Below are 70,147 nucleotides of genomic sequence, written 5' to 3' on the forward strand. Positions count from 1 at the left end.
GCCCTCCGGTGGCTGTGTGTGAGGCCCATCTGGAGGGGGAAAGGAGACCAAATGGGACAGGGGCTGCACTCGGGAGGGACTTGGGGGTCCTGCAGCAAGGGCGGGCTGCTTGTTGTCTGTGGCCTTCCTCCCCATGTATCCTCTATGGTCTGGGAACCTGTTCTCCTGATTGGAAACAGATGGGTCTGCTGCGGCTGGAGGCCTAATCTGTCTACTCACTCCGTGTCCTCCCCCAAGAGAGGAGGTGGGGGTAGACCAAGGGCAAGTGGTGGAGGTGTGTGTGGGGTCCCTCTTCGCAGGAGCTGGGAGGGAGAGTCCTTCTTCCCTTCTCCGTCTCTCTAGGATTGTGGCCTGGAAATCTATTAGCCCACAGAGGGTGGCCAGCTGTGGACAGCCTCTCACCGAGGCTTGGGTGGGCAGTTTGCTACCTTACCTGATGCCATCCTCTAGGAGCTGTACCCACTGCCCTCACCTCCCTACCCTGCCCCCCATTCTCAGAGCTCAGCTCAGCTGCAGATTGTCAAGTGAGGGCTGACCATGCCTGACCCCTGGTCTCCTGGAGTAGCCTCAAGGCCATTTCCTTCACCTCGGACTCCTTGGTCTTGGCAGACAGAGAGGTGCCTGCACTGGGGCTCGAGTGAAAGGGATGGAGCTGGGCTGGGGCCCAGGGTTCCCATCATTTCAGGCCTGGCAGCTACCCAGCTGCAAATGGCTTCCCAGCACAAATGTTTTGCAGCTGTCCCTCGGTCGGCTTGCCCTGGAGAGCTTTGAGACAGAGGTGGGGAGTCCAGGAGACAGAGGGCACAAGTAGAGAGCAAGGGTGGGTGGGGGACAAGCCCAGACAGCCGCCCAGCAGACCTAGGCCGCTGGGAGAGTGAGACTGATGAGGAATCTCCAAGTTCTTGAAACAGCCTCCCCAGCTTGCAAGGGTTGGGATTGGGGCTTCCCGAGGCAGGATGACGGGGAGCAGGGGCTGCCTGGCAGGGCCAAAGCTCAGGGTCTCTGCTTCCCTCCTGGGTCCTGGTCTCTGAGCAGAACTAGAAACTTCTAAGTTGGAGCACAGGGAGGGGAGCTCAGCCTCCACCCCACCCAGGGGAAATTAGACCAGACTGCCCAGGAAATAAATTCAATTTTCCAGCATCATGGAAGGCTAGTCAGACAATAGAGGATTTTTTCCCCCAAAAAAAATTAAAAAGAAAAAACAAAACTCCAACTGCCTTTGGCTGAGCTGTTTTCCAACTTCATTTCTCAGCCACAGTTCAAAACTTCTCATTCAAAGTGACATGTGACTGCTCTGTGACCCTGGTCCAGTCGGCCGCCGGCCCTGTGAGGGGTCAGGCCAGGCCAGCACAGAGCTCGAGCTCCCAGGATCTATGACCACCCCAACTCCCAAAAGCCCTCTGAGGTCTGTTTTGGAGACAAGGCCCGCAGGACCCTCTCTGGGCAGCCCCAGCGCCTCACAACGAGGGAGGGGCTGCGGTGGAAACAAACCTGCCTCTAAAAGACAGGAGAGTTTAGGGGCAGGTGATTCCTACAGCCCAGGCCCAGGCCCGCAGGGGTTTATGTTACAATATAAACTGGAGCCTTAACAACTTTGAGAAAGTCTCTTATTTTTAGGGTTGGGGCGGGGAGTGGAGGTTGTCTTAAGAATGCAAATGGGGAGGCCGGGCGCGGTGGCTCAAGCCTGTAATCCCAGCACTTTGGGAGGCCGAGACGGGCGGATCACGAGGTCAGGAGATGGAGACCATCCTGGCTAACACGGTGAAACCCCGTCTCTACTAAAAATACAAAAACTAGCCGGGCGAGGTGGCGGGCGCCTGTAGTCCCAGCTACTCGGGAGGCTGAGGCAGGAGAATGGTGTAAACCCGGGAGGCGGAGCTTGCAGTGAGCTGAGATCTGGCCACTGCACTCCAGTCCGGGCGACAGAGCGAGACTCCGCCTCAAAAAAAAAAAAAAAAAAAAAAAAAAAAAGAATGCAAATGGGGCCGGGCGAGGTGGCTCACACCTGTAATCCCAGCACTTTGGGAGGCCAAGGTGGGTGGATCACGAGGTCAGGAGATCAAGACCATGCTGGCCAACATGGTGAAACCCCCTCTCTACTAAAAATACAAAAATTAGCTGGGTGTGGCGGTGCATGCTCATATTCCTAGCTACTCAGGAGGCTGAGGCAGGAGAATCCCTTGAACCTGGAAGGTGGAGGCTACAGTGAGCCGACATCGTGCCACTGCACTCCAGCCTGGGCGACAGAACGAGACTCGTCTCAAAAAAAAAAAAAAAAAAAGAATGCAAATGGGCCTTGTAAACCCCTCCACAGGGATGTTCTTAGGGCTCTAATGAGTGGGGAAGGCCGTGCAGGCCAGGGAAGGGCCAGCCTCCAGTTGTACTGTCTGCAGTCAGCAGCCCTGGGGCACTGGCAGAGGACGGGAGGGTCAGTGCAATCCTAAGTAGTGGGTGGGCAGGGAGGGAATAAAAGGGGGAAGAGCAGAGGCTGCCAGAGGCAGATCTCAAGGTTCTGGGGTGGGAGGTAGGAGAGGGGGCAGACCACACAGGAGGCTTTGGGGAGAGCAGGGCAGGGTCACGGCTGGAGAGGAGAGAGCAGGGTGTGTGTGTGCGTGTGTGCATGTGTGCATGTGGTCGGGGGAAGGGAAGGGATGGCTCTATCCTGTGGCTGAGAAAGGTCATCCCCCAGACCAGGGTTCGGACCAGCACATTCCTCTCTGGCAGGTCCATTATGAAGATGGGAAACCGAGGCCTCGAGGGGCCTGAACTGGCTTGTTGGAAGGTGTAAATGAACTGGTGGCGGAAGCAGATTAGAACTCAGGGCCGTATTCTTTTCCCCAGTGTCTCCTGGGGGGATTAAAAGGGGAACCTAAATAGGAAGGGGCACTTCAGCCACCAGAGAGGTGAAGCTAAGCCAGGGGCTTTCATTTGGGAGGAAGGAAGGGGGTGCAGCTTCTGGGCCGAAGAGCCATGATCCTACGTGAGGGGGACGGATGTGTGTGAGGTCCTGCTGGGGACCACACACCTATGTGGTGGCCTTATGTACCTGAGCTCAGGGGCAGAGGAAGGCAGTGGAGAGGCATCTGGTTGGGACCCTGTGTAACATCCTCCAGAGGCCTCCTGTTGAATACCTTCCTTGGCCTGTAGGGCTCTCTCCGAGTTTCTCCAGCCCCTTTAGCATGATGCTGCCAGCCTCAGGGCCTTTGCACATACTGTTCCCTCTGCCAAATCACTCTCATCCCTGCTCTTCACCAGGCTGGCTCCCCGACCTCCAGCCTTCAGCCAAATGTCACCTCCTATGAGAGTCCTTCTCTGACCATCCTAGGTAAAGAATCTCCCTCAACCTTACTTTTCTACCAGCTTGTTTATTTCCTGCATGATGTTTTTTGCAATTGTTCCCTGGGTTCCCCTGTTTTTCTAAAACACATGCTGGTCTTATTTAATTACACTTGAATCTCCAGAGCCAGGTGCACAGTAGGTGCTCGACGAATGCTTATTGAATGAAGAAGTGAATAAAAAAGGAAACAGGAAGCAGTCCTGGGTGGCTGCAGGGCTGAAGGCTTCTTATACGGGGACCAGGGTCCTCTGCTCATTTCTGCCTTTCTCTTCACTCTTCCTGCTCTAACCCTGTGGGGTCCCTAAGGACAGCCCAGGTGGCAGAAGCCTTCCTGAGACAGGAGAGCTCAGTGCGACAAGAAAGCTGGCACTTGGACATCCTTCATTTTTTGTTGTTGTTTTTGTTTTTGTTTTGAGACAGGGTCTTACTCTGCTGCCCAGGCTGGAGTACAGTGGTGTGATTATGGCTCACTGCAGCCTCAACCTCTGGGCTCAAGAGATTCTCCCACCTCTTGAATAGCTGGGACCACAGGTGTACACCACCACGCCCAGCTAATTTCTGTGTTTTTTTTTTTTTTTTTTTTTTTTTTTGTAGAGACAGGGTTTTGACATGTTGCCCAGGCCGGTCTCAAACTCCTGGGCTCAAGCCATCCTCCTGCCTCGGCATCCCAAAGTTTTGGGATAACAGGCATGAGGCACCCCAGCCAGCTAGCCATCTTTCTATCTATGCCTCTGTCTTTTTGTGGATTCCTTTGCCTCTGGTCCTGGTTCTCTTATTTGGGCCTTATCTTTCCATTTTCTGTGTCTTGCTGTCCCGTGCTCCTGTCCCTTTTCTCCCTCTCCGTCTCCCTCTCACATTCCCCCCCTTTCTTTTTTCATTTTTTTGAGATGGAGTCTCGCTCTATCACCCAGGCTGGAGTACAGTGGCATGATCTCAGCTCACTGCATCCTCCACCTCCCTTGTTCAAGTGATTCTCCTGCCTCAGCCTCCCGAGTAGCTGGGATTACAGGCGCACACCACCACACCTGGCTAATTTTTGTATTTTTAGTAGTGACAGGGTTTCACCATGGTGCCCAGGCTGGTCTCGAATTCCTGACCTCAGGTGATCCACCTGCCTCGGCCTCCCAAAGTGCTGGGATTACAGGTGTGAGCCACCATACCCGGCCTCCCCCTACCTCTTAAATCTGCCCCATCACTGAGTTTTCCTGCGTCCCACTCCCCGACACTACTCCGTGGTCTGCCCGGAACTGAGGCATGCCCTCTCCTGCCACCACAAAAGACCCTCTGCAGTGCGAGATAGGCTCTGTCATAATGCCAAGGCTGCCTGGCTTTTGGGAGGGGAGGTGGATGGAGGAAGTGAGGGTGAGGCACCAGGGATCTCCCCACACACCTGCTCCCAAGCGTGTCTGAGGGCTCAGGCGGCCCCCACCCTTCAGGGAGGGCAAAGTGGGTGGTTTTCTGTTCATCTTTCTCCTCTTCTCCACCATGCATTGGTTTCCATCTTGGCAATAGTAGAATGATTGGCTGCCCTGTCTGGGAGGATGGTCCTCATGAGGGTATCTCCCAGAGTCCTGCCCAGCTGATGGGAGGGGTGGGGCGGGGATCTGACTCAGAGCTCAGGTTTTCATCCCTATCTTAAGCTGGATCCTCCCGGCTCTCCCCATTTCAGGAGAGGGTTCCACCATCATTCCCGTAGGCTGGAACCCTGGAAGTCCTTCTAGATAACCCCCTCCCCCACTTCTCACTCCTGTTCCATCTCAAAGTCCTGTGGATTTTAACTCTCAGTATCTCTCTGCTCTATCCCTGCTGTCCTGCCTCCATCCAGGTCCTAGACGTAGCCTCCACCATTGCTTCCCTTGCTTACTCCACAGCCATTCTCAGCTTATTAATCCTCAGTTTTTTGTTTGTTTATTTTTTGACAGTCTCGCTCTGTTGCCTAGGCTGGAGTGCAGTGGTGCAATCTTGGCTCACAGCAACCTCCACTTCCTGGGTTCAGGCAATTCTCCTGCCTCAGCCTCCCAAGTAGCTGGGATTACAGGTGTATGCCACCACGCCTGGCTAATTTTTATATTTTTTACTAGAGATGGGGTTTCACCATATTGGCCAGGCTGGTCTTGAACACCTGACCTCGTGTGATCCACCCATCTTGACCTCCCAAAGTGCTGAAATTTTAGGCGTGAGCCACCACACCTGGTGGTGTTCTTCCTACAATACCAGGAAATTGAGTCCTGTCAGCCTCTTGCTTCCCTGGCCTCTCAGGGAAGGGTGAAGACCAAAGCCCCCAACATGGGCTGAAGGTCCTGCTTGGCCTAGCCCCTGCCGACCTCACCAGGCCCCCTGCCTCTTATACCCCCTTGCTCTCTGGGGCCTCTAGCCAATCTGGCTGTATTGCATTCCTTTCCACCACAGGGTCTTTGCACATGCTGGTCCCTCTGCTTTCAAGGCTCCCAGTGCCCCCTTCTCCACACCCCCGACAATGGATTTTCTTTCAGCATTAATCTTAGCCATCATCACCTCCTTAGGGAAGCCCTCCCTGACTTCCCTGAACAGATCAATTCTCCCGACTATTCATTTCAGAGCACCTTGCGCATCTTCTCAACAGAAGAGTGTTTAGTTAGGCATTCACAGTGCATTTACTTTGTATCTTTGTCCCTTTTTTCTTTTTATTTTTTTGAGACAGAGTCTTGCTCTGTTGCTCAGGCTGGAGTGCAGTGGCGTGATCTTGGCTCACTGCAACCTCTGCCTCCTGGGTTCAAGAGGTTCTCCTGCCTTAGCCTCCTGAGTAGCTGGGATTACAGATGCCCGCCACCACACCCAGCTAATTTTTGTATTTTTAGTAGAGACGAGGTTTCACCATGTTGGTCATGCTGGTCTTGAAACCCTGACCTCGTGATCTGCCCGCCTCGGCCTCCCAAAGTGCTGGGATTACAGGCATGAGCCACCGTGCCCGGCTATCCCTCATTTATATAAGCTCCATGAGGTCAGGAACCTCATTCATCACTGTAGCTCCAGGCTACATATTTAGAAAATAAAAAACACAACCCATCCAGTTCTGTGTGAATTTCAGATAAAGAACAAATAATTTTTTTAGCATAAGTGTGTCCCAACCCATCTCTAAGGGCTAAGCACAGTGCCAGATACACAGGAGGCCTGAGGCAGATATTGAATGATGATTGAATACATGTAGCAAGGGGCTTTCTGCCTGTCTCTTCAATGCCTACTTCCCATAAATGCTTTTCTCCTGTGCTCTGTACCCTTGGCATCTAGTAGCCCTATTTCTTCTTTGTCGTCTTTTCTTTTTTTTTTTTGAGATGGAGTCTCCCTTACCTTGTCACAGGCTGAAGTGCAGTGGTGTGACCTTGGCTCGCTGCAACCTTCGCCTCCCAGGTTCAAGGGATTCTCCTGCCTCAGTCTCCCGAGTAGCTGGGATTACAGACATGTGCTACAACGCCTGGCTAATTTTTGTATTTTTTGTGGAGATGGGGGTTTTACCATGTTGGCCAGGCTAGTCTCGAACTCCTGACCTCAAGTGATCCGCCCGCCTTGGCCTTCCAAAGAGCTAGGATTATAGGTGTGAGCCACTGCGCCTGACTTATTTCTCCATTTTGTAAGACGGAATGTCTCTCTGTAGATTGCGTTGATTTGGGTCTCCTGTCTTCTGGCCCTGTTCTTCCTCTGGGTTTTCTTCTTCTCGGATGCCCCTCCTCCTGGTTTCTCCATGCCCCCCCTTTTTTTTCCCCCTGTTTCTCCATATCTCTTTTTTTCTTGTCTTTTCTCAGGAAAAGACTCCCGAGTAGCTGGGACTACAGGAGCCTGCCAGCACGCCTGGCTAATTTTTTTTTTTTGTATTTTTAGTAGAGACGGGGTTTCACCGTGCTAGCCAGGATGGTCTCGATCTCCTGACCTCACGATCCACCCGCCTCAGCCTCCCAAAGTTCTGGGATTACAGGCGTGAGCCACCACACCCGGCCGGCTTCCAGTTCTTGATCCAAAAGAAGCAAGTGTGTGTGTATGTGTGTGTGTGCGCATGCACGTGTGTGTGTGCGTGCATAGATGGGAGTGGAGTGAACTAAGGATATGTCCCATGTCAGTGTGCACAGGGTGTCAAGTCTGAATTCTTGGGAGGAGAGAACATTGCTTCCTGGGGCACATGTAAGCCCCTCCCCCAGCTCCTGGCCAACCCCGTTTGCCTGGCTCTGCGTGGTTCACATGGGAGCACAGCGCTTATTTGTTGAATGCGTGAATGAATGAGTGTGTGTTGCTTGCCCTCCTAACCCCCTCCTCATTCTTCCTCTCTGGTTCCCTCCTTCCCGGCTTGTCTCCCTGACCCCCAGGCCTGCTCCCAGCCAAGCTCTACTTGCCTTTCTTGGCTAGTCCAGATGGGGAGAGGAGAACACTGAAAAGCCTTCCAGGAAACAGTTACAAAATAAGCCCCTGGCTGGCCCTGGGAGCCCGGGAAGTTGAGGATCTCCTTTCCTGGGGCTGAGGGCTCCAGCCTGGTCCGGACTGGGGCTTGGTGGGGATGGGGAACATGACCAGGCAGGACTCTGCCTGGATGGGTGCTGTGGATTGAGCTGTGTTCCATCAAATTGGCATGCTGAAGCTCTCATTCCCCACGTGACTATATTTGGAGATAAGGCTTTTCTGAGGTAATTAAGGTTCAGTGAGACCACAAGGGTGAGATTCTAATCAGATAGGATGGTGGCTTTAAAAGAAAAGGAAGAGAGGGAGAGAGATCTCTTTCTCCATGCACACACACTGAGGAAAGACCATGTGAGCACACAGGGAGAAGGTGGCTGTCTGCAAGCCAGGAAGAGAGTCCTTACCCAAACCTGGCCATCATGGCATCCTGATCCTGGACTTCAAGCCTCTAGAACTGTGAGAAAATAAATTTCTGTTGTGTAAGCTGCCCAGTCTATGGTATTTTGTTATGGCAGCCCGAGAAGATGAATAATACAAGGGGGAATGCAGGCCCCTGGTCCTGCTCTGTCTCACATAGTCCTCCCAAGCTCAGAGAGAACCAGAGACCCGGGCCTGGATCAAGCAGGCTCCTGCCCCAGCGTGTCTCAGGGTGAGAGCTCCTCTTCTTCGGCTCTCATCCCTTCCCTCGTCCGAACTCCAGGTTCTCATCCCAGCATCCTTCTCCCCAGCTTGAGCCTCAGATGACATCTCCGGCTTCCATGTTTCTAAAGCATAAATCTGGTCAATTACTCCTCAGCTGAAATGTCTCCCTGATGCAGGGCAGGCGAGCCCCAAATTGGGGCTTAGCCTGGGAGGGTTCTTGGCTTCATTCAGGGAATAATTCAAGGGCAAGCAGTGGTAGAAGAAAGCAGCTTTCTAGAGGTGGCAGTGTCACAATCCCGTGACTGCTCCTGCAGAGCCGGGCTACCCCAGTGTGCTGAGAGCTGCAGCTCAGTAGCTTCCACACTCTTATTTGCACCCACTTTTAAACACATGCAAGTTAAGGGGCAGATTATGCAGAGATTTGTAGAAAAAGGGTGGTGACTTCTGGGTCATCAGGTTGTTGCTGCCATGGAAAGGGGTGGTAACTTCTGGGTGTTGCCACGGCAATGGTAAACTGACATGTCACGCTGGTGGGTGTGTCTTATGGAAAGCTCCTCCCACCTCATCCCTGTTTTAGCTAGTCCTCAGTTTGGACCTGTGTCCAAGCCCTGCCTCTGGAGTCCAGTCCTGCTTCCTACCTCATCCTCATTACCTATGGGATAAAGCTGAAGCAGGGTGCCATGTATGACCATGCACTGCACAGCCTACAAAATCGTACACAGCAGGCCTGAGTCCCACCTCATTAATTCAGCAAGTCTTCAATCTCCAGACATTCTCAGCTGGCACCCAAGGGTCCTGAGGGTCCTGTTGCTGCCTTTTTCTTCTGCTTTCTCTCTCACCTACTTCCTTAGGTACCATGTACTTGAGCCACATCAAACATGGTACATCTTTTCTTTTCTTTTTTCTTTTTTTTTTTGAGACGGAGTCTGGCTCTGTCGCCCAGGCTGGAGTGCGGTGGCCGGATCTCAGCTCACTGCAAGCTCCACCTCCCAGGTTCACAACATCCGCCTCTCAGGTTCACGCCATTCTCCTGCCTCCGCCTCCCAAGTAGCTGGGACTACAGGCGCCCACCTCGTCGCCCGGCTAGTTTTTTGTATTCTTCAGTAGAGATGGGGTTTCACCATATTAGCCAGGATGGTCTCGATCTCCTGACCTTGTGATCCGCCCGTCTCGGCCTCCCAAAGTGCTGGGATTACAGGCTTGAGCCACCGCGCCCGGCCTGTACATCTTTTCATACCTGTGTGCTTCACACACGAATGTCTCCATCTGCTTTCTCTGAACGCTGGGGCAATAGGATGGGCATGGACTTGAAATCCTGTTTCTCTGCCATTTACAGTTAGGAGAAAGTTAACCCTCTGAGCCCCAGTTTTCTAACTTGTAAAATGGGATTAGGCATATATAATGTGCCTCTGATTGTATGTAGCACATGAGAGCCCCTCCCCCTCCTAAAAGTTGGTTTCTACCTCTCTTTGCATGCTGAACTCCTATTCATCCTTGAAGACCCAACTCAAATGTTACCTTCTTGGTAACATTGCCCTCTTTCCCTTCAAGTGGGTAAAGTTTATCTTTTCCAGTTTCTACTCTTTCTGCCAGCCCTGCATAGCACTTGTAAACCTCTGTTAGAAACAGTCATATTTTTTCTGTTTTCCTTGTTCACATGAATAAAGCACACAGCCAGAAAACATTTGTTGCATGAATTAAGGCATTGGCCATGGGTTGAAAGCCTTTAACCCTGCCCCTGCCCTGGGTCTAAGACCTTGCCCTGGGTCTAAGCCCTGGCACAAGAGTGAAGGACCAGAGGCCAAAGATAAAACAGAGCAGTGAGCAGCCTCAGCCCTTGGGGCACGGGCGTGGGGAGGTGGCTGGTCAGATGGTCGGGGTAAGGGCACTTCAGCCTCCTGAGGAGGTCTCTGTAGCCTGAGAGGAGGCAGGGTTTAGTGGGTGTGGGAACCTGAGTTTTTTGTTTGTTTGTTTGTTTTGTGTTTTTAGAGACAGCGTCTTGCTCTGTCAACCAGGCTGGAGTGCAGTGGCACGATCACAGCTCACTACAGCTTCCGTCTCCCAGGTTCAAGGGATTCTCATGCCTCAGTCTCCCGAGTAGTGGGACTACAGGTGCACTACCATGCCTGGCTAATTTTTGCATTTTTTGTAGAGACGGGGTTTCACCATGTTGGCCAGGCTGGTCTCAAACTGGAACCTCAGTTTTGAGAAACGATTGGCAGTGCGAGAGGCTTCCTGGTTCCCTTCTCATGAACTCCAGCAGCAGCTGGACTCTGCTGCATGTCCAGCCACCTGGGACAAAGGGGCGAGGAAATTCAACTGGAAAAGAGCAAGAAGCTGGAAAGGTTTCTCTGCGAAGGGGTGATTGAGTAGAGAAGACATAATGAGGAGAGATGGTGAGAAAGGAGAGAGAGGAAGTGGGAGAAGAGAGGGAGGGAGGATGGGTGGTATGCGTGTGTATGGAGATCAAGAAAGGGATGCGGAGGGATGAAAAGACTGGGGGGAGAGAGACACTGGAGCGGGGGCTGCGGCAGGGGTTAAGACCGAGGGCTATAAGGCCTGGAGCCTCCTGGAGAGAACTCTCCTCTGGTGTTCCTGGGTGGATAGGAGGATGGCTCCTCCCCTCCTGGCTCCTGGCTCAGTGCTTGTCCTGCCTCCCCTCTGCCGTCCAGCCCTCCCAGCCTGTCCAGCCGTCCAGCCCCTGCCGGGCTGGCTGCTTTGCCCTCAGCAAAAGTCTTAAGTTCTCTGCTAAATCTTCTTAGGGGAAACATGAGCTGTGGCAAATGCAGCAGAAATGATCGCCTTCCACGAACTCTGTTCCATGCTGGGCTAAGCAGGGCCAGAGCAGGAGACTGAGAGGAGTCTCCATCTGGAACTGCACTGGGGCGGTGGAAAGGGAGGCAGGGTCTACCCGGCGGTGGTTCAAGGCCCCTGCCACTGGGTCACATAGCTCAGCCCAGACAGAAGGAGGGGCTCTCCCGTTCCCAAAGCTCTTTAGGAGAACAGAAGTGCCACAGCCTCTCTTGCATCGCTTGCTGAGGCCTTCTCAGGGCATGCCAGCCTTGGCTTCCTAGTTGCAGTGAAGTCTGGAGCAGGTCTGGGAGCGGGGCATTCCTCTGGGACTGGTTTAGGGGAGGACTGTCACCGGAAAGAGCTGGGGGTAGAACTCCCCAGGCCCAGGGTGGGATCAAGAGGCCATAGTCCAGTTCTTTTTCTTTTCTTTTGAGACAGAGTCTCACTCTCACTCAGGCTGGAGTACAGTGGCACAACCACAGCTCACTGCAGCCTTGAACCCCCAGGCTCAAGGGATCCTCCCGCCTCAGCCTCCCAAGTAGCTGGGGCTACAGGTATGTGCCACCACACCTTGCTAACTTGTTGTATTTTTTTGTAGAGATAGGGTCTCCCAGGCCGGGTGCGGTGGCTCAAGCCTGTAATCCCAGCACTTTGGGAGGCCGAGGCGGGCGAATCACGAGGTCAGGAGATCGAGACCATTCTGGCTAACATGGTGAAACCCCGTCTCTACTAAAAATACAAAAAACTAGCTGGGCGAGGTGGCGGGCGTCTGTAGTCCCAGCTACTCGGGAGGCTGAGGCAGGAGAATGGCGTAAACCCAGGAGGCGGAGCTTGCAGTGAGCCGAGATCGCGCCACTGCACTCCAGCCTGGGTGACAGAGCAAGACTCCGTCTCAAAAAAAAAAAAAAAAAAAGAGATAGGATCTCCCTGTGTTGCCCAGCCTGGTCTCAAACTCCTGGGCTAAATCCATCCTCCAGCTTCGGCCTCCCAAAGTGCTGGGATTACAGGCGTGAGACACCACACCCAACCACAGTCCAGTTCTTCAGGGCGGAGCTGGCAGCTCTGGGGCCATCTGGTTTCGGGGACTCTTCTGGACTCTTCTCGAGGAGTTCCTGTTTTGCCCGCCTCTCCTTGCCTCTCAGTGGGGGCTGAGTGAGACCTTGGAATCCAGCAGGGGCACCATACACACTCACTCTGGGCCCCGGGAAATCACAGTCCTCCTGTTTCCCCGGCAGAGCGGCAGGAAAGGGGTGATGAAGAAAGAAGAACAAGCGTGTTGGGCGTGTGGGGGACACAGAGTGGTTTAAGCAATGGTTTACGAAGTGGAAGCCTGCTGAGCCTGTAGTGCCGTGGCCAGGAGCATGGGAGGAAGTGTGGCACACCTGGTCTCCCCTAAGACATAGCCACGCCCTCCCAAGTCAGGCCCCCTTCTCTGTTCAGGTCTCCATCTCCGAGGGCACAGCCCTGACTGCCTCAGAACTTACTGTTTTGCAAAGACAAACACTTTATTTTTTATGATAGGAGCTGTAGTGGAGTATATGGGGGCCTCTGTCAGCCCCCAGGCTGGGACTGGGCCCTGTGACCTTGAGAACCTCATCTCACATTCTGCAGACTTTGGCGGCAGGGCAGTGCTCGACCACCGGCTGGGTGGGCTGGTCTCAGCCTCTCCCGCAGGCCCAGGGCTGAAATCATAACCATCAGGCCCAACCTTGGCCAAAGATAATGCAGCTTTGGCAGGGCTGGCCGCTGGGAGGGGGCAGGCACTTGCTCCTCGTAGAGGAAGAGTGGGCTTCTTCCCTGACCCTCCCTTCCACCCCGGTAGTGTGGTTTCCTTACGAACTCAGGCCTGCGGGAGAAATGGTTCCAGCTTCTGGAGGCTGGGTGGGGGTCGGGGTGGGAAAGAGCCCAGCTCCTCCAAGCCTCTTAGGGAAGTGGCCTCCTTGCATTCTTGACTCTCTGCTGCCCCCGTGTGGCTGTGAGGTTGGTTGAAGCCACATAGCAGTAGAGGGGCGTGTGTGTGTGTGTGTGTGTGTGTGTGTGTGTGTACGTGTTGGAGCGTGGGTTGGGGGAGGGCTCAGAAAGACAGGAGCTGAGGCAGAATCACAGAGAGATTGCCCTTATCTCTAGTCCCACCGCCTAATATGCAGCATTAGGGCAGCTACGATACCAGCTTTGGAATACCCGCCTATCAAGAAATGGAAAGAAGCTGGGCGCGGTGGCTCGTGCCTGTAATCCCAGCACTTTGGGAGGCCAAAGCAGGTGGGTTACCTGAGGTCAGGAGTTCAAGACCAGCCTGACCAACATGGTGAAACCCCGTCTCTACTAAAAATACAAAATTAGCCGGGTGAGTGGCACATGCCTGTAATCCCAGCTACTCGGGAGCCTGAGGCAGGAGAATTGCTTGAACCTGGGAGGTGGAGGTTGCAGTGAGCCTAGATCGCACCACTGCAGTCCAGCCTGGGTGACAATGAGACTCCGTCTCAAAAAAAAAAAGAAGTGGAAAGAAAAGATGGGGTGATACTCATCTGCAAGGGGGTGCAGGACAGCTGGGTCTCCTCTGACCAAGGGGGCAAGTTCCCTCTGCTGAGCTGCCCAAAATACCATACCCAGCTTGGCCTGCAGCATCCTGGCTGGATGGACCCAAAAAGCCACCCAGAAAGTGGGAAAAGGAACAGAGGAACAGATATGGAAGGAAATAGTCTATCCATTCCCGTTTTGTAGTCAATTCTTGACCATCACTGGCTGCAAGCCAGATACCCCGTGGGTCACTGCCAGGCACCTGCTGTCTGCCATGAAACAGGGGCTGCAGGTCTTTTGCTCAGCCTATTGTGTTGGCAGAGCCCAGGTCGATGGGGTCAGAGGGTCCTTGGAGGTTATTTTCATGCAGGGGTCTTCAGATGTGGGCATGCTTCAGAATCATGGAGGAGGGTGTTCAAATGCCCACCAGCATCTGAGAACAGCTGATCTTGTCTATTGGTCTCCTTCTGTGGTTGAGGAAACTGAGGCCTGGGGGGTCTGGATGATGGTGACTGCTGAAGGCCACAGCAGGTTCAAGGGTGTCAACTTTATGCCAATCCCCCTAGTCCCACAGATTGGTCTGTCGATATGGCCACAAGACACACCCATTCAGGGGGTGGAGGGAGGCTCCTTGGTGAGTCCCTAGAGGTGTTGGGAAGGTGCACAGGCAGTCTCTCCCCTACATCCTTTCGGCATCTTGCAGCAGAGCAGTCACCAGGCTGATGACCTGCGAGGCTGGCTGGACCGTGTCATACTCCGCAAATAGGTGGCACACGTTCTCCTGAGGCTCTGTCTGGCTCTTGGCCACAAACCCAAAAATCCTGGTGGGGGAGGGCAATCTGAGTGAGGGGTGGGACCCAGGGAGGCATCAGGCTGGTGGGAATGGGGTGGTGGGAGGCCCTCAGCCTGCACCTCATTCCTCCCTGCCCCTCCCTTAGCCAATTGGCTCTAGCACCTCCTTAAGATGGGGCTCCCTGAGGAAGAAGATGCCTCTCCTGTCAGACTGGGAGATTTCCAAGTTCAAGCTCTGGGTTTCGTTTGTTTTGAGTGGGGGCTCCTTGAGGACAGGACCTGTGCATTCCCCATTAGAGTGGAAGCTCCCTGAGGGCAAAGATGCATCTTGATCATCAGACTGGGACATTCCAATAGCTTGAGGCTCCCTGAAGTTAGAGCCTGTACCTCTTGCAGAAGATTGAGGACTCCCAGGCTCATGTCACCCCTATCAGCCCAGAGGCTCTGAGGGCAGTGAAAGTCTTTCCCATTAGATGCGAGCTCCCTGAGGACCAGGGCCTGTGCCCTCATCAACACCTTGGACTATTAAAGTCAGAATGGGGCCTCTTTCCTTCTCTAGTTCCCTCCCCATGTTGGGTTTGGGACCCTGAGGCAGGGACCCCTCTTTGGTAACAGAGTAGACAGGAAGGCCTTACCAGGAGGGCTTGCAGTACTTCTGCCACCTGTAGGAAAAGAACATGATACCGAGTAATGAGGCTTTGCTCCATGCCACAGGACCCTGAAGGAGCAGCAGGACTGGCCAGCTGTGTCCCCGCCCCACCACACCCCACCCTACCCTAATCCTGTCACCCTGACCCCTTGAGGTTCACAGGCTCCCTCTGGGATCCCAGTCCCAGAGTCGGCGGGACACCTTGGTGGGCAGCTGGGCCCTGGACGGCCTTCTTAGTTTGGCCCAGCCTTGAACTTACTTCCGTTGCTCAGGGTCCATACCACAGAAGCGGAGGGTAGTGAGGGGGTAATGGCGCCGGAAAAACACCCTAGCAGGAGGTGAGGAGAGAAGGGAAGTGATGAGAACCTGTCCCAGTGTCACCCTGCCTCCAGCATCTCTTGTTCTCCCCAAGCGCAGGTGCCCTGTCCTCCAAGAAGTCTCTGGGTTAGACCTCGGCGACCGCTACGGCTTTTCCCACTGGGGGGTCCTGGTGCCCTGCTCCTGCCTCTCTCCTCTCATGGGACTTGTCTGCCTGTGTCTTACACTCTGGGGTTTTGTTTCATACCCCTACCATGCCATTTAACTTTTTTTTTGGCCCCTAACTTTTTGAGGACACGAATTACATCTTGGTCATCTCTTGTTTCTCCTGTGAAGTGCTCAGCCCTGGATCAGGCTCCTGTTAGACTGTGAGATCCCGAGCCTGGGGAAGGAACGATCTCATTCCTCTCTGGGTCCCAGTGGTCAGCCAGAGTCTGGCCTAGGGAAGATGTTCCATCAATGGGTGCAGACATAATCAGCACCCATGAATACTAGTTAACTCCATTTTCCTTCTTTTTTTTTTTTTTGAGGTGGTGTTTCACTCTGTCACCCAGGCTGGAGTGCAGTGGGGCGATCTCAGCTCACTGCACCCTCCACCTCCTGGGTTCAAGCGATTCTCCTGCCTCAGCCTCCCAAGTAGCTGGGATTACAAGTGTGTGCCACCACACCCAGCTACTTTTGTATAGTTAGTAGAGACGAGGTTTCACCATGTTGACCAGGCTGGTCTCGAACTCCTGACCTCAGGTGATCCACCCGCCTTGGCCTCCCAAATTGCTGGGATCACAGGCATGAACTACCACGCCCGGCCCCTGTTAACTCCATTTTCATCAGTCACGATGAACTGGGGCTTTGGCAGTGGATTGAGGCCTGGAGGAGGCAGGGAAGTTGCCTGGAGTCACTCAGCACATCACTGGCCCCGCTGGGTCATCCAGGACCCTGAACTCAACCTTCATCCCTGATCCGCGACTGTCTCAGCTATCCCCTCCAGCTCTACGCCACCAGCCCCGAAGCCCTAGGGCAAGGGAAGGCCCTTACTTCCTCTGGACATCCGTCAGGGTGATGCCCTGCTCTGTGACTTTGAAGTGGACCACGGTGGGCGTGGGGAGGACGTCCCTCTCAAAGGTGGTGGAGACGGCCTTCTGCACGGCCAGGGCTCCGGTCAGGGTCTCCACGCTCACTGAGCTCAGGTACAGGGTGTGGCAGCCTGTGGGAGGCAGACACTGTGCTGGGGCCACTGACCCAGGCCCAGGGAAGGGGGTGAGTCTCCTGTTCAGGAATCCAGTGGAGGTTCTCTTAGAGCCACCCAACAGGAAGTGGGTGTGTGGGTGATCACAGTCTGAGGCCAACCCCAGAGGGCTTTGAGATCTTCTGGGGCTTTGCATCGCCCTGGCCCCTGGCCCTCCAGCATGGGGCAGGGGAGGGGAAGTTGCCATGTGCGTAGGGGTGCCCAGGAAAACATCCTTCTGTCCACACTTAACGACTGCCCTCCTCCCCACACCTCTACCCTCAAGGTCTTAGTTCATTGGCGACAGTAGGGACAGAAGACAAGAATGGGGAGGGAAGCCGTTCGTGCTTAGGGCATACATAGAGCAGGAGCTGTCACTGAGACAAGTGCCGATGTGTGCTGGCCTCTGGGAGTGTGGGTCAGGGACCTTTCCCCTGGTGAAGGCTCGAGGACTCAGACCTGACACCCCATAGAGGATCTCAAACCTGCAAACACCTCCAGGGCAGTTTCCTCAGACCCAGAGAGACTCTAGCACGTGTGCACGTGCCCGTGTGTGTGCAGGAGAGACTGTAAGTTCTGCCACCCCACCACCCCCAACCCCACCCCACTTCCCTGCTGGCCTCTCATCTTGTTTTACAGGGGTGGCGGGGTGGTGGGGGTGGCACGTTGTTAAAGATGCACAAACGAAGCTGAGGTGGGAAACACGTGTGGGCCTGTGCGTGTGTGCGTGCATGCGTGTGTGTGGGCAGGGTCGGGAGGTGCCCTCTTGGGGCACAGCCAAGCTTGGCGTCTCCCGTCCTGTACCACTCACCTGCAGATTTCCTCTGGCAGGAGGCTGGGCTGTCTGTAGAGTCCGAGGCACCATCTGCACCTCCCAGTTCTGAGCCAAGTCAAAGAAACAGGCCCCCCAAAGGGGCGAGGGTGAAGTGAATGGACCCCTCTCACAGGAACAGGCCTCATGAATCCCTTTGAAGATCTCCCACCTCCACCCCCATCTCCAGGAAGTGACTCAAACCAGGTGTGATTACCGTAATTAGGCAAACAGGCCACTTTGGGCTCCCTAAATGCTTAGTTTGCAACCCTTTTGATCTCTTCTTCCCCTCCTCGCCCCCCTGCCTCTTAGATGGCTGCCATGATCTTGTCCTCACAGGCCCCTGACCTCCTCACTTCTTTTGGACCCTGTCCCAACCCCTGACCTGTCTTTGCAGAAAGCAAGGAGGCTCTCACCAACGCTCCTCTAGGACTCCCCTGCGTCAATGCCCTTCTCGAGCTTCTCCTGCATACCCCTGAGATGATCTATTCCATCTGAGCTGTCCCCCTACCTAGCTGTACGCTCTGGATAGGGCATGCTGATCTGAGTTCAAGGTCTGACTCTGAGGGCCTTTGGGCAAATTACTTAACATCTAGAACCGAATCCTTCCCTTCCCTTCCCTTTCCTTCCTTTCTCTTTCTTTCTTTCTTTCTTTCTTTTTTTTTTTGATGAAGTCTCGCTCTGTTGCCCATGCTAGAGTGCAGTCGCGCGATCTTGGCTCACTGCAACCTCTGCCTCCCGGGCTCAAGTGATTCTCCTGCCTCAGCCTCCCAAGTAGCTGGGATTACAGGCACCTACCACCACGTCCGGCTAATTTTTTGTATTTTTAGTAGAGACGGAGTTTCACCATGTTGGTCAGGCTGGTCTTGAACTCCTGACCTCAAGTGATCCACCTGCCTTGGCCTCCCAAAGTGCTGGGATTACAGGTGTGAGTCACCGCGCCCAGCCCTTATTTTCTTATCTGTGAAATGGGGATGATAACAGCAAAGTCTGCTTCACAAGCTTGTAGTGAAGCATGAATGGGTGAGTGAGTGCTCAAATATTAGACCCAGAAAGAGAAAACTCTCCAAACTATTTGATTTAGGCTCTTTCATCCTCTCAAAGCAGGCTGCTATTTATCCAACATCCATTCTATGCCAGGCATTGCGCTAAGAGCCTTGCCTGAGCTGTCTCATTTAGTCCGCACAGCAATCCTATAAGTAGGTACCATGATGATTGTCCCCATTTTATAGATGAGGAAACTGAGGCTCAGAGAGGTCAACATTATCAAATTTTCACAGCTAGGAGGTGGAGATGTTCACCGACTCCAGTACACGCAGTTTTAACCGGGACACTAAAATAATCCACCAACAAGGTAGAAATGAACCCCATTTCGGCCGGGCGCGGTGGCTCAAGCCTGTAATCCCAGCACTTTGGGAGGCTGAGACGGGCGGATCACGAGGTCAGGAGATCGAGACCATCCTGGCTAACCCGGTGAAACCCCGTCTCTACTAAAAAATACAAAAAACTAGCCGGGCGAGGTGGCGGGCGCCTGTAGTCCCAGCTACTGGGGAGGCTGAGGCAGGAGAATGGCGTAAACCCGGGAGGCGGATCTTGCAGTGAGCTGAGATCCGGCCACTGCACCACTGCACTCCAGCCTGGGCGACAGAGCGAGACTCCGTCTCAAAAAAAAAAAAAAAAAAAAAAAAAGAAATGAACCCCATTTCTAGTGGGAACAAACAGGTCCCCCACCTTGGCATTCCCTCTTTGGGGCCCAGACCCACCTCTCTGCGGGATGGTGAGTTTGCAGGGCAGGGCCAGGGCCATGATGGAATGCTGGCACACGAAGGCAGAGAGGCTCCCTGAAAGGAAGCAAGCAGCCCAGCATGAGTAGAGCTTCCCTAGCCCACCCCACAGTTCAGAAGAGAGACTTCGCTGGTCCCCCATCCCTGGGGAGCCTGGAGGCTGGGGAATCTCACCAAAGTAGGGCTCCTCATCAGCTCCTTTGAGATGCACTCCTTTGGCAGAAGACTCGATGAGGAAGTGTCGAATAAGGTCATTGCTGTCCTCGCCTGGATAGAGAAAGAAGAAAGTGCATTCCGATAGAATTCCACCTTGTGGCTGGGCGCAGTGGCTCACGCCTATAATCCCAGCACTTTGGGGGGCTGAGGCGGGTGGATCACTTGAGGGCAGGAGTTCGAGATCAGCCTGACTGACGTGGTAAAACCCCATCTCTATTAAAGATTAAAAAAAAAAAAAAAACGCCAGGCGTGGTTCACATGCCTGTAGTCCCAGCTACTTGGGAGGCTGAGGCAGGAGAATCGCTTGAACCTGGGAGGCAGAGGTTGCAGTGAGCCAAGATTGTGTCACTGCACTCCAGCCTGGGTGACAGAGTGAGATTCCGTCTCACCGGAAAAAAAAAAATGCCACCTTGATCATCCCCCTGCCTCTCACTCCCACAGAGGAGGTGCCAACACATCTGCTCGATGACTCCAGCCACACCCTCTTCAGGAAACCTTTCTCTTCTTCTTCTTTTTTTGGGGGTGGGGTGGGGAAACCTTTCTGTTGATTTTTTTTGTTGTTGTTAGACATTGTCCTGCTCTGTCTCTCAGGCTGGAAGTGCAGTGGCGTGATCTTAGCTTATGTGCCTCAATCTCCTGGGCTTAAGGAATCCTCCCACCTCAGCTTCCTGAGTAGCTGGGACTACAGGCCTCATCACGTCTGGCTAATTCTTCTGTAGAGACAAGGTCTCACTGTTTTGCTCAGGCTGGTCTCAAACTCCTGAGCTCAAGCGATTCTCCTGCCTGGGCCTCTCAAAATGTTGGGATTACAGGTGTGAGACACAGAGAGGCCTAGGGAATTTTTCTTTTCTTTTCTTTTCTTTTTTTTAGACAGGGTCTCATTCTTTGGTCCAGGCAGGAGTGCAGTGGTGTGATCATGGCTCACTGCAGCCTCCAAGACCTCCTGGGTTCAAGCGATTCTCCTGCTTCAGCCTCCCAAGTACCTGGGACTACAGGTGTGCTCCACCACACCTGGGTAATTTTTGTAGAGACAGGGTTTTGCTATGTTGCTCAAGCTGGTCTCAGACTCCTGGGTTCAAGCAATCATCCTGCCTCGGTCTCCCAAAGTGCTGGGATTACTGGCGTGAGCCACTTCTGTGCCTGGCAAGGACACTTCTTAATTATTGTTTAGATAAATGTTGACTCTTTGCTCTGGTTTCTGTCTCCCCCTGCCCACCAGGTCATCTTTGCTGGAGCCACGCTGGCCCCGGGCGTGGCGGGGGGCGGGGGGCTGGGGGAGGTGAACAATGATCTTCTGACTCCTTTCCACCAATCCACAGCGTCCTCCTCAGTCTGGGTTCATTGCCTCTTGCAAGGCGTCCTTTATAAGCAACACCCTCCTCAGAGGTCACTTTCTTATTGTGACAGTGAGGCATACTGTCAAGAACACAAGGCTGGGTGTTTCATCCTCCCTTTATCACTTAATTGCTCTGGGGTCATTAAGTAACTCTGGGAGCCTCTGTTACCTCATCCATTAAATAAGAAGGTACAATCCTGGGGTTTGAGTGAGGCCTATGACCCTATGACCCAGGTACCTTGTATTGTAATCATGTTTTCGTCTGTCTCCCTGGTGAGGTGGCGTCTGATTCTGATTCCTCTGTATCCCTGCTGCCCCCACACAGTGCCTGGTGTGTGGTGGATGCCCCATGGATGTTTGCCATCAAATGAGCGTGGGAGACCACAGGAAAGCATGTGGTAAGAGCTGTCACACACACGTGTGCTGAGCTAATACACACACGTGGTAAGCTATCACCTGTGAGATAAGCTAGCTACGCGTGTAATCACACATTAGGTTCCCTGGAAATGAATCCAGTTTGACTTCAAAGAGAGCAGCCTAGAGGGGGCTGGGACCCTCCTCCTTCTCTCCCACCAGGAGGAAAAAGCAGGGAACTGGGGGCGGGGCTCGGGAAGGCAGAAGCACTTAGGCTTGCTGTGAAAGGCATTTTTCAGGGTGCCTTGGGGCTGGAGGGCATTGGAGAGAATACTGGAGTGGACACTTCTCCTAGGTGCCGTTTTAAGACTGGTGCCATGTCACTCTGAAAGCCAGTGCCAGAGCCAGGACTGGAAGCTACCACACCCCGCTGCCTCAGTGAGATCTTGAGTGAGCAGAGACAGATGCATACCTGGTCGATTCTGGGCAGATGGGGGAACCTCCTGGACCTTCAGGGCCAGGCCGAAGGAGCCTCGGTATGAAGAGCTGTCCCTTATGACAAAAGCCCCTGGCTCCTCCTTCCTCAGCAGCTCGATTGCTGGAACAATCCTTGAGTCAGAGATGGACACCGCCCCACCTGGACACCCTCTGTCCCCCGCCCCATAGGGTCTTCACAGAGCAGATGTTACAGAGTCACCTTTTGTCCCCAGGAAGTTCTTTCTACTGTCAAATCTCCACCATTCTTGCTGTGGTTCCTACTTCCTTGGGAGGTCATGAGGTCAGCAGGACATCCCTGTCCCCTGCTTCCCTGGACCCACTATTTGCCATTCCTTAACTGTAACCCAGGGCCCTGCCTGATGCGAAGTGCAAGACCCAGATCCGATTCTGGGGTCGCTCATGCTTCCTTTTACCTTGCTCTCGGGTGATGTTTGGCTTAAACCAGTATTTAGATGTGTCCATCACGAACTTCATGGTGGGCTGCATGTCCCTGGTGGGACCTGGAGACAGACAGAGAAGGGGGACCCTGTAGGCTGGACAGATGGGAGCTGAGGGATGTTCACCAGAGAAGGCTGGAGACCCTTCCCTATTCTATTGCTCCAAGGTCTCATTCAACCACCATCCCAGACCCTAACTCCATTGTATCTCCAAACTGCCTACGAGAGGGAAAATCAAACAGAAGGATGCCAGGGTTTGGTGCATCTAGAACTCAGAAGTGCCCTTGTATCCTTGGTAATGAATAAAAAAATGAATAGATACAACCTTAGCTTAAGGAGAAATGGTTTCTCAAATCTAGTGTTGAGTCCCCTGGTGAGGACTGAAATAAGAGATAAACAAGGAATTCTCAGATGCTTCATGTTTGATATCACATTCTCCTCCGTCTTCATAATCCTAAGAATTCCTTAGGGGAATATTCAGCTTGGAAAAGAAAATGGCAGAAAACACGAAGGAGAGGAAAATAGCAGATCTGGGCAGAAAAACATGCCCCTGGGAGGTGGGAGGCTGCGTCTTGACTCTGATATGGGATAACCGAAGCTCAGAGGGAACCAAGTGGACTAAACAACTTCTGAGGGTCTTTAATGTTCCAGTAGCCTATGAAATTAAAATGAATTTTGTTTTGAGAATATTTTGCAGAATTTGAGAAGATCTGGGGGTACAGTTAGTGATATTATGGGACCAAAGCAGGATGGGAATATCACTAGGCTAAGTAAATGTACTCTTTGAGATGCCAAAATGGCCATTTCTCTGGGTCCCCAAGGCAGAGAGCAGTAGCTGTCAACCTTGGCGGCTTGAAAAGGAGTGTTGTGACCAGTTACTCTCAAGTAACTCATTAAAAAAAAGTACTGAAATCTGCAAATGATTTGTGCTAGGAAAGCGATCAGGGCAGAGGCAAAGGCATGCTGGAAGTGTCATTTTCTCCTGCTTGCCTCCACATGGCTTTGTGAGTGGGAGTGAGCAGTGGGCTATAGTAAACATTTCTCCCCCACTCTCCCAGAGTTGCCTTGATGCCTGTGAATGTCATGGCCAAGGGAGGGCTGAGAAGCCCCCCAGTGGCCGAGGGAGGGGGAACAGGGGGTTGGCAGGGGACTCTGCTCATGGGAAAGGCATCCAGAGGGTGTTAGAGCTTAGCTTCTGTGTTTACTGCTGTAGGTTCTGGTTGATTTTGTTCTCCTTGGACGCCTGTGGTCTCAGACTCCGGGAAGGAGGGTGTTTGCTGTTTTGTGGTTTTCAGCTGTCTGAACTGGAATGCATTGTCTCTGTTGCCCCATCCACCCCTTCTGTGTTCTCGTCATCCATGAACGTCAGAGTCAGAACTGACTCGCCCTCTTGCTCTCCTTGAGTTAGTCATCAAGCACATCCTGAGGGTCGCCTGGCTCTGTCCTCTCTCCTCCACCCCCACTGCCCCACCCCGGTTCAGGCCCCTGCTATTCGTTGAGCTGCCAGGGTGATCCATTGAGTGTGCACCTCTGACTCCATCACTTTCCTGTGTGAGGCTCACTGATGGTACCTTATTGCTTAAAAGGCAAATTCTATTTTTTTTTTTTTTTAGTTTGGCATTTAAGGCCTTTCACAATCTGGCTTCAAATTACTCTCAATGACTTGAACCTGCACCCAACATTCCGACATTTCCTGAACATGCCATGTGCTTCCACACCTTCCCGACTGTGGACCCCCTGCTCTCTCTGCTGGGAAAGCCTTTCCTCTCCTTCTCTGACCACAAACTTCTGATCCACTTCACAGATCCAGCTCGGATGTCGCTTCCTCTGTTCTCCAGACTGAAAGAATCATTCCTTCTACTTTGGCCCATATGATTGAGAATATCTCTTTACCTCCACATTTATCCTACCCTACCGTGAGGATTTGTGTTTGTCTTTCTAAACTGTGTCCCTTTGTGTGTCCTCGCTACCTGGCATAGTACCAGACACACAATAGTTGCTCAATAAATGTGTTGACTGGCTGTTGCAGAAACCCACTGGCACTTTGTCTATTCCCCCAAGCCAAACCTTACATTGCTTGAAATATTGGTTTACAACGTACCCTCTGGGCATGTGGTGAAGGAGGCATCTGACAGGGTCTGGCTGTGGCTCCTGGTGGCTGGACAGGGGTTGCTGGGAGAAGCAGCTCCAGGTCGAACAGAGCTCTGGTGTCCTGGGCTCCGCTGGGGTGGAGAAGACCCTAGTTCTGGGCAGCCGTTGATCAGCACAATGGGTATGTCCACCATGGAGTTGGTGATGGATGGGGGGCAGCTGCTGGCATGTTCTTTGGCCAGTGGTGGACAGTGGGGTGCTCTGGGTTGGCCCATGGTTAGGGTAGGGTTTCTGGGAGCCTGGAAGTCACTGGGTCTCGTACACGGGGACACTGAGCCAAGGCTGTGGAGGCTGGAGGAAGAGCTGGCTGGACTTTCCAAGGATTTGGAAGATGACTGATGACCGGAGTTGCTGGAGTGCAGGAGGGACTGACTGCTGCAGCAGGAGAGTCAGACAGGTTGTTAGGTCAGTAGGTGGCTCAGGGGCTATAGCCAGGCTCTGGATCTGGTGATCTGGGTTCCTGTGGCTTTGGCTAAATAGAACACTGCATACCCTACCCCGTACAGCCCACAGCAAAGTGCACCCCCACCTAATCCTACCCCCACCTAAGGGATGGTAAGGATACAGAAATGTCCCTGGATGGTAGGGTCTTTGGTCATTTAAAGTAGCCGATGAGCTGACCCCTGCAGGCTTTGGGCATAGGCTGGCCCCCATTCCGTCTGCCTTCCCAGCCAGGTCATTCTGACTGAGCTGTCAGATCAGGATCTCCCCAGGCCCCCATGACTCCCAGGAGCCCTGCAGATGGGCTGGACCTACGCTGGACCACAACGTGGCTGATGCAGAGGGAACTCCCCAGCTGCAGGAGCAGGCCAGCTTCACATCCAGCCAGACTTCTCCCTGAGCTCAGAGGCCTGTGCCAGTGGGCATGGCTGTGGAATCCCCAGCCTCTGTGCCAGGGACTGCCTTGGCCAGTGGCTTTGGAGGTGGAGTGGGAAGCAGAGTCCTGTGGTTCGGTCTTCCTGGGGCAGAATGGGTGTGCATGTGCCTGCAGTTCTACTGTGAGGTCTATAGATAATTGACCTGGGATGATTGTAAGCGATGCCCAGGCAGGGCATTCCCTTTTGGTTTTGGTGCATGCCCAGATTTTGCTTAGAGTAGGGTGCCTTTCAATGATTTTAGGGGATGTGTGCGTGTGTGTGCCTGTGTGTGTATGTGTGTGCAATGTTAGAAGCTACAGAACCTACCTTCCAAACATGTAGCTGACATCAGACGCTGGGCTGGCTGACAGCATGGAGATCCTGCTGCCCCGCTGTGGGGCCAGGCCTCCCAGTCGCTTCTCTAGTCTTGGAGAAGCCACCAGTGGGGAGCCCAAGCCATGGGGGCTTGAGGCTTTGCTCCCCATGCAAGGGATTGAGATACTGGGGGAATTTGGGGGTTGAGGGGAGAGACCCTCTGAGGGGGGCAGAGGGCGCTGGTGCCCCCTGCCCTGGTTCCCAGAGAAGATGAGGCTCTCACTGCTGCTTCGTGTCTCTCGGGGGACATCTCTGGAAAGGAAGAGGCCACCACTGCGAGGGGAGCCGAAGGGTGGGGTGACAGAGGGGCTGGAGCAGCGTTGGGGGCCATCATGACACCTTGATCTGGCGGAGGTCACCTCGATGTACTTTATGTCTTTGGGGGAGAAAAGCAGAGCATTGGTGAAACACAGGAGCCTGGACTCATAGAACAGAAAGGCTGGAAGTGTCCTCAAGGCCATTCTGTCCCCTCTTTTATAGAGATGAGGAAACTAAGGCCTAGAGAGGAGAGCCCAACTCCACCTTCAGGACCCAATTCCAAAGTCACCCTTCCTGTGACAACTTCCCTTGGGTGAGGAGATGCAGTAGAGGACCGAGGCCTTGGAATGAGACAGACCCAGGCTTCAGATCTGGCTCTGCTACTTATTCTCTGAGCGAGTTTGGCCAAAAGACTTCACCACCCAGGGCCTCAGTTTCCACACCTGTAAAGTGGGGCAACTGCATCCAGCCTCTTGTTGTTACAGAAAGGATGAAGTGAAACTTGTGTAGGCAGCACAGCACTGTTCTTGGCACAGAGCAGGTGCTTAAAAATTGGGCAACCCTCTCCTTTGTCTGTGCCCTTTTCCTAGCTTGAAATGGCCACTTGATGGGTTGTGCCAGTGACACTTTATGATGCCTCTGCTACTCAGGGTGTGTGAAAGTGGTTTCTCTGAGGCTGGGCGCGGTGGCTCACATCTGGAATCCCAGCACTTTGGGAGGCCGAGGCCGGTGGATCACCTGAGGTCAGCAGTTCAAGACCAGCCTGGCCAACATGGCGAACCCCATCTCTACCAAAACTACAAAAATTAGCTGGGCGCCTGTAATCCCAGCTACTTGGGAGGCTGAGCACGAGAATCGCTTGAACCGGGGAGGCAGAGGTTGCAGTGAGCCAAGATTGTGCCACTGCACTCCAGCCTGGGTGACAAGAGTGAAACTCCATGTCCAAAAAAAAAAAAAACCAAAGTGATTTTTCTGTACCTGCAATGAAAGCAGGGATTCTCAAGCTTGGTTACACACTAGACTCACCCCAGGCTGTGCCTCGTGCCAATTAGATTAAACTCTCAAGGGTGTTAACCCAGGCCTCAGTTTTGTTTGTTTTCCCGTTTTTCAGGTGAGTGTAGTAGACCATGAATGGCCCAGCAGGACCGTATCACCTGGGCTCCACCCCTACGGAAACATAATCTGCATTTTAGCGAGGCCACCCAGGGCATGTGAATATGCAGTGGAGTTTGAGAACACTGCTTTCGAGCAGGCACTCCCTGAGCGCAGGGCTTGCTGCATTCTTGAGCTATGGATCTCCCGGGGGATCGTAACTGGTACACAGGGATCACCCAACACACCCCAGGCTGCCGACTCGCTCCAGCGCTCTTTCCACTCCCCGGTCGGGGCACCCGGGACTCTTGGGATTCTGAGGCCTTGTTCCTCTCCCGAGGTCAGCCTTGGAGTGGGCTGCTCTGCGGTTCTCCCTATGGTGAGGATGAACACCCTTCCTCCTGACCTGGGGGAGGGGAATTGTCCTTGGTGTTGTTCCAGCAAAGCTGGAGGAAGGTGGGGGTTAATGAGCTGCTCTTTTCTGAAGAGTGTGAGTCTTGCCTCTGGCTTCCTGGCATGGAGGCTGGGGAAATTGGGGAGAACGTGCACCCTCAGCTCCCACCTGCCTGGGGCCCTGGCACATGTACTGTTCCTCCCCATTATGACTGTGGAGCCCCAGCCTGCCCCAGCCCGCTCCAGGGTAGGGCCATCTGGCCCTGCTCACGGTTACTGCCTCTGTCTGAGCCTGCTTGGGCCACATGGAGGGGGTGGGGAGTTACATCAGATGAGCAAGGGCTGGCAGCTGACCGGGCCTTGCTGCTCAGCGGGTGGAGGAAGAGCCTGGCTTTGTAGCAAAACAAACCTGGGGGTGAGTCCTGGCTTTGCTGCTTCTCAGCCAAGGGCATTGTGTAACTTTCCGACCCTCTCTGAGCCTCTGTTTCCTTATCTGCAAAGTGAGGATCTGAAACCAGTCTTCCAAGGTTGTGATGAGGATGAAATACAATAGCCTGGAGCCTGGCCCATGGTGAGGCTGGAGAGAGGAGCATTTCCTACCTGCCTGCTTTTTGGGGGCAGTACTGGCCAAATGGAGCCCTCTTTCTGGCTAAGGTTGGGGATCTCTCTGCTTAGAAAGATGACTGCAAGGTGAGACTCTTTGGGGGACTGTATTGTGGGCTCCAGAAGAAAAGAGGTCTTGGAATGGGCTGGATTCTTCTGGAAGGCTGGAAAGCACAACTTTAATTTTTATAGAACTTTATAGTGTTTATACCCATAATCTCCTCTGAACCTCGTAACAGCCCTTGAGCAGGGCAGGCATTTTTTACAGAGGAGGAAACTGAGGCTTGGAGAAGAGTGGGGATGGAGCTAACACTTAGTATACAATGATGTTTCATAGAGACTGGTCTTTATTGAGTGCACTGTGCCAGGACCACTACGAACACATTGCTTATATTAGCTCTTTTAACCCTCGTGACAACTCTATTGAAGTAGGGAATGTTATTAACGCCCATATAACAGATGGGAAATCTGGAAGGCTCAGAAAGGTGAAGTGAGTTATCCGATGCTGCACAGCCAGGGAGTGTTGCTAAGCTCTGTTTAGGGACTGCTTCTTCCAGGATGAGCCCTGCTCCAAGGCCTTGCCCCGTGAGAAGGTGCTTGGCTGCTTTGGGAAGGGTCTCTTGGCCTGGTGAAGCTCTGGGCTCCCTACTCACTGGGTCATCTAAACATCCACCAGGGACCTTGCTGGGGGGCGCTGAGTAAGGAGAGTGGGAGGGGAGGGAGGAGCCCCGTGCTCACCTCCCGTGGCTGTCCCAAGGTGGGTGTAGCTGGGGGAGTGGGGCTGGGGGCCTCCACCCATCACAGGGGTGCAGTCGCTGTTTACTGGCCTGTGGGGCAAGTCTGAGCAGTGCTGGGTGGGTGCCGGCACCAGCCCCAGGCAGGCGGTTGAGTGGAGGGAGGGCATGTAGGTGAAGGGTGGAGAGACAGTTATTAAACCCTCTTCACTTGGGCTGGTAAACAGCTTTGTCTGGCAGAAATTGCTGAAATTTGAAAGTGGGGGCCTGTTCCAAAGATGGGGTGAGGGACATTGGAGAGGATAAAGGAAGGGATATGGTGTTTGCTTCTAGGAAGCACATTCCCTGGGGGCCCCCAGGACAAGTTTAAAGGAAGGCAGGAGCAGGGAACCTGGGGAAGGTTTGTGAAGCGCCCAGGAGGTTGGGTCTCAGAAGAGGAGCCTGCAGGCTGCCTCCAACCTGATGGATTCTGTGATACCCCAGAGGGCAGAAGACTAGACTTTAGAAAGAGAGAAAGGACAGTGGCCTATGGAGCCCAGAAGGCTGGGATTTGAGGCCTGACCTGTCTCTCCTTGGCTGTGTGACTGTGAGCCATCACATACCCACCCTGAGCCTCAGTTTCCTCATCTGTAAAAGGAGGTTTCCACTATTTCCTTCAAAAGCCAGACACACTGGGATCATGGATTACATGAACTCTTTTTTTTTTTTTTTTTTTTTTTTTTGAGACAGGGTCTCACTCTTGCCCAGGCTGGACTGCAGTGGCAGGATCTTGGCTCACTGCAGCCTCCACCTCCCAGGCTAAAGTGATTCTTCCACCTCATCCTCCCAAGTAGATGGGATGACAGGTTCGTGCCATCACATCCAACTAATTTTTGTATTTTTAGTAGAGACGGGTTTTCGCCATGTTGGCCAGGCTGGTACATGGAATAGTTTTTTTTTTTTTTTTTTAAAGTCTGGGCTGGGTGATACGGCTCACGTCTGTAATCCCAAAACTTTGGGAAGCTGAGGAAGGAGGATCACTTGAGGTAGGCTGGGCAACATGGCGAGACTCTGTCTCTACAAAAAGTTTAAAGATTACTGGGTTGGCAAGGTGTGGTGGCTCACACCTGTAATACCAGCACTTTGGGAGGCCAAGGTGGGCGAATCACTGAGGTGGGCGAGGTCAAGAGTTCAAGACCAGCCTGGCCAACATGGTGAAACCCCGTCTCTACTAAAAATACAAAAAAATTAGCTGGGCATGGTGGTGGGCACCTGTAATCCCTGCTATTCGGGAGTCTGAGGTATGAGAATCGCTTGAACCCTGGGAGGCAGAGACTCCATCACCCACCAAAAAAAAAAAAAAAAAAAACAGCCGGGCGTGGTGACATGTGCCTGTAGTCCCAACTACTGGGGATGCTGAGGTGGGAGGATTGCTTGAGCCCAGGCATTGAAGGCTGCAGTGAGCTACGATCACACCACTGCACTCCAGCCAGGGCAACACAACGAGACCCTGTCTCAAAAAAATATGTGTATATATAATAGGGGAAATGTCAATATAGAATTGCCAATGTTTAATTTTAAAATTGTCCACGTTAGGACAAAGAGGAACAGTAAACATCTCCTAGCACGGGAATGTCAGAGTGTCTTTCCTTGAACAGCCCAAAAGTAGGAAGGAGGAGATTGTAAAATGGCAGGGGATCCTCCACTCTGAACACATTTAGAGGTAAGAGAACTCACCACAACGCTCAGAGCTGTACGCTGCCATGGGCCAGTGAGAGCTTTGTCACCAGCAGTAGGGTCTGCGGGGAGGATTTTGGGCGCAGGTGCCTGCTATTCTTAGTGATGGTGGAGAACTTCTCAATGGGGAGCTGACCTGGCTGGGCTGTCTTAGGAGGCAGTGAACGCCCAGGCATTGCAGGTGTCCAGGCAGAGGTTAGAGGAAGGTATTTTTTTTTCTTCTCCATCAGAAGGGGCCAGGGCAGTGAGGCAGCTTCCTCAGGACCTTCTGGCCACTGCCTGCCTTACATTCCCTGTTCCCCAGAGTTGGGTGGACACACGTTCACAATGGCATGTGGTGCCCAGGGCATCTGTGGATGTGGACCCATGCCATCAGCCCTAAGCTGATCATGAGCCCCTTCCGTGGAGGAAGGGCCCAGTTGTTACCAACCCTCACCCAACATGTGTGGACGTTCCACAGGGACTGGTTTTGCCCCACCTGGCCTTGGATATGTGGAACTCCTGTCCTGGGGCATGAATGGTAAAACCCTGGGCTTACTCCTGCCAGCAGTAATTAGGCCCAAGACGCCTTTCCTGCAGTGACATGCCCATGACTGGCCTTAAGAAACAGGAAGACCCTTGAGGGACAGTTTCTTTAACAGGCCTGGCAGGCAATGCTTGGCGAAAGGGAGCAGAGCAGGCAGGAGCCCAGGAGCCCAGGAACCCGGGGTGCCAGAGGGCGTGGGTGCTGGGCTGGCCTCCACCTCAGAGCCCAAACCTACCCTGGGGCTAGCCCGACGTACAACCCCAATGTTTAATAAAAACAGCTACGATTTAGAATAGCGTATAGTGTGCCAGGATTTGTGATAAGCAGCCAACAAATGTAATTTCTTTCAATCCCCGTAACACCCTTTGAGGTAAGAACTCTCGTTATCTCCATTTCTCAGATGAGGAATCCGTGACACAAAGCGGTGAAGCAAGCAGCTTGTGAAAGCTCTGCCTGACGCCAGCCATTAGGCTAGACTGGCTCCTTACTCAACCCCAGCAACCCCAGCTTTCTCATTTGCGAAACGGAGATAAAATATTCAGACGAGCTCATGCCTGTAATCCCAGCACTTTGGGAGGGCAAGGTGGGTGGATCACTTGAGCTCAGGAGTTCGAGGCCAGTCTGGCCAACATGGTGAAACCCTGTCTCTACTGAAAATACAAAAATTAGCTGGGCCTGGTGGCAGGTGCCTGTAATCCCAGCTACTGGGGAGGCTGAGGCAGGAGAATTGCTTGAACCCGGGAGGCGGAGGTTGGAGTGAGCGGAGATCGTGCTGTTGCACTCCAGCCTGGGTGACAGCGAGACTCCATTGAAAAAAAAAATCAGCTCAGGGAGTGGATTGAGAGGATTGAAGATTCCACATAAAGTGCTCAACATAGTGCCTGATGTATAATATGTGTCCAGTAAGTGGAATATCTTATGGCTCCTATCTCTAATCCTAATCATGCACCCCCTCATCCTTGCTGGTAGCTTAAAGCCTTGGAGGTCTCAGTCTTCCAACCTGTCTAATACACCTGCTCCTTGACCCTCATCAAGAGCTTATTTGAAACTCTTTGTTCAGGAAACTGAAGCCAGATGTAGGAATTTCCAGGTTCCTTTGGACTCGGTGGTGCCCTGGAATTGGCTTGTATCGGCTGGTTAAGAGCTGATTGTTAAATTTTCAGGATTTTGTCCAGCTGGTTACTAAACCCAGCCATTGAGTTAATTACATTATGTACACTTACAATGAAATAACTTCCATTAAAGACAAAGGTAATAAATACTCAAAATTCGTCACATCCCAATTATTTTACAATGTCTCCCCACCCTCCTTATTATTGTCTGTGCTCTCAGGGTTATTGATCATCTGTTGTGTCGGTGTGGTGGCAAGGCTGTGTAACAGCCTGCTACTGCACGTGTCTCCAGCTCCTCGTTCAGTGACATCATGTTGGTAGCTTGCAATTGGCCAGAGTGGGAGAATTTACACTGTGGAAATGGGCAGAAGCTTCAAATCAGCTCCCTCTGCCCCTGCTCCCCAACCAGGGAGCCAGGGGAACATTCACCAGCATACCACTGCTTGAACACTACTGGGTCCTTATCCTACCATTTCCAGTGTGGGCCTCTCTGGAAAGATACCCCTCTAAACAAGGACAGAGGTCCAGATAGCAATCCTACCAACATTTCGGGGAGGGGGGCCCAGGTGAGGCTCTGAAGTGAGACACCCTAGGACAGTGGGGGTCAGGGATCCACATTTACTGAGCTCTTCTTTGTGGGCTCGGTACTGCACAAAACACTTTCTATAGAAGCTTATTTGAGTCCTCATAAAATCATAGAAAATTGGTATCTATCACTTTCCAAACTCAGGAAGCAAATAGAATTGGCTAGTGAGGGAAACTTGTATTTATCCCTTTTGTGTAGCATAGAAAACAGAGGGGTTAGTAACTTGGTTAGGTTTGCACAGCATCTCCCAACAGGACAGGGTCCCCTTCTCTGTACATAGGAAAGTCCTTCTTCCTCATAAGGTCTGGCACCAAACCCTGCTCCTAGTACTGTGCCCCAAATCCTTACCCAAGGCTTCAGGTTCCTCCTTCTTTCTCACTGACATGGTGCTCTGGGCCGGCTCAGCCTGGGGGCCCCCAGTCCCTTGGGGAAGCAGCTGGAAGGTGGGGTCCAGTTCCAGGATCATCTGATTGAGGCTCTCCAGTGAGAAGTCAATGTAGGAGTCAAGGTCTTCCGGGGTTCCCAAGGCCTGCTCGCCAGGGGACGGCAGGAAGCAGGTGGCTTTGGCCTCCGCCTGTGGGGCTTGCTGGAGTCGGTCAGGGGGCCCCATGCAGGGCATGGGGGCCATCAGGGCCTGGGCTCCCCAGCCTTCCGTGGTGTAGTAAGAACACTGGGGCGGCAGGCTGGGGCTGGGTGCTGGGTGCAGGGTCCTCCTGGGCTCGTCACAAGGTGCCAAGCTGACAGCATGGCCTCCTGCCAGCAGTGGGCTGGACATCACCTGGGACATGGTGGGGATGGTGACCTCTGCAGTTTACCTCTGGTTTTCAACCAGCCTCACTGACATCCCAGAGATCTCACTTGCCAACCAGAAGCTCCCAGGACCTGAAAGAGTCCAAGAGTGGGAATGGAGTAACTTCTGTAGGTTAAGTCCTTCCTCCCCACCCTCCATACAAGGGCTAATTTATTCATTCATTTAAAAGCATGGATGCTGGAGCCAGACTACCTGGGTTTGCAGCCTGGCTCCACCACCTACTAGCTGTATAACCTTGAGCAAGCTAATTGACTTCTCTATGCCTCAGTTCCCTTGTCTATAAAACAAGTTAATATTTGTAATGTGCTTAGAACAGTGCCTGGCACAAAACAAGCCCATTATGTAAGTGATCTTTTTTTTTTTTTTTTTTTTGAGACGGAGTCTCGCTCTGTCACCCAGGCTGGAGTACAGTGGCCGGATCTCAGCTCACTGCAAGATCCGCCTCCTGGGTTCACGCCATTCTCCTGCCTCAGCCTCCCGAGTAGCTGGGACTACAGGCGCCCGCCACCTCGCCCGGCTAGTTTTTTGTATTTTTTAGTAGAGACGGGGTTTCACCGTGTTAGCCAGGATGGTCTCGATCTCCTGACCTCGTGATCCGCCCGTCTCGGCCTCCCAAAGTGCTGGGATTACAGGCTTGAGCCACCGCGCCCGGCGTAAGTGATCATTAAATAAAGTAGCTGTTTACTGAATATCTACTACATCCCAGGTGTGTTTATTAAGTAAATACTACCTAATGTTGACTGAGTAATTATCCACATAAGCGCTGGTATTTTTACATAAAGCCTTTAAAAATCCTCATAACAGTAGGTACTATTATCCCATTTTACAGGGAGAGAACTGAGGCACAGAGAGGTAGGTAACTTGCCCAAGGGTCACACCGCTAACAAGTGTCAGAGAAGGACTGGGCCCCCGGCTGCCTAATGTCCAAGTGCTTGCACTTAGGCCAGTTGGTGAAACAGACAAGTAAGCCAGCAAACAACTGTAAGCAGTGTCACGAGGAGGAGAGGAGGGACAGTGGACTTTCCTAGTTTAGTGGGGAGGTTAGGGAGGCCTTCCTGGAGGAAGGAACATGCAAAGGGAGATAAGCAGGAAAAGCAAGAGGTAGCTGTGCAAGATGGGTAGAGATAAGGAGGCAGAGAGGAAGGTTTAAAGTAGAGGGGATGGGCTGGGCGTGATGGCTCACACCTGTAATCCCAGCACTTTGGGAGTCTGAGGTGGGCTGATCCCTTGAGGTCAGGAGTTCAAGTCCAGCCTGGCGAACATGGTGAAACCCCATCTCTACTAAAAATATAGAAATTAGCTGGCATGATGGCACGTGCCTGTAATTCCAGCTACTCAGGAGGCTGGGGCAGGAGGATTGCTTGAAGCTGGGAGGCAGAGGTTACAGTGAGCCGAGATAGAGCCAATGCACTGCAGCCTGGGCGACAGAGCGAGACTCTGTCTCTAAATAAACAAACATTAAATAACTACATAAATAAAACAAATAAATAAATAAATAGAGGGGACCATTTGTGCAAAAGTCTGGCCAGCAGGGAAACTCACAAGACACTATTGAGCACCTGAGTAACAGGGCACCTGGGGTGGGTAGAGGAGATGGGGCGGGGGAGGCAGGCTGGCCAGATCCTTCAGGGCCTTGCAGGCTGGGCTCAGGACTGCCAGCTCAACCCTGAGGGGCAACGGGGAGCCTCTGAAAAGTTTTGAGCTGGGGAGTGACATCATCAGATGATGTTCATTTCCTTAGGGCTCATTTGGGAAAGAGATGTCCCAACCTCCTCATTTTCCTGTCTGTGAAAAGTCTTTTCCATTGTCTAACCTTAATGCCACATGCTAGTTTCTTGTAGGTGGGGCTTGGTAAGGAGGTAAGAGGTTCCGGGACTGAGGCTGCCAAGAAAACTGTACAGAGCTGCAATGTGCTGGTTGCACTCCCATTGTGTGCTCTGAGCTTTGCTGCCTGTCCCCAGCCCCCACCAACAGCCCCCGACTCTCTTTCTTCTCATTGCCAAGACGCCTCCTTTACGTCCTGCTTTGGAGTCAGACCTTAGCACTGGAAAAGGTATCTGCGACTAGCCTGGGAGAAGAGAAAATGGACTCAGGGATCCGAAGATTTAGATTTGACTTCTAGCTCAAATAGCTCCTTATGGTATGACTCTGACCCTGAGTTTCCTCATCTGTGAGATGGTAGTGAGAATTCCTGCCCTGCACCCTCCCAGAGAGTTATGGCACCAGTGAGGTGCTCCTTGTGAAGGTAGTTAGGCAATTCTAAATAGTACTTAGAAAGAAGGACTTACAGTGTATAACAGCCTCATTAACAGTAGCTTCCATTTATTGAGCGCTGACCATGTGCCAGGTAGTTTACAGACGAGTTACATTTGGGAACTCAATCCTCTCACAGCTCTAGGAAGTACTGCACCCTATTGTCAGTCCTCTTGATTTTTTTTCTTGAGACAGGGTCTCGCTCTGTTGCCCAGGCTAGAGTACAGTGGCACAGTCATGGCTCACTGCAGCCTTGATCTCCTGCGGCTCAAGCGATTCTACCCTTCCGAGTGGCTGGGACTACAGGCGTGTGCCCTACACCCCGCAAATTTTTTGTAGCAAGAGGGTCTCACTTTGTTGCCCAGGCTGGTCTTGAACTCCTGGGCTCGAGTGCTCCTCTTTCCTCAGCCTCCCAAAGTGCTAAGATTACAGGTGTGAGCTGCTGTGCCTGGCCTTATTTATTTTGAGTTATCAGTCCATTTTACAGATGAAGATAGTGAGACTCAGAGAGGTCAAGAAACACGCTTCACATCCAGAAAAATGGTGGAGCTGGGATTCAAACCCAGGTGTGGGATTTTGGAATCTTAATTCCTTATGCCACATGGAATTCAAGTGCAGAGGGACACCTGGGATCTAGAGAGGGGGCGTGATTGGCTGAAGGTCGCACAGGATTCATGAGAAAAACCAGGCCCCCTGCCCCTCTCCCGCCTCCCCACACCCCCGCGGCTCCGGTAGGTCTGATGCCAGACTTTTCCTTGGCCAGGTCCTGCAGGGGGCGGGGCATCCCGGGCACAGGAAGCTTTCTATAAATGGAAGTGGAAGGGAGCCGGCCTCTGCGCTCCCGCCCTCCCGGGACAGCTGAGGACACAGAGCCGGAACCGCGGCTTTTTCCACACAGGCTCCAAGTGGACTGGGTTTGTTGGGACAGGAGTTTTCTGGCTGTGTCCTGCAGAGGAGGCTGGGGCTGCTGACTTTGCAGAGCTCAAGGAGGGCTGAGTGTCCCCTTGCGACCAGGATCCAGGATACCTGCTTACTAATTTGGACGCAGCTTTTGTGCCACCCTGGGCAAGCGTCCTTTCCTCTCTGGGCAGACCTCAGTTGTCCCATCCGAATGATGGGGATATGATCATAACAGACACCAAACACCTTGCATTTTCTCAGCAGTTCTCTGACGAGGGTGCTGTTGCTGCAGGGCTGGAGAGGTTGAGCAATTTGCCCAAGGTCATACAACCCGAACTGTGAATTGGGGTTTAAACCCAGGTGGTCTTCCTCCAGGGTCCCACACTTTTAGCCTCTGCTGCTGCTTCACGTATTTAAGAACCCTGTCCAACACTGTCCCTTCTGGGATTCTGGAACTGAGAGGGACGGACCTGGAGCTGAGCAAAGGGCAGGTAGCCCCTAAGCTCCTCTTCAGCCTCCCCTCACTTTTAAGGCTCCACCTTGCCCTTGGATGTCCCAGGGCACCTGTGCCTTTCGTGGCCCCGCACACTCCTCTAACTTGCTCTTTCTTGGTGGAAGTGGTGAGGAGAGTCCCTGGGCCCGGGGCTCTGTGTGGTTGGGATGCACGGGGCAGGGGCAAGGAGGGCTCCAGCCACCTCTGCCCTGTTTGTGGGTGCCCCTCTCCGGCTCCCACTTCTGATTCTGACTCAGATCTCTTTCTTTGTTCCCAAGGACTCTGGGGAGTCCTGGCACCTTGGCAAATCCCCTCTTCCGTGTCATTGCCAACCTCTTCTCCTGACTTACTCTCTCCCTACGAGCCTGGGTCAGTAAAGGGGCAAGGGTAAAAGCCTGAGTCTCCCCCAAAGCACTTTGCCTGATTAGCCCAATCTCCACTGCACCCCATATTTTTGAAAACTGTCTCTCGATCTTCCCATCCCTCCCACCCAGACCCGGTGACGCAGGACGTGGACTGCGGGCAGAGACTACAGGACCAGTGAAGGCCAGCCGCCCCACCTCCCATTCCTGCCTACCTCTGAAGGGCCCAGAGGGCTCCCAGAGTGCTGGGAGGCAGGAGGCCTGGATGCTGTGTCTAGTCCCTTTCCATGACCTCAGGCAAGCCTCTTCTCCCTGGCCCTCAGCTCTCTCATCTATTCACCGAGGGGCACAGTTTTAGTTCCCTTAAAGTGCTGAACTCTGCGGTCTGTGATCCCGAAACCATCTCATCTCATCCACATCCTCCACCCCATTTCTCCCAACCTTCACTCTGAGCCCGAGAAGTGGAGAAGCTGAGGACAAAAGGTTAAATGAGGCTGGGCTCACGCCTGTAATTCCAGCACTTTGGGAGGCTAAGGTGGGAGTATCACCTGAGGTCAGGAGTTCGAGACCAGCCTGGCCAACATGGTGAAACCCCATCTCTACTAAACATAAGAAAATTAGCCGGGCATGGTGGCACACACTTGTAATCCTAGGTACTTGGGAGGCTGGGGCAGGAGAATTGCTTGAACCCTGGAGGCAGATGTTGGCAGTGAGCCAAGATGGTGCCACTGCACTCCTGCCTGGGCGACAGAGCAAGACTCCGTCTCAAAAAAAGAAAAAAAAAATTAAGTGGTTAAATGAGTCAGGGCTGGCAAAGGTGCTCAGTGTTCCTCTCTTCTTAAAGAATAAAGGCACCTACCTGGTGTCCATGGGTGGGCAGACTGTTGCGTTCACTACTGGCTCCTGGGACCAAGACGACTCAGAGTCCAGGTGAAGAGTCATGAGAGGCGCCAGTTCACCTCCAGACCTGCCTTAAGAGCAGCTTGCCCGCCCTCTCTCCTCCCCTCTGGGCGGGCCCTGCACGTGGCCCTGACAGCAGTAGGCCCCACCCCTGCTGGGTCCAATGAGCTCAGGTAGGGCTGGCACAGGCAGCAGGAAGGGAAGCACTGGGTGGTGGGTTTTGGGGCCGGGTGTGTGTGAGGGGCTCCCAAGTTCCTGCTTGGCCTTCTCGTGGCACCACATGGCCAGGGAGTCCTTGCTTGGACAGGGCATTGCTAGGATCAAGGTGTGCAGTGGGCACTCCTCGGGTGCTGGCTGGGGCAGAGGACATGGGTTGGCAGAACTGGCAGAGAGTGAGGGCCTTGACAAAGCAGGATGCCAGTGGGCAGGAGACCCTCTGCAGTCCCCCTTTGTGCTGGGTCATGTTGGAACAGGCACAGGGTAGGGGCCCACTGGAGGTAAGGCTAGGCATGAGCTTGTCTTTTCTTCTTTCTCTCCTTTTACAGTAATGACTCTAGCCTGGGATGGGGCCTCTAACTCAAGGAAAGGAGGCTGAAGTGTCTGGAGGGCTTCAAGAAGGGGCTTATAGCTGTTCCTTCACTCACGGGCTCTCTCCGTCCCTCGTCTGGTCTGTGCCTCAGGGTGGAAGTTCCCTGAGGGGAGGACATTGGAGGGTGATATCAGGAAGCCCGGAAGTCTGGTTTGGTAGCTCCTTCTCCGTGGTTCCAACTCTCTCCCTGTTCTAGAGGGGCCAGGGGTCCTAGAATGTTGTAAGGGGGTGTTCAGCCATGGTGGGGGAGGGCACTGATGGCAGAGCCTGGACTGGGGGCGCTGGTCTGAAGTGAGGGAGCCGGCGAAGTCTGCAGCCCAGGGACTCATGGTGACCCCAGTAGGCTAGTCTCGGGGTGGTTTGCCCCATGCCCCCATTATGCCCAGTGGAAGGGCTTCTGGCCTTACAGTTTTTGATGCCCTGGGGTTTCACTGAGGCATGGTGAGCTAGCGCATGGGAGGCTGGTGAGCAAAGCTATGCAAAGTTATATAAGGTGCCCCTTCCTGATGGTGACATGAAAGGTGTCCCTAGGTGTCCATGCAGCCTTGTTGGCACATGGCTTGGTGAGCAATTATGTCTTTGGATGAAAAATGTGATGCTCCTGTCCTGGAGTGGATGTCGCTGCACACGGCAGCTTCCCCCATGAGGCTGCGGCTCAGCATTGTGGGAGAGTGGGCAGGGCAACTGGTGAGTTTCTTGAGTGGAAGGGGCAGGTTACAATAGGGCGAAGTGTTGGGCTAAGACTGTGGCAACTCTGGGGTAACCCTGGCCATCTCCCCTGGGGCTGGCGTGGATAGCCTCTGCAGTGGTTCTTCAGGGTCAGGGGACCCTCCAGCCATTCAAACCCATACCTTGGGATTATGGTCTTTCTTGGCAGATTGGCTCTTTTGTCTCACACCCAGCTGCTTCCTTTAGCTTGGTGGTCCCAGAACACTGCCTCACAGACCCTGCCCAACACCACGCCACTGCCCTTCACCATGATCATCAAGGGATGGATGGAATGGCATTTCTTTATACCTTTGTAGATATGACATTTTTTCTTTAGCCTATGGATGTGATAGATTACATTACTTGACCTTTGAATGTTGAACCCTCCTTGCATACCTGGGATGAACCCCCGGTCATGGTATATAATTCTTTTTTTTTTTTTTTTTGGAAATGGGGTCTTGCTATGTTACCCAGGCTGGTCTCAACCTCCTGGACTCAAGTGATCTTCCCGCTTCGTACTTTGGAGTAGCTGGGGTTACAGACATGTACCACTATGCGTGGGTCTGTATAATTCTTCTAATACATTGTTGGGTTCAATTTGCTAACATTGTATTGAGGATTTTTGCATCTATGTTCATGAGTGATATTGGTGTATAGTTTTCTTTTGTAATGTCTCTGGTTTCAGCAATGCTGGCCTTATAAAATGAGTTGGGAAGTGTTCCTTCTGCTTCTATCTTCTGAAAGAGGTGGTAGAGAAGTGGTCCTATTTCTTCCTCAAATGTTTGGTAGATTTCACCGGTAAAACTGTCTGGTCCTGGTGCTTTCTGTTTTGGAAGGTTATTAATCATTAATTCAATTTCTTTGCTAGATATAGACCTATTCACAGCATTTGTTTTCCACCTCAAAATACACGATTTCCCTAGTTGACAGAATCACCTTGTCCTGCATCTACTCTTCTGAGAGAAGGGATTCCAAGTAGATTAAAAAAAAAAAAAAGTCCAACCTACATTTTGTTGTATTCTGCATGTCTCTCACTAAGGGAGAGGGAAAATCAGTTAAAGAGACTAAGACATATAATTTCTGACTGAGTTTTTTTCTTGTAGAGAAACCACATTACTTATTCATTCAAAATGCATTTATTTGGCTGGGTGTGGTGGCTCACACCTGTAATCCCAGCACTTTGGGAGGCTGAGGTGGGCAGATCGCCTGAGGTCAGGAGTTCAAGACCAGCCAGGCCAACATGGTGAAATCCCGTCTCTACTAAAACCACAAAAATTAGCCGGGCATGGTGGTGGGCACATGTAATTCCAGCTACTCAGGAGGCTGAGGCAGGAGAATCTCCTGAATCTGGGAGGTGGAGGTTGCAGTGAACCGAGATTACACCACTGTACTCCAGCCTGGGTGTCAGAGTGAAACTCCATCTAAAACAAACAAACAAACAAACAAACAAAAAACAACCACTTATTGAGTGCCCCTGCATTCAGATGTTAGGATATAGAGATGAATGGGACAAGGCTTCTGCCCCCAAGGAGCACACTGTTCATGGGGGAGTATGACTCATAGACAGAAAGGCCCCCAGATCACAGCCTGGTGCAACCAAGAGGCCTACAAAAGGCTGGAGCTGAGCCATCTTCTGTCAGCATTAGTCGCGTGTGGATACTGAGCACCTGAAATGTGGCTAGTCTTAAACAAAGATGTGCTGTGGGTGCAAAACACAATTCAGATTTTAAAGACTCAGTATGAAAAATTATATGAAATATCTCAATAGTAATTGAATAATTTTTTTTTTTTTTTTAGAAATGCAGTTACATTATGTTGCCCAGGCTGGTCTCAAACTCCCAGCTTCAAGCTATTCTCCTACCTTGGCCTCCCAAAGGGCTGGGATTACAGGCGTGAGTCACCATGCTGGCTCGGTAATTTTTTATATTGATTGTGTGTGGAAATGATGCTGTTTTATAGATACTGGGTTAAATAAAAATATTATTGAAATTAATTTCCTCTGCTTCTTTTCACTTTTTAAGATATGTTTTATTATTTTTCCGAGGCTATTGTAACAAATTACCACAAACCTGATGCCTTAAAACAACAAACATCTATTCTGTCACAGTCTGGAGCCTGAAATTGGACAGGGCCATGCTCCTTTCGGGCCCTGAAAGGGAGAATCCATTTCTTGCCTCTTCAAATTTCTGGTGGCTGTCCTGGAATTCCTGCGCTTGTGGTTTCATCACTCCAGTCTCAGTCTCCGTCTTCACATCTCCTTCTCCTCTTCTGTCTGTCTAATCTCTCTTTGCCTCCCTTTTATTTAATTTATTTATTTTGAGAGAGGGTCTTGCTTTATTTCTCAGGCTGAAGTGCAGTGGTACCATCATGGCTCACTGCAGCCTCGAACTCCCAGCCTCAAGCAATCCTCTTGCTTCAGCCTCCTGAGTAGCTGGGACTATAGGCACATGCCACCACACCCAGCTAAACTTTTAATTTTTTTGTAGAGATGGAAGTCTCACTATGTTGTGCAGGTTGGTTTCAAACTCTTGGCCTCAACTGATCCTCCCACCTCAGCCTCCTGAGTTGCTGGGATTACAGGCCTGAGCTGCCGTGCCCAGCTCGACACTGGGCGTTTTTTTTAGCAGCTGCTTTCTAACATCCAGTGTTCAGCTTTGTGGGCATCAAGAGGCTGTTGCTGAAACAACTTCCTGAATCAGTTATGATGATGGTTGTTGAAGCCCATAGACCCTGAGCGGCTCCTGATTCTTTTTTTTCTTTTTTTTTTTTTTCTGAGATGGAGTCTTACTTTGTTGCCCAGGCTGGAGTGCAGTGGTGCGATCTCAGCTCACTGCAACCTCCACCTCCTGCGTTCAAGCGATTCTCCTGCCTCAGCCTCCTGAGTAGCTGGGACTACAGCTGTGCGCCACTATGCCTGGCTTTTTTTTTTTTTTTTTTTTTTTTTTGTATTTTTGGTAGATACAGGGTTTCATCATGTTGCCAGGCTGGAACTCCTGACCTCAAGTGATCGTCTGCCTCGGCCTCCCAAAGTGCTGGGATCATTACAGTTGTGGGCCACTGTGCCTGGCCACTCCTGATTCCTTACTCTCCTGCTGGTACCAGAGGGCAAGACTCCCAGGTGGATTGCTCGGCCCCTGTCTTCTGGGAGCTATTCCTGCAGTGCAGCTTGCTCCTCTGGCCCGCTTGATCATTTTCTAAGGACAGAATACTGCATGAAATTCCTCTCTGCTTACACCAGCTAGTGTGGCTTCTGTTTCCTGCAGGTGACTGATGCAAATGGGTGGGGCCAGGGTATAGACTGGCCTGAGCAGTGGGAATTTTCTGTGGTGGGCAGTGGAGATACAGAGGGAGCCTTTAAGCAGGTCAAGGTCAGGGAGGAAGTGACGTGAACATATGTGTGACTTAGGGAGGTCCTGTTACTTCAGGGAGGTGCTGAGCCCCCTGAGAAGGTAGCGGAGGTGCAGACTTCACTTTTCTCTGGGAGTCCCTCTTCTTTGGGGTTAAGACAGACCCAAAAGATTGGAGAGAGATGTTCTTTGCTTCAATGGGGCAGATAATTGACTTTGAGTATTTAGATTCCTGAGCATTCTAGGCTTTATTTGCAACATGCAAATCTAAAATGAATAGCAGGGAGGACTTTACAGTAGAGACGATAGTGAGAATTTTGGTAACCAAAAACCAGGCTCGGGATCAAGAGAGAACAGAGCAGGTAAAAGCTCAGCACTGGCGCTCTGAGTGTCTGAATTCACACTTAGTCTCCATTGCCAATTTGCTGTGATACTCCAGGAAAGAGAGTTACCCTTTTAGGGCCTCTGAATTCCCTCTGAGTGGGAGGAAAGTTTCCCTTCTCTTGTTGCGTAGGAGGGGTGAGGAGTAGTGGAGAGAGAGGTCCTTCTTTTTCCAGGGGAGGAGATGATGGTCTTCCCAATGAGGCTGCTCTCAGGTCTTACGCTTTTGGATCTCTGACCCTCTAGCTATAAAATGCACATGCCTGGCTGGGCGCAGTGGCTCACGCCTGTAATTCCAATACTTGGGGAGGCCGAGGCAGATGGATCTCAGCCTCAGGAGTTTAAGACCAGCCTGGGCAACATGGTGAAACCCTCGTATCTCTTTAAAAAAGGAAAACAAAAATTAGCTGGGAGTGATGGTGCCTGTCTGTAGTCCTAGCTACTTGGGAGGCTGAGGTGGGAGGATCTCCCGAGCCCAGGTAGGCTGAGGCTGCAGTGAGCCATGATGGTGCCACTGCATTCCAGCCTGGGTGACAGACTGAGACCCTATTTCAAAATAATAATAATAATAACAGTAACACCCACATGCCTGAAGCTCCAGTCAATGGCTTGCCTCTGCAGGGCAGGTGAAGCCCAATTCGGGAACATCTTTATTATGAAGGCTCACGTCCAGGTCAAGAGGCCCCATGCATTCTCCAGCCCCAGACTGGAGGGCCCCTCAGGTACTGCTGCATCCTCAGACTCAAACTCTGTTGTTCACGCATCCCATCAGTAAAAAATGTTGAGCAGGCACCCCAATAACTATTTGTTTATAAATTACAGATATATAGGCCAGGTGTTGGTGGCTCACGCCTGTAATCCCAGCACTTTGGGAGACTGAGGTGGGTGGATCACTTGAGGTCAGGAGTTCAAGACCAGCCTGGCCGATATGGTGAAACCCCATTTGTACTAAAAATATAAGAATTAACTGAATGTAGTGGTGCACATTTGTAATCCCAGCTACTTGGGAGACTGAGGCAGGAGGATCACTTGAACCCAGGAGGTGGAGGTTGCAGTGAGCCAAGATCATGCCACGGCACTCCAGTCTAGATGACAGAGTGAGACTCCATCTCAAAAAAAACCAAAAAAATTATGCATATGGAACTTTACAAATTATATACATGAACTATGTATATATAAATATATTAGTATTTACATTATAAAAATGTATGTACATTATAAAATATGTTATGCTCATTATACGTATATGTATAAACTATATCTATTATATACATTCTACAATTATAAATCAAAATGAAGAAAAAATACATTGAATCTTTTTTGATGATACATTTAAAGGTAATTTTATGGCGTTTCATTTAATAAAAACCCTTTTGTTCTCACAATGAGAGCAACATGATTGAATATGCTTGTTTATTTTTGAAAATCCTGGTTTGTGAGATCTGAAAACACTTTGTGGAGCGGTGATTTGAATATCTCATTCTAAATTCAGTTTATTTCAATATTCAGTTTTAATGGTTGTCACAGCTGAAAAGAAGGCCTCACGGAGATACCTAGATCCAGACGGACGGGGTGCATTGTGGGCTCAGCTCATTAAATCATGACATTAATTTTCAATTTTCAATTTCATCCACCAATTATGCAAAGGTTTTGTTCAAAATTGGCTTGCAAATTTCCATCTTCTCTCATGTCAATCAGTTGTTCTTGCAAAGAAATTGGAATATGTTGCATTTTAATACTTTCAGCAAATGGATTTTAAACCCACTCAAACTCTTCATTTAGAAGATTTTTAAGCAAATTAAACATTTCTTTTTTAGTTCGTTGTTTGAAGGGCAGATATGAAAGATCTTGGGAACACATGAGGTTTCGGCAACAAAATCATGTAACAATGGGAACACTTTCCAACCTTATTTTCAAATGCTCTGTCATAGTCTTTTCCTTCCCCCACAGTTGCTTCCTTGATAACTTGGCTCAGCTTCACCTTTATCCTGATGAAAAGAGATTTCATTTTTGGAAATCTCCGCTGTAGCACTCAATAGGCAATGCTTGTTCTTCCTTTGTGAGATGGCAGATGAGGCGATCTTCTGCTATTTTCTTGCTGTTTCTTTGCAGAAATCTTTTTAGGTCATTTATCCTTTTTTTTTTGAAGGAGGGCTAATTTAGTTTGAATCAGGCAGTATAAACTGGGCATATGCAGACATCAATATGTCACAATACATTGAAAGTGAGCAACAGAGTGAGAGTATGGCCATCAAGTTCTCTGCCTGATGGAGTGACTAATTCAGGAGACACGATTGGCCAACAAACAGACCGAGTGAGGGTGCCTGGGTCAATCTGTATGTTAAATATTAGTTGACCTGAATTTATCCTTCCTTCCTTCCTTCCTTCCTTCCTTCCTTCCTTCCTTCCTTCCTTCCTTCCTTCCTTCCTTCCTTCCTTCCTTTCGAGTCTCACTCTGTTGCCCAGGTTGGAGTGTATTGGTGTGATCTTGGCTCACTGCAACCTCCAGCTCCCAGGTTCAAGGAATTCTCCCTGCCTCAGCTTCCTGAGTAGCTGGGATTACGGACGCCTGCCACCATGCCTGGCTAATTTTTGTATTTTTTAGTAGAGATGTGGTTTCACCATGTTGGCCAATCTGGTCTCAAACTCCTGACCTCAGGTGATCTGCCCTCCTCAGCCTCCCAAAGTGCTAGGATTACAGGCTTAAGCCACCGTGCCCAGCCTCTTTCTTTCTTAAAAAAAAAAAAAAAAAAAATTTATTCCTTTTGTAAATTTTTGTAGAGATGGGGGTCTCACTATGGTGGTCTTGAACTCCTGGACTCAAGCAATCCTCTTGCCTTGGCCTCCCAAAGTGTTGGGATCACAGGCATGAACCTCTGCACCCTCCATCTTTCCTACTTTTAGATACAAATGCATGTATATGAATTCTAAAATTTTCTTTCTACATTCCGTGGTACCTTTGGGGTATGTATGTGCATACCCCTCATTGGACTGACAGGTGAGCTGAGGCTTAGTGTCGGGGTTGCCTACAGGACCTATTGCCAATGGAGTGATAATGCCAGACTGAAACTCAGGTCCTTGCCTTCCACAATCCTCCCTGGACCCTGACAACGTGGATGTGGAGGTGATACAGGGTAGCCTGTGCAAGCCCCACCCCTGCATAGGGTCCTGTGGCCCTAGGAATACCTGTCTCCCTGGACTCAGGGCCGGAACCTCAACATCTGCTCTGCTCTGTGCTCTCTGGGGAGCAGCACCGGGTAAGCCCCAGAGCAGGTGTGGACATGCTTCTGATTAGAATGCGCCTTTCTTTTCCCACTGCCTTCCTTCCTCACATCAGAGCCAGGCCTCTCAGACCAAGTCTAGATTACTGGGGTAATCTAGGCGTAAGTTTTGCGGGCCTCTCGGAACCGAGGAATTTGTACTTGGCTTTAGGACATCATTTGTTGATTTTTACACCTCAGATCTGAAAGGAAAATCAGCCATCTGTGCCCAAAAACAGATAGGCTGGGGGTTGGGCACTGCCATCCTTGGGCTTGCCCTCCTGGGCCTTTCACTGTCCTTGGAGGAGGGGAAGTGCGGGCTGCTCTTGGTGGCATCAGTACCTGTGCAGCAATGACCCAAGTTGCTGGACCGTCTGTCCAGGCACTGGCCAGGAGAAGGGCATCCCCAGCCAGCTCGTGTGCGATCCTGCATGGCCCTAGGCCCAAGGTGAGCTCATGGGATGAGTAAAGCCTCCTGCTGAGCCTGGCGGCTGAGTAAGAGGACACGCTGTGCTCTCACACCTCCCTGGCCCCACCGCGGCATGCCCACCCTTGTCTTCCCTTCTGGTGCTTGGCTTGTTGTCACTGACGGCATGGGGCAGCCCTTTGCACACCGCATCCCTGGAGCCACGTGTTAACTGTGAGTTAATAAATGGGTGTTGTTTTTAGCCACTAAATCTGTGGTCATTTTTTACATAGAAGTAGAAGAGGAATACATACCATAAGTCTGAATATTCAAAAACTGTAAGTCAAGCTTATAAACTGTTAATAAAATATGTTCTATCCATCTACCTTGATTTTTTTATAATGACTGTGAAGGCCAGGGTCAAATTCATAATTCTCTGACAACTAGGAGTTCTGTGCCAGGAGGTAGCTGCCTGGGGAGGGCTGGGCCCTGGATCCCAGTCCCTCACTGGGACTTTTCATCTTCTCATTCCTGGCTTCATCCTGCACCAGAAGCAGGGGGGACAGAAGAGCCAGGAGAAGCCACATTCTAACCACCCTCCTTCAAACAGCTGTCCCTTGGGCCGTGGGTGTGACTTGCCTTTGGGAAATTAACCTGGAGGAGAGTTTCAGGGCTGTATGGGCAGGAATACCATGGTCCTCCATGGGGAATGCATGGTCTAGAAGGGAGGGCTGTGTTCTGGTGGGTACAACCATGCGGACCCACAGACTCTTCATTCCGTGGGGGTGGCCAAAGCAGAATTCCTCTACAGCCGGGGACCCAAGCCAGGGACATTTCATTTTATCCTTTTATTGTAGTAAAATAAGTATGACATCAAATTTACCATTGTGAATTTAATACATTCACAATGTTGTGCAACTACCACCTCTATTTCAGTCCAGAACATTTTTATAGCCCCAAAAGGAAGCTCTATACCCTTTAAGCAGTCACTCCCATCTCCCTCTCCTCCAGGCTCTGGCAACCACTAATCTGTGTTCTGTCTTTATGGCTTTACCTATTCTCGATATTTGATATAAATGGAATCACACACTACGTAGCCTTTTGTGTCTGGCTTTTTTCACTTAGTATAATGATTTCAGGTTCCTCCATGCTGGAGCGCATTTCAGTAGCTCATTCCTTTTTATGGCGGAATAACATTCCATTGCACGGATAAACCATATGTCCAGGGGACTTTCCTGCCAGGATCTAAGGTGGTATTGGGCTGGGGCTTGGGGGAGGTCAGCTGGCGACTTTACCTCTTTGTCCTTTTCTCCTCCATGCCTCTTGGGGTTTGTCACTTTAGAATATGCTGCTGAGGCTTGGGGACCCAGGAAGACAGCCTGTCTCACCATGTCCCCTCATCTTTGCAACCAGACCCTGAATCCTGCCTGGCGGTGGCAGCAACATCAGACAGAGCTGGAGCTGGTGTGACCCCATCCCAGGAGGATGCTCCTATTTCGGGGCTCCCAGCTGTCTGTCTCTGGTCAGGGTGCTCCAGCAGAGTCTGGGAAAAGCCAAAGCCCATCTCTGGTGACAGCTCTGAGGTCCCACAGTGGGGAGAGGTGGTGGGTGGGGGAAGGAGTTGGACTTGCTCAACTGCCGTGCTTGAAGGGCGGAGGGAGTCCATCCTGGCACAGGGCAGAGCAATCAGACCCACGCCCAAAGAGATGCTTAGCTCTTCACTTGCGGAGCCTATTTTCCAGGGAAATTTAATTCCACATTGTTTGTTCTCTGCTCTGCAGACGCCTCGGAGTTCTGTGCCAGGAACCGAGCTGAGGAACTCAGCTGAGGAAACCACGGGAATCTCATTGGAAGAGGAATTTGGCCCCTGGAGCCCCCTCCCCACTCACTGGTGGGAGGGTGCCAAGACTTCAGTTGCCGCCGCCGCACCAGCAAACCCCAAACCACAGGAATGCAATGGGGTCACCTGGGGACAGAGGGAGATGGCTGGACAGCGAGTAGGCAGTGAGCCCTTGGGCCTGCATCGCATGGGGTCTGCTGTTTTGTGACAAAAGCACTGGACTTGGTCTCCAGGCCTGGGTGTGGATTCAGGCTCGCCACTCTGGTCATGGGATCTTGGGTGGTCACGCCTGTGGCTAACCACGCTCACCTGGCCACTCTGGCCTTTGGACCAACTTGGGCAAGGAGCTGAGCTTGACAGGGAAGGAAGCCACGGATGGGGGTGGACAGAGGTGGTGAGTGAAAGTAGAATGTTCTGGTCTCCAGGCTCTGCAGCCTGAGCTGGGGAGGCACCCAGCACTTGTTACCCAGGGAAAGGAAACTACGAAAATGACATCAGCTATGGGTCAAGGACTACTCCAGGCACTTTTTTTTTTTTTGAGACAGAGTCTCGCTCTGTCACCCTGGCTGGAGTGCAGTGGCACCATCTGGGCTCACTGCAAGCTCTGCCTCCTGGGTTCACGCCATTCTCCTGCCTCAGCCTCCCGAGTAGCTGGGACTACAGGCGCCCGCCACCACGCCCAGCTAATTTTTTTGTATTTTTAGTAGAGACGGGGTTTCACTGTGCTAGCCAGGATGGCCTCGATCTCCTGACCTCATAATCCACCCGCCTCGGCCTCCCAAAGTGTTGGGATTACAGGCGTGAGCCACCGCACCCAGCCGGCTCCAGGCACTTTATATAATACATTGCATTTCTCCTTATGGTGGCCCTCTGGTGTGGCTGGCATCATTCTCTTTCACAGACAAGGAAACCAAGAAAGGAGAAGGGGACTCCCCTAGAGTAACTGGTACCAGGGCAGAGGCTGGGCAGGGGGTGCTCATCCCCGAATGCTGAGTGCTCCACACCATGCTACTGGTCCCCGACTCAGTCCTCAGACTTGTTCCTTGGTGAGATCACAGTTGAAATGATAGTTTCTTCCCCTTAAAACTCCTCCTAGTTAAGAAAAGAATGATAGTATTTTTGAGCTGGAATGGACTTGGGTACGAGTTGCCATTTTATAAATGGGGAAATTGAGGCTTGGAGAGGAGAAGCTGCTTTTCCATTTGAATCTTCAAATGAGATTCCCGTGGTTTCCTCAGCTGAGTTTCTCAGCTCGGTTCCTGGCACAGAACTCCGAGGCATCTGCAGAGCAGAGAACAAACCATGTGGAATTAAATTGCCCTGGAAAATAGGCTCCACAAGTGAAGATCTGGAAGATCTTCCTGACTTTTATCCCCCAGGAAGATAGCAGATCCAGCTCCAGATGCTCTCTGGCCATTTGGCCCATAGGGGTAGAATCCAGGGTCCCTGAGGCCAAGGCTGTCTTTAGTGCCCAGTGGGACAGAATCTCCTTGCTCTGCCCAGGTTCCACACCTGTCCGTTGGTGTGACCCTGCGTCCAACCTGAGAGGCCACTGATGGTTTGGTGCACCCTGTCCCCACTATTAGAACCCTGCTGGGTGGGTTCAGGAGTGCCACGTTGGTAGACGAAGCATCGCTCTATTTTGTCCCTCACCTTCACAGGCACGCGTCACCTGTATTGGGTGGCTCTATCCAGCAGAAGGAGAGAAGGTGGGAATGAGTGCCATCATGGTTCAGACACTGTCCAGTGGGGTCACCTTAGCCTAGTCACTTCATATATGGAGGGATTCCTGGCAGCAGGCTCTGTGCTAAGGTGCTGGGGAAACAAAAATAAAATAATGTCCCCCTTCTCAAGTCCCCCTTCCCAACTCAATGTCCCCCTTCCCAACTCACAGTCTAGTGGAGAAGGCAGACATGCAGTTTAACAATGACTATTTTATGATGTCCTTGCTCTGCAGAGGAGGAGGTGAGCAGCACAGTGGGAGCACGGAGGAAATCAGGACCGGCTTGCTAGAGGAGGCAGGGCTGACATATAATCAGAAGGGTTATTTGCCAGGTGGACAAAAGCAGAGGTCATTGAGTTTAGAAAGTGGGTTCAGGTTGGGTGCAGTGGTGCAGATCTGTAGTCCTAGCTACTTGGGAGGCTGAGGCAGGAGGATCCCTTGAGCCCAGGGGTTTGAGGCTACAATGAGCTATGATGGTGCCACTGCACTCAAGCCTGGGTGACAGAGTGAGACCCTGTCTCAACAAACAAACAAAAGACAGCAGACTTAGCAAGTGCAAAGGAATGAACATGTGGCAGGGAAATGTGGAATAACTTGGAAGAGTTGGATAATACAAAGTGGCATGGTGGCAATGATGGTGTGGGGATGTTAGGCTGGTGAGGGAGCGATGCCAGATGTAAAAGTCTTTATATACCATACACAGGTGTTTGTACTTCATCCTCAGAGGCATTGGGAGGCATGAAGCATTTCAAGCAGGGGATGGACACAACCTGATTTGTGTTGTGGAAAGTCTGCCTGGGCTGCCCCAGGAAGGACATGATGGGGGTAGGGAGGACACCCAGAAAGCTGATACTGTGATCTGGGTGAGATGGGGTGGGGTAGGGCAGGAACCCTAAGGTTGGGCAGTGAGAGAAGTAACAGGATTGAGGGATTGTGCTTAGCTGGTTTGGGGGCCTGGGGAGAAGGAAGTTGGTTTTTGGCTTAAGTGACTGGGTAATTGGGGTACCATCCATCCCAGTAGGGAAATGGGAGGTGTGTAGGTTTAATGGTGAGGATGGAGATGCATGTGCATTAAGTTTGGGGACCTGATGATTTGAGGTGCTCATGGGACATCCAAAGTGAGATATCTGGGTGACAGTTGATATAAAGATTTGGAGGCCAAAAGACAAGTTAGGGCTGTAGTTTGATATTTGGGGTTCATCACCCTACATCAAATACAGATGAGTTAAGGGGCCACAGCATGCTCTGGAAGCTGCACAGGATGACTTTGGTGCCCTGTACATCCGCCGTTGGCATTTGCCGTTCCCCTGCATGCTGCGGCTTCTGCCTGCATCCCTGCAGCTCTGCCAGAGGCCTTCTCTGCAGACAGGAGCAGGCTATCTGTCCTGTGCATGGGAGAGGCTAGGAGTGCCGTGGAGGTGATGACCCCAGGAGCAGCCTTCAGCCAGTGACAGATGAGAACTGGATGATGAAAACTCCATCTTCGCCTCCTGTAGGTGTGTTCCGCCATCTCCCAGGGGCTTCCAGTGGGATTGTGTTTGAGTTCTCAGTTGCCCACAGGTGCTTGTCAGTCCTCCTCCATTGGCTTTCTCCCCTTTTCTGTGTCACTCTTCCATTTCCCTACAGTGCTTCCTGGGATCACCTGCCAAGTCAATGAATCTCATGCTCATCCTTGTCTCAGAGTCTGCTTCTGGGGAACCCGTTCTAAAACACTGGTTTCCTTCAGTAGGATGAGCATCTGCACTGACTGCTTCCTGTCCTGATTGCTCCTTTATGTTTCCAGCATGTCTTGACTCTCAACTGGCCTGGAAGTGACTTCAGGGTGCTTTCATCTCTGTGTCTCCAGCACCAGGATGCCAGGGAAAGGGATTCCTCAGCAAGCGGTTGTTGGATATACGAATAAACCCACCAGTGGCTTCTCATTGCTTTTAGGATCAAGACCCAACTGTTTAATCAGCTTCACCAGGCTCCTTCCCACCTCTTCACCTCCACGTCCTGCCACCCTCCCCTCTACCCTCTGAACTGCAGTCACTCAGGCCTCTCCTCCTATTCCTCTTCAATTTTCCATGTGCTTTCCTCCCCGATGGCACGTATGGCACATGTGGGTCTCTGCCTGACTGCTCCTTCGCCAAGCCATCCTCTTGACACAGTACTAGTTCACACCTCCTCCCCCATCCTTCCCTTAGCACTCCTCCATTTCCCCATCCCCACCCCCTTCTCGCTCAGGCATCCTCTCTGCAGCAAAGATGTCCCTGACCACTGTCTCCAGCCCAGACCAGTTGGGGTCCTACTGTTCTGACCTCCTGTAGCACTCTGTATATTTCTTCAGGCTCCCTATCATTGATTTCAGTTATGAATTTTTTTTTTTTTTTGAGACAGAGTTTTGCTCTTGTTGCCCAGGCTGGAGAGCAGTGGCGCAATCTCGGCTCACTGTAACTTCTACCACCTGGGTTCAAGCAATTCTCCTACCTCAGCCTCCTGAGTAGCTGGGATTACCGGCATGCGCCACCATGCCCGGCTAATTTTTTTTTTTTTTTTTTGTATTTTTAGTAGAGATGGGGTTTCACCATGTTGGTCAGGCTTGCCTTGTACTCCTGACCTCGGGTGATCCACCTGCCTCGGCCTCCCAAATTGCTGAGATCACAGGCGTGAGCCACCATGCCCGGCCTTGGAATTATTTAAATAATGCTTAGACTGATGTTTCTCAAACTTTTCTGATTATGAACCACAGGAAGAGAAGGACTTTATGCCAGGACCCAGTTCACATAATACATGTATAACTGAATGCTTATCATTACTGCGTGGGCCATACTGATATTTTCTATCCCATGCTGTATTGCAGTAAAAAAAAATGCTGGCTGTGACTCACTAAATGGACTATAGGCTGGCAGTTGGGAAAAAGGTCTAGATGACAAGGTAGATGCCTGCAAATTCAGGAGAGTAGGGACTTAATTCACTTGTGCTCACTGCTGTGCCCCAGGGCACTGCACAGTGCCTGGCACCCAGAAAGGTGCTCCAGCAGTATTTGTTGAATGACTGTACGATAGGAACAAACACGGATAAATGAATGAATGAATGAATTGCCTGCCCCACCCAGACAGGAAAGTGTGGCTTCTATCAGATTTTTCTGTTACCAAAAAATACCAGCCCACTTCCTGTGGCTTTGATCTGCAGCCTTAATTCTAAACTGCCCTGCCTCAGTCAACAGCTATCTGCAGCTCATTTCCTGCTTTCTGGCCATCTTATCTCTCTCTCCAAACATTTCTCAGCTTTCTCTTTCCAGGTGAGTATACCCAGAGCCCCAGTTCTTCCTCTTGCAACTTTGGCAGCACAGGGTGGGGCTGCCCTTCTGGGCCAAGTACTTCCCAGATCTCAGGCTCCTGGGGTGCGGGGCCTTTCTGGGTCAGGTGTGTCCAGCCTCCTGGGGGGCAGGTGCTACAACTGGGCCTGGGCATTGGTCCACATCCTGTTGATAGTCTTTGGGACAGGACGGGGGGTGAGGATGGAGGGTAGACATTGATGAAATAACCATGCAAATGTCTAATTATGGACTGTGAAAGAGGCTATGAAGGAAAAGTCAAGGTTGCCTTGAGAATGTAACAAGGGACATGCCTATAGGGGATCAGGGAGAGCTTCCTCAATTAATCCAAGATCTGGATACAGTTGAAGTTAGCCAGGCAAAGAGGGTAAAGGAGAGAGAAAGAACTTGCAGATGGAAGAGACTGCAGGTGCAAAGGTCCTGGGGTAGGAGTGAGTGATAGTGGTCCTCTTGAGGAGCTGAAGAAAACTCAGTGCAGCTGGTGGACAAACACAGAAGGATTTACAACAAGGAGGCCAGAGAGGCCGCTGGGGACCAGCCCCAGTGCACCAGCTTAGAGGATTTGGATTTACCTTGAGAACAGTGGGAAGCAACAGAACATTTTTTTTTTTTGAGATGGAGTCTCGCTCTATTCCCCTGGCTGGAGTGCAGTGGTGCGATCTCGGCTCACTGCAAGCTCTGCCTCTCGGGTTCCTGCCATTCTCCTGCCTCAGCCTCCCAAGTAGCTGGGACTACAGGCGCCCACCACCGCACTTGGCTAATTTTTTGTATTTTTAGTAGAGACGGGGTTTCACTGTGGTCTGGATCTCCTGACCTTTTGATCCGCCCACCTTGGCCTCCCAAAGTGCTGGGATTACAGGCGTGAGCCACTGCGCCCGGCCGCAACAGAACATTTGTAGAAGTGTGACGACATTGTGTTTGTTGTTGTTTTTTGTTTGTTTTCGTTTATTTATTTTTATTTATTTATTTTTGAGACAGAGTTTCGTTCTGTTGCCCAGGCTGGAGTGCTGTGACGCTATCTTGGCTCATTGTAATCTCTGCCTCCCGGGTTCAAGGATTCTCCTGCCTCAGCCTCCCTAGTAGCTGGGACTACAGGCACATGCCACCATGCCCAGCTAATTTTTTGTATTTTTAGTAGAGATGGGGCTTCACCCTGTTTGCCAGGATGGTCTCAATCTCCTGACCTCGTGATCAGCCCATCTCGGCCTCCTAAAGTGCTGGGATTACAGTTGTGAGCCACAGTGCCCGGCCCTGTTTTGGTTTATTTTCGAGACAAGGTCTTGCTCTGCCACCCAGGCTGGAGTGCAGTGGCACGATCATAGCTCACTGCAGCCTTGACCTCCTGGGCTCCAGCAATCCTCCCAAGACATTATGTTTTGAAAGATCCTTTGGGTGTGTTTGGCTAATGGGTGGGGGAGCTGATCAAGTGTAGAGGCAGAGCCTAGGGTGGTGGTGGTGAAGACACAGGCACATGACTGGCTTTGAGAAACACAGTACTTAGTAGGCACTGTCCAAAACAGTCCAATACAGTAGAGTTGAATTTGTCCATTCAACACTATTAAACACCATGACTCTAAGGACCAGAGAGCCAGGCTGGGCTCTGCCTTTAGGCAGCTCTCACTCCCAGAAATGGGAGTGCAAGTTGGAGGCAGATTAGCCAGGCTGAAAGTGCAAAGTGCTCAGGGAGGTTCAAATAGCAAGCATGCATCCTGGAGCGCATGCCCAGAGGAAGAAGGAGCACCTTCAGTGGATGCTTTCCTGCAAATACTGTTTGAGTTCCAGGCAGAAGAGAAAACGGGGCCCTGGGAGAGGATTCATTAGAGTCTCCTCCCTGACTCCTCACCATCATTTATAGGACTTTTGGCTACAGGGATCTTCCCTGCATTCCACCGGGGCCCGTAGTAGGGCTGAGAGTGTGAGAGGGAACAGGGGTCTCCTCAAGTGCTTGGGGCAGCCGAGCCTCGTAGGTCGGGTGAGAGGAGTGACATCCAGACTGCTCTCACTCTCCTCTTCCTGCTTCTGACTCATTTTCCTTGGAAGTGCATTTCTCTGTAAACCTGCTTACTCATGGAGTCTCCGCCCTCCAGCTGCAGGCTCGCACCCTTCCCTGGGGTGTCTCAGTGAGCAAGCTGGAGCACCCACCCCTATCCCCTCATACCCATCTCCAAGTAAGGCCTGGGTCTTCCCCTTGGAGTGGGAGCTCCCTGAGGGCAGGGCAGGGATGTTTCTTTGCTTGGTGATTAGGGCTCCTCCAAGGCCTTGAGGAGGGTTTCTCACCCACAGCTTGTTGCCAGCCACCCTTGCGCCAGCCCTCTGCCCCTCAAAGGGCTCTGAGGGATCCTCCTGTTATATGGAATGGCAGGTTGTGGGGTGGGTTTGTGGGGATCCAGCTGCCTCCCCAACTACTTTCCTGCTGCTGAGGACTGTCTAGAGGGCTTCACGCCCTGGCTGTGGGGAGTACAGACAGCCCTTGAGGGTGCTTCCCCATCAGAGCCCACTCTGTCCATTTCATCCGGAGAGCTCCAGGGCACACTCTCTGCTGTGACTGGAAATGGGGCCGGGCTTTAAGGGGGCTGCTGGGGGCTCGTGGAGGTCAGGTTGTGCTCTCCAGCCTGGCTTTCCTGATTCCCAGGGGCACTGACAGCAGTGCTCTCTCCCTGGCATCTGGCTCCCTCCTCTGCCACACCGCCTCGCCTCCGCTCCGCCTGGGTTCCTGGGTCCGCTTCATAGACTGGCAGCAGAACTCCACAGAGAGGGTAAGAACTGCCTTCTAGTCAGCAGAAGCTCAGATGGAAAGAGACTCTGCTGACCAGCACCAGGGCATCTGGGGCAGCCCCATGGTTGGTCCCCAGGGCTGGGAGCTCACAATCACCTGCTCCAGTCCCTGCCTTCCTGCCAAGGGGCGGACCCTCTCCAGTGTGAGCTGGGACCTGAAGCAGGCGTCTTTCCTTGCTCTGCTCTCACTACACTTTGTTGTCCACCCAACCTCCTAAGATCACATCAAGGGGCGCTTGGGAGAATAGGACGCCTGCTCCCCCCACCTGGCCCCTGAATCCCAGCACTCTCAGACTTTGGATGGTGTAGCACGGAACTGCAGAACTTTATTTATTTATTTATTTATTTATTTTTTTGGAGACGGAGTCTTGCTCTGCCACCCAGGCTGGAGTACAGTGGCCGGATCTCAGCTCACTGCAAGCTCCGCCTCCCGGGTTTACGCCATTCTCCTGCCTCAGCCTCCCGAGTAGCTGGGACTACAGGCGCCCGCCTCGTCGCCCGGCTAGTTTTTTGTATTTTTAAGTAGAGACGGGGTTTCACCGTGTTAGCCAGGATGGTCTCGATCTCCTGACCTCGTGATCCGCCCGTCTCGGCCTCCCAAAGTGCTGGGATTACAGGCTTGAGCCACCGCGCCCGGCCCCAGGAACTGTAGAACTTTAAAGAAGGCAGCAGAGTTTAGGGGAAGAGAAAAACTGTTGATCTCCAACAGGCATTCTAAGTGGAGTCCTCGGCAGCTGGGAGCAGCTCCACAGGCTTCGAGGTGTGGGTGAAGCAAAAAGACCAAGTGAGACCCAGGGAAGCAGGCGGGGCTGTGGGAAGGTCAGAGGGCACCGGGGCAGTCTGTGCCTTTGAGGGCCTCAGAAATATCCCACACACACTCCCTTCTGGAAGGATCGAGGAACAAGCTCTTGGGAGTCGCATCCAAATTGGGCAGAACCGGCTGGGTGCAGTAGGCTCACGCCTGTAATCCCAGCACTGTAGGAGGCCGAGGCAGGCAGATCACCTGAGGTCAGGAGTTCAAGACCAGCCTGGCCGACATGGCGAAAACCCGTCTCTACTAAAAATGCAAAAATTAGCCAGGCGTGATGGCACACGCCTCTAATCCCAGCTACTTGGGAGGCTGAGGCAGGAGAATCATTTGAACCCAGGAGGCAGAGGTTCCAGTGAGCCGAGAGGGCACCACTGCACTTCAGCCTGGGCAGCAGAGTGAGACTCCGTGTCGAAGAAAAACAAAAAAACCAAAACCAAAACCAAAACAAATTGGTCAGAACCACCGGGGTAAAACAGACAGCAAGCTCAGAAGGTTTACATAGTTGGGGGGTGAGGGTCAGGGGAGGTGTCCCATGGAGACGGTCTCAAAGGGAAGCCCTGTGTTGAATACTTCCAGTACCAATAGTGGGGTGGGGGAACCCAGGAGGAGTGAAGCAGTGAATCCCCTGGCCCATTCCCACCCCATAGCCTGGAACCTCCTCCTAAATGTACAGGAAAATCCTTATTTAATAACAATCAACAGAACAGGATTATGAACAGACTCCATACAGAGGTATTTGTAAGAAAGAAGGTGGATGCAGAATCCTTTCTTCAAACAGAAGCTTACCAGTAAGTGCAGACAAATACAACAGGTAGGTCAAGGCTAATCCAGTTAGAGGGGGTGCTGGTGGAGGTGGGCACTGAGGGAGGAGTCAGCACCCTAGCCGTTCAGCCTCCTCCATCCTCCTGCACCCCCCACCTGGGTTCTATACAGCCTGATGTGTCCCCACCCCCTCCTATGCAATGAAGGAGGGAGACACACAGAGACCACCCAGGTTTGTGTTGGAACGGGAAGAGGTCACGAGGCTTCCTGCCCAGCACTGCCTCTCTTTACCCCAGCCTGTCTGTTGCCGCTTGCATCCCTCCATTCACACAGTGTCTTCTCCTGCCAGATCCCAGCAGGACACAGTGGGCAGGATAGGTTCCTCTGGGTCTGCCTGAAGGACCCAAAGTGCAAGGACAAGAGTCGCTTGGTGGTCTCAGGAAGGAGAGAAGGAGGCACTGTTTCAGATGGGCTGGGGGAAGTGGAGGTGGGATGCAGGGCTATGGAGTCCTCCTGGCAGCCTGGGCTGTCTGTGGGGCGTGGCAGGATGTCAGAGGGTCTGTGTTGAGGCCTAGCCCTGTCTTCTCTACAGTAAAGGAATTGCTTTGGGCCTCAGTTTTCTCACTTGTAAAATGAGGCCACACTCTGCCCTTCCAGCTTCGTGTTGATGAAGGGAGGCTCTAAGGAGACGCAAGCATCCTGTTGCTGTAACAAGATGCTATGAGCGAATCATACCCTCAACCCGGCCTCCGGGAGTCTCCTGCCTTTGGGCTTCCGGAGTCCCCTGCTCCACTCTGACCCCCAGGGAGAGTTCCCAGGTATCCTCCCCGGTGTGGAGGGTGCCTTCACAGTTGTCCCTGAGCCGCTACAGGATGAGTGGCTCCACAGGGAACGTCCTCCCACTCTGTAGGAAGTGGAGCATGGCTGAGAGGAACTTCCTGTGGTCAAGTCACTCCCATCCCCAGACTCACACAGACACAAACACATACATATCCTGAGGTATTGAAGAAGAATTCACCACACCCTGAAGATTGCTTTCCACAAAGCACCCCCTCTAAGACCTGAGTCACCCAACTCCTTCACTCTGGACACCCTGCTAGGGACAAGGATATTTGTTCTTTCGGCAGACATGGGTTCAAGTCCCTGTTCCACTGCTAACTAATGGCATGGCCTTGGTCAAGCATTACTTGCTAATCTCAGTTTTTTCATCGGTAGAATAGGGATAATAGCATCAACCTTATACGGTGGTTGTGAGGATCAAATGAGATACTGTGTGTGTGGCAGGAGGAAAGCTGTGGGGGCGGGGTGAGCGTTCCATCCCAGTCTCTCTCCCTTCTCTCTACTCATCAGAGAAAATCCTGGCTTGGCCTATTTGAATTGTGTGTGTGTGTGTGTGTGTGTGTGTGTGTGTGTGTGTGTGTGTGTGTCTCCCTCACCCTCTAAGAAAGGTGCTGATTTATTGGAATAGTCCTTAGGCATAGGTGATGGGAGGAGAGAGAGAGGGAAGAAGGATCAGCAGCAAGACTGAGGGAGGAGGGAGGTTTGAGCAGCTGTAATGGGTGAGGGAAGAGAGTGGGTGGGAAAAAGGAGATTTGAGAAGCATCATTATGATCCATGATTCTTTGTAGTCAAGTTTAAGAAATTCAAGTAAATGGAGTCATTGTGAAATTATTATTTTTTGGTTGCTATTCTCTCTCTCTCCTGTCCCTCTCTCTCTCTCTCTCTTTTATTTTTATTTTTTGTGAGATAGGGTCTTGCTCTATCGCCTAGGCTGGAGTGATGCAGTGGTGAGATCATAGTTCACTGCAGCCAATTTTTTTTTTTTTTATAGCAACAGGGTCTTGTTATATTGCCCAGGGTGGTCTCAAACTCCTGGCCTCAAGTGATCCTCCTGCCTTAGCCTCCCAAAGTGCTGGGATTACAGGCATGAGCTACTGCGCCCAGCTTGGTTGCCATCCTTGATGATAACACAGCTTTGAGACTGGACTATTTTCGTGACGGCCTTATAAGTGATACCTACGTAACGTGCTTAGCACACAGTAGGGACACAGTAGGCGCAGTGACTGGTGCTGCATCCTCTCAGTTTGGATGACACTTGTGTGCACATGTACTGTCTCCCATATTGGACTGGGTATTTCCTGAGTGTGGGTGGGATCACATCAGCCTGGGACTCTATTTTGTTTCCCTGCCCTCCCACCCCCCACCATATTAGATGAGAAGCTCCTTGAGGACAAGGACTTTGCATTCTTTATTAGACCTGTGACTCCCAGTGTGGATGATGCTCTTCCTCTTCTTGGCTCTGCCCAAGGCCCGAGAACAGGATCCTGCTCACAGATTGTGTCTTAGCTCCATATTTGTCTGACTAATGGGCCTAACTCTGCCTGGGTGGGAGGCGAAGATAGAGGGAGGAAGAAGGGACAGCTCAAGGCCTAAGGTGTTTTATTCTGACTTGTGCTGCCCAAGGCGGTAAAGAGAAGAACAGAGAAAGCATCCTGCCCCAGCCCTGCCCCAGAGCTAAATGTGTCATTCTAGAGAATGAAAAATTCCATCCCCACCCAGTGGGTTCTCAGAATTCCAGGTGAGCTTTGTCTAGTCTAACTGTCTTTCTTCCTCTGACTCTGTCTCATGGGGTGGGGCAAGGGCCAAGCCAAACCAAGGATGTGTCTCGTGGAGTAGAACGTGTTTACTTGTGTTTGGCAAAGTGGCAGGGTTGGCTACGGAGGTCATGACAGCAGCTCAGAAGCTCCTGCAAGAAAGGAACAAAGTGTTTGTGTTGTGGACAAGTTAGAATCTGTCTGTCTAGGTCATAACTTGGCTTCCTTTCTTCCTTCCTCCCTCCCTCTTTCCCTTCCTTCCTTCCTTCCTTCCTTCCTTCCTTCCTTCCTTCCTTCCTTCCTTCCTCCTTCCTTCCTTCCTTCCTTCCTTCTGTTCTCTCTCTTTCTCTCTCTCTCTCTTTTTTTTTTTTTTTTTTTTGAGAGAGGGTCTTACTCTGTCACCCAGGCTGAATTGCAGTGGTGCAATCTCAGCTCACTGCAAACTCCACCTCTCTGGCTCAAGTGATTCTCCTGACTCAGCCTCCCAAGTAGCTGGGATTACAGGTGCATGCCACCATGCCTGGCAAATTTTTGTATTTTTAGTAGAGACGGGGCTTCACCATGTTGGCCAGGCTGGTCTCAAACTCCTGACCTCAAGTGACCCACCTGCCTCGGCCTCCCAGAGTGCTGGGATCACAGACGTGAGCCACCGCGCCCGGCCATAATAGCTTGGCTTTCATATCTCTGCCTGGCAGTGGGTTTGGGCTCTTCATAATCTGGTTTGGTTTGCTGCAACTCAATTAGACTCTAATACTTATTGATTGCCCACTATGTGCTAGCTATAGGACTGGGTACAGGGGAAATATGAGGAATCAGATCAGGACACTCTCTTTAAGCAATCCCTCTGTACCAGAGGGACAGGTGTGTGCAAAGCTCTCTTGGTTGCAGAGAGACTGGAACAAAGCAGAGGTGTGAACAGGTGTCGGGGGACCCAGAAGAAACAGCAGTTAATCTTCTGGAAAGTTGGAGAAGACTTTGTGAATGTGGGGATGTTTGATCTGAACCTTGAAGAGCAAGCAGAAACCCAAGAGGTACAGAAGAGGGGAGGTGGAAATAGCATGAACGAGGTGGGGCATGGTGAGTAGTCCAGTATGGAGTGGGAAGGAGGAACAGCAATGAGCATTTATTGAGCACCTACTAATCACTGGATTCTGTGCTAGGTGCTCTGTGTATATATGATCTCACTTAATCCTCACAGCAATCTGAGAAGGTAGGTACTGATGAGGGAACTAACATTTGGAGAGAACAGATGGTTGAACCAGGATTTGAATCAGGTTTGTTTGACTCTAAACTCCATGCTCTTTTTTTTTTTTTAATCATGCCAGTGGTTTTCCCAGTATATTCTACAAAATTTTTAGGGTTCTGAGGAGGTGCTTTAGGGACACGTGTAATTTTAGTTTCATATTTAAAATATATTATAATCAACAGACACTGAAATGTGTTATGTAACAAAAAAAGCTTTCCTTCCATCTCTGTGCATATTTTTGAGTTTCTTGTAAATGTGTCATTGATTAGAAGGACCACACAGTCTGCTCAGGTCTGTCCATGTAAAAGCACACACCCATGCCCACCAGCCTTCATTACAAGGTCGGTGGGACTTCCAATCCAAGAAGGTTGACTAAATGCACATGGGCTTATCTTTACCTCTTCCAGAAATGTCTTCATAATAAATAATAAATACATCAATGCTTCCAAAGGAAAATTTGAACTGGGAGGGGGCACTTGTGTACAAGAGAAATCTCAACAAATTTCTGGAGAAGTGGTTTGATGGGGAATGATGACTGAGTTAGCAGGACAGAGGAAGCTGCAGTGTGGAATGCACATGGCTGGGTTTGCAGCCAAAGAGGGAGCTGACCTGCCTGCAGAGGCCCGGAGAAGCTCAGGACTTGGATGTGCTAGGTGCAATGGAGGGTGGGAAAGGGATGTGTGGCTGAAAAAGGGGAGCTTAATTGAAAGTCTAAAAATGGAACAGTTAACTTCCCTGACCCTTATATGCAAACTGTCCAGCCAGCAGATGTTTGCTCTGTCCCCCATTTTGCTCCTTCCCTTAATTTCTTCTTTAAAGAAATTAAACTGCCTGAGGAAGACTAGGATAGCTGGGTTTTAAGGTGGCATCTGAGCAAAGCACACCGCAGGCTGACATTTAGAAATCTCAAGGCATAAAGATCAGTTTACTTGGAAACAAAGCCTGCCATTCATCTCCTCTTATCCATGGACACAGAGCTTCCAGGAAACTTTTCTACTGCTTCATTCTTAAATATGAATGGGCAACCATAAGCCAGAAGCTATTTGAGGAAGCCTGAAATATGAACTAGAGAGACTAAGATAAACAAAGTGAAAAGAAGACCTCTGAGGAAACAAAGACAATTCATACGTAGAACAGAACTTAAAAAAAGAATTCAAGAAGACGCTGAATCTATAAAACATGAGTAGTGATATGAAAAAAGAAACAGAGAATACAAAAGCCCCAGACATAGAAAAATATAATTAAAATTCATTGGAAATGTTGAAAGTTAAGGTCAAGGTAATCTCTCAGAAAATAAAGCTAAAGGGTAAAGACACAGAATTTTCTTAGAGAATATATGAGACATAAAAAATCAATACAGGAGGTCTATGTTTGATTTATAAAGATTTCAGAGAGAAGAGAGAAATCAAGGGAGAGAATTTTCAAATAAATGACTGAACAGAATTTTTTAAACACAAAACACTCCAGTCTTCAGAATAACAGGACTCATCAAGCCCCCAGCATGAAGAACATACAAGATTTAGAAATTTCAGAATACTTAGGAAAATGAAAAGATGCTAAAAGTTTCCAGAGAGAAAAAAATCACCTATAAAGGATGGAAAATCAGAAAGGCACCAGACTTCTCACTAGCAGCATTAGATGCCAAAAGACAATCCCACAATCTCTTCCAAGTTCTGAGAGAGAGTGATTTTCAATTCAGAATTCAATACCCAGCTAAACTGTCCACTGGCTAAGAGGGTAGATCAAAGACACTTTAAGACACATGAGGACTAAGAAAGTTTACTTCCTATTCCTTGTGGTAATGCTGCCGGAAAAAAAAAAAAAAAAAAAAAAAAAAAACAGCAATGGAGGATGTGCAGCAGTAAAACAAAGGAGAAACCAAGAATGAGAAAAACATGGGATTTTTGTCAGCTTATAAGTTAGCTGGGTATGTAGTTTTAATTAATTTGTTAATTTAGTGTGTGTTTTCTGTTATTAGGTTTAGGTATCAGGGTTGTGCTAGCTTTGTAAGATGAACTAAGTTTTCTACCTTTTTATTCTCTGAAAGTGTTTGCACAGGGAATAATCTCCTTCTTGAATGTTTGCAAAAAACAATTGTCCATATCTTTTTAAAAACCCACTTTTTGGGCAAGATTTTCTATTTTCTTTCATCATTTTGTGCTCTTTGTGGCAGATCATTCTGCTACCCAATATTCATTCTTCTTCCTTTATTGAAAAGAATCCAGTTTTGCCAAGTATAAAGTTAAATTTCATGGACTCCCTTTCAGAGAGAGGGGCAAGTGACACAGTTTTGGCCCATGAGATGAAAACACACATTTACTGAATAGAGTTTCTGGAAAAGTTATCTGTTTCCTGATAAAAAGGGACAGATTTAGCTGTCCCTTTGTCCTCCCTGCCTTGTCTGGAATGTAGACAGGATGCCTAGACATGGAGGAGCAATCTTAAAAGTGTGAAGACAAAAGCCACTTTCTTTCTTTTTTTTTTTTTTTTGAGACGGAGTCTTGCTCTGTCACCCAGGCTGGAGTGCAGGGGCGCGATCTCCACTCACTGCAAGCTCTGCCTCCCGGGTTTACGCCATTCTCCTGCCTCAGCCTCCGGAGTAGCTGGGACTACAGGCACCGGCCACCACGCCCAGCTGATTTTTTTGTATTTTTAGTAGAGACGGGGTTTCACCGAGTTAGCCAGGATGGTCTCGATCTCCTGACCTCGTGATCCGCCCGTCTCGGCCTCCCAAAGTGCTGGGATTACAGGCGTGAGCCACTGCGCCCGGCCGACAAAAGCCACTTTCTAAGGATGGTGGAGCAGAAAGGCAGAAGGAGTCCTGCTCCCTGACACCATCATGGAGCATGACCCAGCCCAGATCTGCCCCCCTCTGAATTTCCTGTTGCATTAGAAAAATATGTCCCTTTTTAGTTTAAGTTACTGATCTCAATTTTGTGTTATTTGCAGCAAATTCACTTCCAATTGATACAGCCTTTCGCCTCAGATCTGCTTCCTGTAACACAGAAGTTTTCAGATTCTATGAAAAGGTATTGAGTGAATTGAAGGCTCTGTTAAGGGGGCAGCTATCTCCCCTCCCCATTCTCCTATCAGCCCGTAAAACAGGAACTGACAACCTCTTGGAAGAATTGGGAAGAAAGTTGTTCCTCTCTGTGAGAGGAGGAGGGAAATCTTGGGTTGGTGTAGTTGGGAAAAGGGTATCAAGTGTGCATGGCTCAGCCTGTTCCTGGCTCTCTCTCTGGGACTGACCTGACTGCAAGCAGCATGTTCTCTCTCTGCTCCTGCCTCCTCCAGGCAACCAGCACCAGGGCGGGTCCAGCCCCTGCTTGGGAGGACTTCAATAGTCCAGCTGCTCTGCCGCGAGTGGGTGAGTGAGTTCAAGTCAGGGGAGAAGACACAGAAAGCTCATTTGGGCCTTGGGTCTTAGCCACATCCTCCAGTCCATCTGGACTAGCAGTAAAGCTGACATTTTAATCCCTACTTGTCTCCTGTGACTGTTTCTCAATTGGATCAGACCTCGGAGAAGTGAGGGGTGTGATTAACTAGCACCCGCAAACCCCCAACATCTGTTGAATATTTAGCCCCAGTGGGAAAAGCAAAGTTAGATGAAAACACTGGTTTAACATTCTGGTAATTATTAGACAATATTTCTCTATCCTTGTTCGTATGTCTTTTGATCTTACTATAAAATGTGTATCACGTGGGTTTTTTAATTTTTAAATTTTCTTTTGAAGGAAAGAGCCTGGATTGAGAGCGATAAGTCTCTTCTGAGTCTTAGCTACCACTCACTCTGTTCCTTGACTTCTCTGGGCTTCAATTTTACCAATTATATAAAATGAGAAGACTAGATGATCCATCAGGGCCATCCCAAGCTTCAGTGTTCTTTCATTCATTCGACCCCATTTTTATTGAGTATGTGTTGAGTGCGTGCTGGCGGCTGACTCTGTGATGTACAAAACAAACCTGGCCGCTGCCGTCTTGTCTCATAGAGACAGACATCAAACACACCACAAATAAGTGGACAACTACAAATATTTCACTTGTTTCGCCATTAAATGTTCCTAAGTGTCATCTGGATTGCTAAGATTCCTACTTCTTCTCAGTTATCCACACTCAGGGCAAACCTTGCAGAGTCCAGCAGTCACACACAGTGGTGCCACTACTGCAGCCATGTTCCAGACGTGTCCCAGCCATTGCACTCAGGAAAACAACAAAGAGGCTTCCAAAGGGCTGGCCTTTTGGATTAAAAAAAAAAAAAAGTTAAGCCTTTTTTAAAAAGTCACAAATGAGTAACATGCTTGTTATAAAAATTTAAGCAATAAAGAAAAAAAAAAGAAAGGAAAAAATCTTTCCTTTGTCCCCTCCAAGCCCACTTGGAAAAAGAAATAATGGGTAGATGTGTATCCTTCCATCAAGCTGCATACTTAACTGCAGGCTCCAGGAGGGCGGGGATGGCATCTGCCTTACCCACGGCTGTATCCCTGGTGGGTGCCCAGGAAATATCTGCGGATTGAACTAATGCATAAGTAGTAATCACACATAGAGGCTCATAGATAGTTGTTTTTTTAAAGATTAAAAAGGGAATCATGCTACATATGTTTTTTTCTTGCACCTTCCTTATTTTTTTTTTTACTCAAAAATCTGTCATGGAATCCTTCCATGTATTGGTTCCTAATTTATCCATTCCCCTTGTGATGGGCTGAATTGTATTATCCTCAAAAGCTACATTGAAGTCCTAATCCCCAGTCAGGCGCCATGGCTCACACCTGTCATCCCCAGCACCCTGGGAAGTTGAGATGGGTGGATGACTTGAGGTCAGGAGTTCGAGACCAGCCTAGATAACATGGTGAAACCCCCATCTCTACTAAATAGACAAAAATTAGCTGGGCATGGTGCGCCTATAATACCATCTACTCAGGAGGCTGAGGCAGGAGACTCGCTTGAACCAGTCAGCCGAGATCATGCATTCTAGCCTGGACGACAGAGTGAGATCCTGTTAAAAAAAAAAAAAAAAAAAAAAAGAGGAAGACATCCTAATCCCTGGTACCTATGAATGTGACCTTATTTGGAAATAAGGTATTTGCAGATGTGATCAAGTTAAGATGAGGCCATAATCGATTAGGGTGGGTCCTAATCCAATATAGCAGGTGCCCTTATAAAAAGAGACAGAGAATGCAGCCATAAAAAAGAATGAGTTTGGGCCGGGCGCGGTGGCTCAAGCCTGTAATCCCAGCACTTTGGGAGGCCGAGACGGGCGGATCACGAGGTCAGGAGATCGAGACCATCCTGGCTAACACGGTGAAACCCCGTCTCTACTAAAAAAACCACAAAAAACTAGCCGGGCGAGGTGGCGGGCGCCTGTAGTCCCAGCTACTCAGGAGGCTGAGGCAGGAGAATGGCGTGAACCCGGGAGGCGGAGCTTGCAGTGAGCTGAGATCCGGCCACTGCACTTCAGCCTGGACGACAGAGTGAGACTCCGTCTCAAAAAAAAAAAAAAAAAAAAAAAAGAGTTTATGTCTTTTGCAGGGACATGGATGAAGCTGGAAGCCATCATTCTCAGCAAACTAACACAGGAACAGAAAAGCAAACACTGCATGTTCTCGCTTGTAAGTGGGAGTTGAACAACAAGAACACATGGACACAGGGAGGGGAACATCACACACCGGGGCCTGATGGGGGTTGAAGGGCAAGGGGAGTGACAGCATTAGGACAAATACCTAATGCATGTGGGGCTTAAAACCTACGTGACAGGTTGATAGGTGCAGCAAACCACCATGGCACATATATACCTATGTAACAAACTTGCACGTTCTGCACGTGTATCCTGGAACTTAAAATTAAAAAAAAGAGAGAGAGAGAGAAACAGAGACACAGGGAGGATGTCACACAATGACAGAGGAAAGATTGGTGTAATGCAGCTGCAAGCCAAGAAGCGCTGAGGGCGGATAGCTGCCCGTCAGAATCTAGAAGAGGCAAGGAAGGAGTTTTTCCAGAGCCTCAGAGGGAACGGAACCCTGCTGACACCTTGATTTGGGACTTCTGGTCTCCAGGTTGCAAGACAATCCATTTCTGTTGTTTTAAGCCACTAGAAAGGAATCCCCGCCTCCTTAGGTGTATTCAGGTTGCTTCCAGTGTTAAACTATCACAACAATGAAAACCGCTTCCGTGGACTGTTTGGAGAGGGGAGCCCTAGGAGTTTTTTTTTTTTTTTTCTTTTGAGAGAGGGTCTCACTCTGTTGCCCAGGCTGGAATGCAGTGGCGTAATCTTGGCTCACTGCAACCTCTGCCTCCTGGGTTGAAGCAATTCTTGTGCCTTAGCCACCTAAGTAGCTGGGACTAACGGGCGTGTGCCACCATGCTCGGCTAATTTTTGTATGTTTAGTAGAGACGGGGTTTTGCCATGTTGGCCAGGCTGGTCTTGAACTCCTGACCTAAAGTGATATGCCTGCCTCGGCCTCCCAAAGTTTTGGGATTACAGGCGTAAGCCACTGTATCCAGCCCCCCACTTTTTTTTGAGACTGGGTCTCACTCTGTTGCCCAGGCTGGGGTGCAGTGGTGTGATCATGACTCACTACACCCTCAACCTCCCAAGCTCAAGGGTTCCTCATACCTCAGCCTCCTGAGTAACTGGGGCTACAGGTGCGTACCACCATGGCTGGCTAATTTTTTGTATTTTTCTTTTTTTTTTGTAAAGACAGGGTTTTGCCATGTTGCCTAAGCTGGTTTCGAACTCCTAGCCTCAAGTCATCCTCCCACCTTGGTCTCCCAAAGTGCTGGGATTATAGGTGTGAGCCACTGTGCCTGGCCCTGAGTTTATTCTTGTCTCCAGGAAACCCTTGGAGTAATCATAGACCCTAGCCTTGGGGCCTTAGCATCAGCTCATACCCTTGGCAGGATTGCCAGCTAAAATACGTGACACTTGAGTCATATTTGGGACATACCTATGTTACAAAATTATTTGTTGTTTATTTGAAATTCCAGTTTAACAGGGCTTCTGTATTTTTCTTTGGTAAACCTGACAACCCTAAACCTCAGTCTCCGCCATTGTAATCCTGAGCAGTTGGGCTGTGAGTAGGCTACACTATCCCAGAAAGAGCCTGAGGTTCATGGTTTTCTGCCTGGTTACTGCTGGAGCACTGGAAGATCTCTCCCCTTCCTGGATCTCTGTCTCTTAGCATCCTGAGTGTTCTCAGTGGGACCTGGATGTCCTGTGGCACCTGCCTCCCCCAACAGTGCCCAGCCAAGCCTTTCTTCAGCCCATCTCAGCAGCAATGTGCTCATTTGCTCCACCCCACCTTTGCTTTGGCAGTGCCTGTCCATCTCCCTCCAGCCTGCTCTCCGCCTGCCTACTTACCCCTACTGGGCTTAGGTGAGACAGATGTGGGCCTGGTCCGCAGGGGTCCACAGGGCAGAACCAACTCATCAGCTCTAGGTGTGCTGAGTGGGACTGGAGAGGGAAGGGTGCCAGGTGAACTTGTGAAGACAGTGGGTAGTGCCTCCCAAACTTGCCCTATTTTCACAATTGCCTAAGGGCTGGTTGGAAATGCTATTTCTGGTTGGAATCAGAGATCTCCTGGGAGGGAAATCACTGGTAGCTCAGGGACCTGGCTGAGACTGGAGGCTTGGGGGTGGCCCCTGCAAGGAAGTGCTGTCCAAGCGGAGGTCTGAAGGCTCAGCAGGAGTCAGGCAGGTGAAGCTCTGGGGGGCAGGGTGGGGATCCAGGAGAGGAAAGAGCATAGCAAATGGCTCGTTGGGAAAAGAAGAGCCTGGCCTCTCTGAGGCCACAGAAGAGGCCATTGTGGTTAGCGTGTGGAGAGAGTGAACGGAAAGGCGGGTTGAGCTTGGAGAAAGCAGGCGAAGCCACATCCGGACACACCTTGTTGGGCTGGTTAAGAATTCAGCCTAAAGCAATGGTAATGGCCTGGGGCAGGTACCAACTGCACCTTTTTCAAAGGCGAGTCCTGAGTTGCCTCCCTCCTCTGACGTTTGACTTCTGAAGGTGCCCATGTTGCTCCCATCCCATCCCCTACCCCACCCCCAATCTGGCAAATAGCCACTCACTCACCCAGCAGGGACTTTCCACTAAGTCTGGTGGGGTCGGGGGACCGGGGGGACCAGGGAGCTGTTGCTTGC

The 70,147-nt window shown here is 51.0% G+C and overlaps 1 protein-coding gene across 2 annotated transcripts; it reads right to left on the reverse strand.

Annotated features, from left to right (window-relative positions):
* Positions 1-12,674: 12,674 nt before the first annotated feature.
* TNS4 (tensin 4) lies at positions 12,675-38,360 on the reverse strand. 2 transcript variants are annotated; one of them, XM_010388511.2, is made up of 13 exons: positions 38,213-38,360; positions 32,883-33,416; positions 25,467-25,890; positions 24,233-24,657; positions 22,108-22,194; positions 21,669-21,794; positions 19,465-19,557; positions 19,270-19,347; positions 17,507-17,575; positions 16,506-16,674; positions 15,412-15,480; positions 15,139-15,165; positions 12,675-14,532 (listed from the first exon to the last, which is right to left on the reverse strand). In XM_010388511.2, exons 2-13 carry the CDS (start codon positions 33,319-33,321, stop codon positions 14,391-14,393), a joined length of 2,148 nt encoding a protein of 715 aa, XP_010386813.2. In that variant the 5' UTR covers positions 33,322-33,416; positions 38,213-38,360; the 3' UTR covers positions 12,675-14,390. The 2 variants fall into 2 exon arrangements, with proteins under 2 accessions (XP_010386813.2, XP_030780002.1); XM_030924142.1 differs by lacking the exon at positions 38,213-38,360 and adding an exon at positions 34,531-34,583.
* Between the last annotated feature and the right edge of the window lie 31,787 nt (positions 38,361-70,147).

Source organism: Rhinopithecus roxellana, chromosome 19 (assembly GCF_007565055.1).
Source record: "Rhinopithecus roxellana isolate Shanxi Qingling chromosome 19, ASM756505v1, whole genome shotgun sequence".
In the NCBI taxonomy this organism is placed as follows: domain Eukaryota; kingdom Metazoa; phylum Chordata; class Mammalia; order Primates; family Cercopithecidae; genus Rhinopithecus; species Rhinopithecus roxellana.

Bases quoted from the DNA above. Each gene is read 5' to 3' on its own strand.
- TNS4 (XM_010388511.2), bottom strand. From the start codon at position 33,321: ATGTCCCAGGTGATGTCCAGCCCACTGCTGGCAGGAGGCCATGCTGTC. The intron at 24,658-25,466 runs GTAGGTTCTGTA...CTCCTGCTGCAG, and splicing joins GTCAGCTACATGTTTGGAAG to CAGTCAGTCCCTCCTGCACT. The intron at 19,558-21,668 runs GTATGCATCTGT...TTCTCTATCCAG, and splicing joins ATCTGCCCAGAATCGACCAG to GCGAGGACAGCAATGACCTT.